At 41.3% G+C, this 72,089-nt stretch overlaps 1 long non-coding RNA gene across 1 annotated transcript; it reads left to right on the forward strand.

The window, feature by feature from the left end:
- The first annotated feature begins 6,617 nt into the window (after window positions 1–6,617).
- On the forward strand, window positions 6,618–25,454 carry LOC128853447 (uncharacterized). The gene is made up of 4 exons (XR_008451985.1): window positions 6,618–6,736; window positions 13,436–13,474; window positions 15,657–15,799; window positions 25,334–25,454. It is a non-coding gene; the product is annotated as an uncharacterized LOC128853447 (long non-coding RNA).
- The last annotated feature ends 46,635 nt before the right edge of the window (window positions 25,455–72,089 follow it).

The following is a 72,089-nucleotide window of genomic DNA, read 5'->3' on the forward strand; positions in this document are numbered from 1 at the left end:
ACATGTACTAAATAGCATCTGGTATCAATCTTGTCCTCCAGACATGCTTGTAGTGATTTAGAGCTTTCATTCTTCGAATTCAAAATCTAATTTTTAATGCACTTTCTGTCAGCTGTCTTCACAGCTTTTAAATGAGATTCTGTCATCTTGACATATTCACAGATACACTGAAATTTAAGTAGGAGAAATGAAATAAAAACATCTCATGTCTAAATAAAATGCCTATTCATGCTCATATATATATTTGATTGTTATTGGCTTTTAGTTATTTACTGATATAGAGATCAATAACATTTTATTTGCTGAATGTTAACACAAAAAGTAATGACTTCTGTGATTTGGAAATATCTGTTTCATTGTTTTCCAAGATGTTATTATTAGTTAAGTAACAAAATGGCCATAGACCTTCCTTTTTAGATGAAATTATTTGTAAAGACGTCAATTAACAATTTTACCTGCAGAGCCACTCAGCAGATTGCTCCAGGACTGCTGATTGCTCCCTTTCTTTTTTCACCCATCTGCAAAATCCACACGTTCAAAAGCAGAAGCAGGGTAACAATGGAATATTGATCACTGGGGGATGCTGATGGGAAATGATGTTTCGAACTAATACCTTTCTCCTCACCGACGCTTCTACCTGAGCAGCCATTTAAAATCTATTTAATATTCAATGAAGACCACCAGCTTGGACCAGTTTGGGAAACTCCTGAGAGGCAACATATTGGTATTAACTCTTTGGATCTGCGCAACACAGATGGGCATTCAAAAGAATGCCTTTAGGCATAACTAAACCACCGTGAAAACATCTTTGGCAATCGTGGTGATGAAGATTTTTATTTTTTCCATCTCTAAGCCACGCATGTGTTTCTTAGACTAAACTGCAACTTGGACTACACTGAAGGCCAGCTTCAAGGAAAAACAAACACAACATTGACTTAGGGCCCAGCCTTTAGGAAAGATAAGGAAAAAAGAACTCTCAAGTAAACTAAACTCAATTGCAGTTGTGCAACCCAGTGCATACGTGGATGGAAAGCCTCCTGTTTGGTATCTTTACCCAGGTCCAACCTGACGGGACATGGATTAGAAAGGAGAGCCCATGAAGTGATTCTCTTCCCTCTCAGTCGCTTGCTGTGTCTTCTGTCCAGCAAAGATTGATAGCTCCAGCAAAGACAACATTTGACAAATGAGCTCTCAGTGATGCCACTGGGAGGTTCACGCTGGCCCTTCGGTTCGCAGCACAAGCCGGGCTGGCCCAGTGAGTCACAACCTCGCCAGTCCAGCTGTCACAAGGGATGAAAGCGGTCTGACAAAGGACTTCAGCATAGCGGCAGTGGAAGTGCCGAGCAGAGATTTCCCCGGAGTTAACCAAGAAGCAGACACATTAAAATCCCATTGCTGAATGAATGATGAGACTAGAGAGCTGCCTAGAGTCTCGGAATTGGGGATGGTATTTAAGAGTCATTCGTCACCTTAATATGTCATCCTTCATCGAAGGGTATCAAAATGTTTTATTATCTTTTATTAGGTCTCAGAATATGCTAAAGAATGTTATTGTCCTGTTTTACAGGTGACTGTAAGCAGCTGCTCCGCAAAGTGGGTCAGTGAATGACTCGAGTGTTGAACGCGTAAGTCCCAAATCCCATCCATCTCCGATTACTGAAATATAAATCTTCAAGACATTGAAAAACATGGTAGAATAAATGTGTTTGTACCTCCAAGTTACTGCTGGTCTTAACTTTCCCTCACTTCACATTACTTAATGTATCTGTTTGCTTGTTTTTAGAACATTAAACCTAGGCACAAAACAGTAAAATAGTTGGATACAAGGCTGGAAGTGCTAAATGTATTATTAAAACTGGCAGAGGATTTAAGAGTAAAATACACTCAGGTCATTGAGAAATAACAGTAAAGAACTATATCTTTATTTTTCAATTAATTGTTACGGGAAAAGCCGGAGGAGCCATGAGCCTCTCCTGACTGATATGAGGGACAGCGTGAGTCAAGGGATCTTGTATGCTCCTTTCCCAGGACTACCTTCTGCATGCCTTAGCCATCCATAGTGGCTGCTCTTTTTAGCTATGTGTTTAGTCTATTTTGGATGCCGTACCTAGCCAGTTACACGTATTTTCTGAGATGTCATGTATAACTCTTGGGAAAAAAATAAATTATCTGTGAAATTTTCCATTTGGAGTAAAGCTTAAGTTAGGCTTATGCTAAGGGCAGTTAAGCTCTGCAATTGGCTGAGGTGGTAAATACTGCATTGCTGCAGACTTCTAGAATGAGTTTGGCAAGTTAGGTGTGCTTTCGGTCTAGCTTTACCTTGGCAGGGGGCTAAGACATCCCCTCCTGTATTCTGTTACTCTAAAAGGGAGAATGACAATTTGTTCTTAACTGATTGAAATCTCATGCAGATTTCTCCGTAGATTTCCTAGCTCTTACTCATTCCTCAATAAATATCTCTATTTTCTAGATCTCCCTTGAACAGATCTCCTGGGCATCTTTGCCCTGATATGATTCCATATATACACATTTAACTGCACAAGGTTTTTCCTCTCCTACACTGTCCTATCTTCTTTCTTTCATCTGACAATAAAGCTTCTACAATAACAATGTCTTTTTTTTCTATTGTGAATTTAAATTCTTTCTTTTCTAGCTTTGATTTCATACAAAAACGCTGCCTTCTTTTAACCAGGACTGGTCCATAAAGAAGGCAAGTATGAAGAGTCTACATCTTCTCATTAAAATGTTGAAGTGTAAGAGGAAAATGTGCTTTGTTTGTGAGAAAGCCACAAAAGAGTTATAATTTAGAGATTAGCTGCTCAGTAAGGAAGGAGATGTTGAATATTTCTCATCTCTCATCAACTCAATATCAATTGTTATCTCTTCAATATCAATTGTTATCTCTTTCCCACACTTTCCATTTTATGTGTAATTACAATTCATCATAGTTATGAAGTGTGAATTATGAATTATTCATGTATTAATGAATAGCTTAACATTTGAAACTTAACATCCAAAATGCATTCTGTGTTGCTCATTTGCAACTAGTCCTCTGATTCTCCCACTGTTGTTTCTCTCCTGATTGTCACACTGATGTCTTGCTGCTCTTGGCTTTGTCATTTGTGTGGTTCAACACAAATGGTCCCAAGAAAGGACCCTGATGGCTTCTTCAGGAATGCTGCCCAGCTTAGTCGAAGAGGGTCAGATTCGTTCCGGATACTTTTAAAATAAATTATGAAAAAGAGTTCATGAACTTTGCCTCAACAAAAAATGAGAATAATTTTCCACTTGATATTCTTTTTCATGCTTATTTCAATTCAGGATACACTCATGAAGAGGAAAAACAATTGGCTTTTTACTGTATTTCATCTAGTGGGAAATAAATGGAGGATTCAGATTTGATGGAATATTCAGATTTTATTCAGGGATAGGTGAATTATTTAAGTCCTGCAGTCTATATTTAAGATTCCTTCACTGTGCATATTCGAGACATTTCCTTGAGTTTATTTTGCTTAGATGGAATTTAGTGATGAAGATTAATTTATCCTAGTACTTAAATTTGTTTCAGGTAATGCTCACGACAAGCCAAGCATCATTAAGATCTCCAGAGTCTCATCATTAACTGCTCTTCTCGTGGTGCTGAGTTTACCATTAAGAACTGGCAAAATTCAGGTAGGCATGATAAAACAAATACATTTGTCCAATTTTGGATCAACAGCTCTTGTTTTGTTCTTTAGCCCAATGAGCATTAATACTTAATCATCTTTAGTCAGGAAATGCTACTACAACTCTCATTTGTCTTTAAGCAAAAGAACATTCATTATTGGATGTAAAGTCCGTTAGATTTTCCTCCAACAGTTTATTCCTATGGGAAGGCGTGGAGCAAGAAACAGTATTTCAGCAGTTTTACCATTGTGCATTCTTAGGTTTAATTGCCACAATACACCATTTACAGAGTTTGAATTTATCATGCTTACAGCTGAGGAACTGTATTTCTAACTTCTGGACATTTACATTTATAAACTTCACTTTCCAACTGTCTCTTGTGCAATAAGTAAATTTATTAACTTGGACCAGCTTTGGTTAATTTTCACTTACTTTTCTGTAAGGCAGCACAAACTTTTTACAGAGGATTTTAGTGGTGGCAATTATCACCATTTTTGATTACTATGAACTTGTATTAGCCTTTTTTCAGTATAAAAATGAAATGAAAGCCCTAAGGGATGCACATCTAATATTCAAGATTTTATCACTTTAAAGACTTACTGCAAATTGTGTAAAAGCAAACTCTGCACCTTCTCAAGGCACAGAGTTTTAATCATTTTTATATTTCTTTTATGAAGAGATTTTCTTTGCATCTAAAATAACCTAAAAGTGTCTCCAGGATCAAAATGACTTACTTTTTGCTTCCCTTTCATAACTATCTCTAAGATTGTGTTCTTTTTTTTTTTTAATACTATATTAACAGCAGCTTTACAGGAACTCTGACTCCTAAGCTCTTTAGAGCAGTAACTGTGTGGTTGGCGCAGGCAGACCGAGTCAGACACCTCTTTCTGCCTCCCATTTGAACATCCACGCAGGGGACAGGTTTGACACAGGTGCTGCAAAAAACATTCCTTTTCTCCAGGAAAGGAGGCCCCACGGGTACTGCCTGGCGCTACCTTGTGTTTTTAATTTGTTAGGAGATTTGCTAAAAACAGAGGAACTGAAGCAACACCTTTGCCAGTCCTGATCAAGGCACCCGGCTTGTAGATACTTGGCTCTGTCTTCATCTTTCAATATCATTTAAAACTAGTCCTGATTTTGCATATTATGAGAAACTACGCAGAAAACTACTAGAATTATAACTCAGGCCAACTCACTGGCATACTCAATAACACATTTCACTGATACTTACACAGTATTTGTAATGAGAAAAAATTTCTCTATTAGCATATTGCATGAAGTAATTCTAAGTATAAATGGCCTTTTTAAAGATATGGCATCATCTTCCTTTCATTGCCTGCCATGCTAATAGGACAACAGCAGATGCTCAGGCAAGATTCAATTCACCTTAATTCGTTCAAGCTTAATTAGCAGCTGGGATGCATCTGGCAAATAAACATGAAAATAGTGACAGCCCGAGTTAAAGGGAAAAAGTAAAAGGCTTTTGTTCATTAACCACATGTTCTTGATTGTGAGTATTATGCGCCCAAAGCAAAATCATTTTTTGGCTCCGTTTATTTGTAAAAGATAGAAACCCTCATACCCATACCTTCGTTCCCCCTTCTTGCACAGGTAAGGCATGCAAAAATGGGAGCAGTCCCATTAGGAGATGTTCCTGCGCAGGTAAATGTTTGCACCATCACGGCTTAAATATATGGCCCAAGCTTGTATAAACAGAAGAGAGCAGTTTCTTCAAGAATTAGGTAGGCAAAATGGACCCCTTGAGATGTAATTAGGAATTATTTACAACCCTGAATAATGATCATGCAGTATCTTGCACAAAGCAAAATAAGCAAAGCCAATTCTGAAGAGATCCCTGCTACCATTAAATATGTGACTAACTAGCAAAATGAGGGGCATAACTATAAGAAATGTGCTATGCCTTTGCAGTAGTTTTAGTTCCAATGCTCTTGCTGATATAAATCCCATATTTGTGCAAGAGCTGATGCTGAGTAAGTGATGAAAGTAGCAGGGTTTTTTGAAAGTGGAACAATTTTAAACAGGATTCCTTGTGTTCACTGTCAAAGTGAGATATCTGGACAGTAACGAACAATGGAGAGGCAGCAAGGTTATGCACTGGTAAAAGTAAATGTGAATCAAAGCTAAGGGGGAGTTCCTGGTGTAGCCCAGAACAAGGGTTTTGTGGGTGACAGAGAAAGAGAACTGCGTGTGAGCCATGGCTTTCATTTCCGAAGCTCATCTGTATTATTTAGGGAGCTTAAAAAGGAATCTTTGTTTCTTCTTACTTGTGTAAAACCAGCCACAGCATCTTCAGTCTATCAGATATCTTCAGTCAAAAGCTTAGACCTCCACTGCCATATTCTGTATTAGAGAATCCTGTGAGAGTTGGTGTTTTCTCGCTCACCAGGACGCAATACATCTTATGAGCACCCCAATCTGATGCTAGTGTTTTCTTGAAAGGAAATCATGTGAATTTTGCAAAAACAGGTTAAAAAGTTTGAATAATAGTGCTGGCGGTGTGATAGGTATGGGTTGGAAGACTGTGGGAAGGTGACAAAACCTGATATGAGAAAACTGCATGACTGGGTAAAATGGCAATAAACTGGCTGCTCTCATTTTGTTCCAGTTCTGTTATTGCCTTTGTAGAAACTTCTTTCAAAGTCAGTTTGGGCACAGAGGGTTGGTAAGAGTGAGCTCATCATAGAGCTACCAGCTGAGGGCCTTGCGCTGTGTCTGGTCCATACACTGTGTTCAATGTTCCACAGGCACGTACAGCAGTTATGAGCATAAACTAGTGGAAACCTGGCTTTCTTCTGGCCTTTCCATGTCCAGGGCAGCTGGCCTGTCCCAAAGCAGTGCTATTTTCTAGGCAATCAGCTAATCACATGCACTCAGGATTCACACTGGATTTTCCTTTCTTCTTTTTTTTTCACAAAAGACTGTAACAACGAACTGTGTTTTAGAGGATGTTTAACTTCACTGGGAGAGTAAAGACTCAATGTCTCAACGAAGGCTTATGTCTCAATGAATGTGTGAGGCTGAAAAGGCATCAAAGACAGATCTGAAAGAGGTAAGATTTGATAGAAGACATTTTATTAGTGTTTATTGGCTGGTGGTGCTTTGCTAACTTCAGCGGCATTCCCTCGATGGCCAATGAGTCAGCACAAAGCAGATGTGTGATTAGCATTCGCTCGGGGCACGACAGCCCTCAATGAAGAGTTCAGTATGTGTGTGCTACGCCTGCCAAACACAGGGCCACACACGGGTAGCGTTGTAGTGCCCCCTGAGTGGCAAAGCCTGGGGAAGGACAGCGTGGGGCCATCAAAGGAGACCTCAAACTGAGGTTCATCTGAAATACCCATTTGTCTGATATTTATATTTATACTTCTGCAAGTAGCATACACAGCTTAAGACCCACCTTTTAAACTGACATTTTCTTGTAGGTACCAGGCAGCAAAGTGAATCCATTGGCTCGGGTCAGACTGCTAATGCGTGTAACTGTACGTGCAGCCCCTAAGGCTGTGGTGGGGATTGATGCTATGCGCTTTATCCACTTCTAATAGAAGCTAGAAGCAAAGTTCTCAGACACCTCAAAGGTGCGGAATCAGGCCAACAGGCAATTTTGAGCTATAACTGTTTGGTGAGCATAGCAGATGCTGATTGATTAATTATTTATAATAGCACATTCTGTATTATGAATACAGATAAAAACTCAGCAAAAGCTGTTGAAAATGGAGCCTAGCGTTTTTATAAAGTACCTGGGGATATTGCATTTCAAAAGTGTTCTGGAAGTAAATCTCAGTATTAAAGCCATTTCCATAAGTTTTTAATGTTAAGCCTCTTTAGCTCAACAATGAAAACACTTAACTTCACAGTTTGACAGAGAAGTGTATTAGCAAATGTCATGGAAGGACTATGTCATGCCAGCAATTCATTCTCCTTAGGAAAATTATCCAGCAAAGTCCTTACAATTTATCAGTGGAATTGAACCAAAATTCGCTTTCAGATAAGTCATCGGGTGCAATCACTTTTACCCCTCTCTTGTTTGGAAATATCTAGGAGCACCCCATAGACATGCCGGTGTATTTTTATCATGTTTTGTGCTTTGCTATCTATAAATAGCTTGTTGCGAGTATTCAAAGCCAGAACTATAAAGGATTGACTAATTCTATACTTCTGACCTGATTTTAATCTCAAGGATCTATATTGGAAGAAACTTACATAAAGTATTATGTATAACAGCGAACATAGACACCACTGGATTCCAAGGGGAGTCCAGTCTGTTGTCTTTCGTGATTCAGTAGGTGCTCACTGACACTGAACAGAGGAGGCACAGAGAGGTAACAGAGCTACGGCAGCTCCATCAAAGTCATTTAAAGGTGGGAGAGTTGGAGGGAAAAGACCCCAAACTTTCCTAGATTTGAAGAACTTGTATGAAGTGACTGGGGCAATATATCAAGCAGCTGTTACTGCTTAGTCATGCTAAGTGGATTAGTCATGCTAAGTTTGGGATTTGTCTAATATTTTAGAAAGCCATCACAGCCCACTGCCCTGGCAGAAAACTGCACCGGTCTCTCTCAACAAAGAGATTGCTCTGGCAAAGCTGATCAGTGCTGCCCTATGAGGTACCGCAATATCATATTATGTAAATGTTCCACTAAAATAAATAGAATGGAATTTAATGTCACTGTAGTCGGAGAATGTGGGTCTGATTGCAGTAAGCACAGGGTTCCAGTTCTGCTTCTAGACAGGTGATTTAACAACTCCTCTAGTTGGATATGCTGTGATCAGATGTGCAGCCTGGGTTTGGCATTGGGGGAATGTGAATACTTTAACTTAATACCACGTTTTATTTGTACCAGTATTAAGCAAAGCTCATGCACTTGGGTGTTCAAGTGACTTAAAAAAACCCAATAAACACAATTGTAACAAACATGATCTGTACAAGTCAGTCTGAGCACACCTTTTTTAAGTCATCTCTCTTTTCCTCCCACAAGCATTTCAGCCAGTGACTGTTTTGCCTAATTATTAAAATACCTAACAAATGGGCCTCTACGCTTTTTCTCCCCAAGCCTTGTCCACTCAAACCCCTCCTGACAGCAGTGAAGCAGGTCCTCCTCCGTGCATGGGGCCACCTTCAGTGGAACGAGGTGGGTTCACATCAGCTAAACATCTAACAGTCTGGGCTGTGCAAAAAGGGAAGGATTGGGCTCTGCTTGGATGACAGGAGTGTGCAGCCTCCTGCTGTTGAGAGGAGAGCTGACATTATCAGAAAAAGCCAATGTTTGAGAGAAGTAAAAATAGAATAGGCCACCTCCATCAATTTCTGGTCTGAGAAAAGCACGAGGCTAAAAAGCAAAGCAGTGGATGTCTTTAACAGCTATAGATTAGGGAGTGGAAGTGGATCTAAAAATCTTGCTTTTTCAAGGAGGTGTTCAATATCTATCCAGAGAAGAGATCGTGGACTCTTAAAGGGATTAAAGCACTGATTACACTAAAATGGCACTGCCACTTAGAAGTAGACTTCTAAATTGTGGAGAGTGAAGGAAGGGCAATAAGGAGCAAGCCTGAAGAAGGCTCGTGCTAAAGGGCAATGACACGAGGGGACCTAAATGTAAAGAGTTTGGAATGAGGTTGGCAGCTGGCAAGACAGAGATATTGTTCAGAGGATGCCAGAGGAGGAAAAGAAATGGAAGAACTATTTGTTCCTTGGTCAGAAAGAGAATTGGAAAGTATCTTGAGCATTCCTGAAAGCTGTAACAGGTAAATTAAGTTCTTGCATCCTAAGTTTAGTCATCAGAGAATACAATGTGATGTACAGGCGGTGTTTGTAGTAAACAGTATTATTAGAATAACGGATAGCCTACAGTATGTATAAATACATGCATGAAAAATGAAGCCACTGTCAGTTCTTAAATATGGCGTTAGGACTATGTTGACTTTTATGAAATTAAATTCCTTTCTCACTATCTGTGTTTCATTTACTTTCTGCAGAATGAAATGTTACTTTTTGGACAAACATTTCTGCATGATGTCATTAAGATTGTTGAATGACAAAGAAAAGGGAAGGAAGGAAGATTTGTTCCCACGGAGTTTTTTGGTTTGTTTTTTTTTTTTATACTAAGGGACTTCAAATGCCAGAGCAGAGATGGCCTATAAATCTAATTGCCAAAGCCACTATTAGAGTAAGAAAGGAATTTAGATGGGATTTGTTCAAATGCCACATACAGTAGAAGGCAAATAGAGACTAATCCATTGTGGTGATTCTGGTAGGAAATAAAAACTCACATCTCCATAGGATTACTCTAGTTTAAGAGGGAGGCAGAAAAGAAGGAAATTACATCTAAATCCATTCACTTTGAAAATTAATTGCCTCGAAATGACAAACTCCTTGAAAAGGAATGACACTCCGAGTCTGATCCAGGTCCCGTAATGTCATGGGAAATTCTTCAGAACTTCAGGTTCCCATAGACCTCGTGGGAAGGAAATTGTGGAAATGGCCTAAAAAATGCTTTTTTTTAATTAAAAAACTTGGCATCAGAGAAGTTTCTCAATGCCCTGCTATGCTGTGCGGTCTTCCAGCATACGGGCACAGAGCCTGGCCCTACTATTAAACATTTGAATTCCAGTTCTTCTTGGGTCTGAGCACTTTCCTTGGATTTTCCAACTCCCTCAGATGTACAAAAGATCTAGTATCAGTATGGCTACACTCAGCTACTGGCTTGGTCCTAGTTCGTAAAGGCCCTTTTTGGCTGTTGCTGGCAAATCCCCCAAAGAGCTTGTTCATCGTTTCCTTCTAGGTGTGTCATTTCTTTGGGCATCAGTACAGTGAGTGGGTGCACTGGATCCACACATCCTTACGCTCTGAACATCGGGTGTGCTCAAGCACACAGCCTATTCATGGCCATTATCACAGAATCATAGAATCATAGAATCATGGAATCACTAGGTTGGAAGGGACCCACTGGGAATATAAGATTTAATACCTTGGTCTTAGAAAACTAAGCTACCTACGTTGTTAGCTATGAAATTGCCCTGTGTCTCATGTGGAAGATACCATCGCAGCATTCATTATGTTATAGTCTGAGATTTTTCGTGTCTAAAACTTTCCAATCGAAAGATACAGTGCTGCCAAAAAGCATTTTTAGTGAAAAATGCCAGTTCCAGTAGAGAGAAATCAATCATTTAAAAGCATTGGAGAATTTTTTTTTTTTTCTTTTCATTCAGTTTTAAGAAAAATGAAGTCTATTGCAGTTGTCCACCTCCTTGGCACTGGGGAGAGCTCTGCCTCCTGGGTAGACTTGCCCTTTTCCTGTAGAAGGGAAGGCATTTTTCTCCGGGATTCCACCGACACTGGAGGTTTTCCTCCAGTCACTGTCAGAACCATGACTTACATCCATTTGGGGTGTAAGCAAAAACGTGCACTTGCTGAAAATAAACAAATGAATAGCATTTGGATAGGAAGTGTACCCACTTGGGTCCTCTGCAAATGTGTTCAGGTAGGGCGTTACTTGAAGTGATTTCACAGATGTGTTGCCCAGGGAGTTTAATGTTCACGAATGATCGTGTTTGGCATTTAGAAAATACTTTTCCTCTGGAGCCCCCCTACCAAACACCAGCTGGTTTATACACAGTATCCCAGGAAGGCAAGGTAAGACTTTCAACTCCATTGTTTGAATGGGGAAACCGAGGAGCAGAAAGGGCTTAATGGCTTTTTCAGGTCCTCACTGTGAACATCTGCAGTGATTCTGTAAGAGTTTTCTGCTCCCTATTCTAAATCAAACTTATGAGATAATGCTGCTTGTTTTCCCTCTTTACTCAGCGCTGGTGAGGCTGCACCTCGAATCATGGCTTCAGTTTTGGGCCCTTCACTCCAAGAAGGACATTGAGGGGCTGGAGCGCGAACGGAGAAGGGAATGTAGCTGGGGCAGGAGCTGGAGCCCAGGGGTTCTGGGAACAGCTGAGGGACCTGGGAATGTTTAGTCTGAAAAGGAGACCTCATCGTTCTCTGCAGCTCCTGGAAAGGAGTTCATAGAGAAGTGGGTGCTGGGCTCTTGTTCCAAGTAGTGAGTGACAGGACAAGAGGAAATGGCCTCAGGTTGCACCACGGAGGTTTAGAAGCATGGGAACAGGCTGCCCATGGAAAACGTAGAGTCACCATTCCCGGAGGTATTCAAAAAATGGGGAGATGTGGCACTTAGGCACATGGTTTAGTAGTGGTCTTGTCAGTACCAGGTTTACCGTTGGACTCAATAATCTTAAAAGTCTTTTCCAACCTAAACGATTCTGTGATTCTTTATGCCCAATATGCTCAATGAGCAGCAGTGAACTGAGAGTGCAGACTTGCATTTTAAAGCTAGTAGCTTAAATAGAGAAGCTTAAAAAGCAATTCTAAGCTTAACTGAGGGTGATAAGTAAAGTAAGGATCTGATAGCAGAGAAATTATCTGTTACCTGGACCCTCAGTTAAGCATTGCTGTATTAGTCATGCCAGTGTTTGGTTCACAGGAATTACAAGGACTGAATTGTGGTTTACAGCCTCAGCATTCTTGAATGTGGAGGAAGGTTTGACACTGAGATCTTTAGATTTCCTGTAGTTTTCTGCTGGTGTAAGAGAGCAGACACTGTGCCTAAAAGGCCTTTTAAACTGGCTGCAGGCTGCTACTGACTGCATGCTTGGTTTCATCTGTATGGGGGTATCTGCAAGGTGTCCTGATTTCAGATGGCGTGAAAGAAAACAGTGAAGGTGCTGAAAGAGGCGACTAATTGAAGATTATGAGAGATTAAAATCCTGTAGGCCTTTCCAAAGGGTTAAATGGCCAAGTGCTATGTCTTCTCCTGTGAGGGGGCACGCAGTGAGATGTGCACCCTGCAGCTCTGGTACTAAGCCTAAAGGAAAGCGGTTTTAAGGTGCTCCTAGGTTCTTGTTGCCTGAATACCCCTTCACTAGTACCATGATTTAAAAGGCATCATGAATCTGCCTTCTTGGTGCCCCAACACAGACTGTCCTTGAGACGATCACAGCAATCCACCCCATGCCTTTTTTGTCTTTTTCCTCTTTTCTTTGTCAGTCTGGTGCCAACTACATTGTCTTAACCACTGCCAATTTGAACTAATGAAAAGAGGAGAAATAGCAGCTCTGTGGGAATGTTTCAAGGGGATTCTCATCCAATAGAAAGACAATAGCAGAAGATGCGTATGTGTAAATTGTGGCTGAGAGGTAAAACAGAAAGAGAAAAGAAAGATAGATTGCAAAAGAAGCCTTTTAATACAGCAGAATCTTTCTAATCTCGAAGTCCTTTTACTCTGGTGTCATGAAATGAGGGCTCACGTGCAAAATTTAAACAACGCAGGAATAATGTTTCTACTGTGCAAAACAAACACTGGTCTTCTGAGAAGAAAGAGCGAAACTAAAAGAGGGCAAGTAGTAGCATTGCTTGTTTCCAGGCTGTCAAGAATTGCCCTTTGATCAGTTTTATCAAAAGCTGCACTGATTGTCTTCAGCTAGGGCTGGGTTTGAAAATATTAACCCTCCAGGGTTCTTTTTTGTTTCCTACTAAATCTAACGGCAGTGTAATAGAAGGGTCATTGGAACGGGATGTAGATAACGTTTTGCAGTCTGATCCAGTGAGATGCTGGATTTTCTCAAGGTAATGAAGTTCAAGGGTTCTTAAAGCTTAGGAAACACGCTAACAAAAGGTTGATCAAATCCGTTGCTTTCAAGGTATTTAAATGAAATAGCCAGACTGACTTCTATTTTACCTTTACAGGTTTTCAGTTAAGAACAAAACATCTGATGAAGAGGAAAGGTATGTTTCCATCTTCAATATCCTTAAAACAGGTTAAAACAGAACTAGAGGTGCAGAGGCGGGTGACAAGGCACAGAGTGCCTTATGTCCCAGGAGCAACAGATTAGTATCTTCAGCACAGGAAAAACACACTGACAAGAATACGTTAAAGACTATGATAAAATGGGGAGTGGTATTGGGAGAAAACAGTTCTTTTATCACTTTCTTGTGATAAAAGAATAAGGCAATATCAAATGGAATTATCCAATGGTAGGAACAAAAAAAAAAAAAAAGCCACTTTGTCACAAAAGCATGTTAGTTAAACTCTGGAAATGGTTGCTGCAAGGCAGTGTTGAGATTGGAATTATAAATGGGTCAAAAGAGTACGGAGACAAACTCCTTGATGAACATTCTGTTAGGACTATTGATAAAAGTTGTAATTTCCTGATATCTAGGGAAGTGTATTGGAGCAATATCACTGCATGCTTTTCTTATATAGCTGTCAAAGCTGGAATCCAGAGTTCGATGTACTTCTGACCTAGCACAGCCACTGTTCCTAGGAAGCAAAGAAATACAAAGTGTTACTTGCAACCTATCTGGAATGCCTTTGCTAAAGGGAGCTGAGGCAAGGATGTTGGTAGAACCCCTCCTGGCCACTAAAATGTGGACTATCAGCACAGCTGCCTGCACATTAGCATCCATGCGACCACTGTGCCATCAGATTCTTATGGTTTTTCACCCTTCCTGTTACAGCATTTACAGTAGCAATTTGAATCAGACATGTCTTGAGTATTTATGCTCAGCACTGCCACAAGTTTTGTACTGTTTTTCTTGAGTGTCATATCCGAAGGAAAAAAACATCATTGAAGAAGGAAGCAATAGCTTTAAAGACTAATGAGTAATTCATATGTACTGTGGGTTTTAATTATAAGTCTCCTGTGGGCATATTGGTTTTTGCAGTCATTGTGCAGACAGACTGGTTCTTTGGTTTCCAGACAGTTGGGCAGTCATAACAGTTGGAGCAGAGGATAAAGACTGGCTTTGCTGTCGGGCTCACAGGTTCTGTGGCTGAGTCGGCAAGCGACTTCATGAGTGAGCTGGAAGTTTTGTTCTCAAATGAGAGAGAGCTTTAAGCCCCTATTTGTACTTAAACAAATCTGTTTAAAACCCTTCTCCTTTGCTGCATCAGTTGATGTGCATTGAAATACCTATAGCACTGGATAACAGTGTCCTCAGGTGCAAACTTGCCAAGGATTGTGTGCACTAACCCTTCCTTGGCATGAAACAGGTATCAAATCACTGAAGTTAGCCACAAGGGTGCTATCCCTGCTCCTTATGCAGCAACTGCCTGGGAAATCCATCTTCTCTGGTTATAGGACTTGTCTCGTAGTCAAAACCGTGGCAGAACAAGATCTTCCCAAGGCAAGAAAATTATACCATTAATTCAAGGCCTCTTACCCATAAAGTGGAAACTTTGAGATGTACTGTGAAATCAAAAGGGTCTCTGGCACACATTTCATCACTGAAGTCAGTGAGGGAAGGTTATTTATCCTATGTTGAGAGTCTGGGCAAGAACAGCCCCAAAGCAAATGAACTTGGATCTGACTGCCTCTGACTTGAGAACAGATGTTCAACAGAATGTCGGGAGAGAACTGATTGCTGATTGTGTGGTTATGAACTGCTTTGGACCAATTCAGTATGGAGACCATGCCAACCTGCAGTCAGAAAACTCGTCTCCTCATTTCCATGATTTACACAAACTAAGTTCTGAGGAAGCCTCTGGGTCATAATGGGAAAAGGCTTATGATCAGACCTCCAGCAATGTTTAAGAGAGGGAAACCGGTCACCACACTGAGAAGATCTTCAAAGGCATATGGGGCTCTTACTAAATTGATCAATTAATATTTTTTATCAGTTGTTATTGTCTCTCATCTACAGAGTAACATGCTCCCTGCTTGTACCAGAAAAACACCACTGCATCCCAAACAGACTGGTTTGAATTGTGCTTGAGTGTATTTTTAGTTTGGGTTGGCTGAAGTTACACTGAAATCATTCTAACACAATTCTCTTTTATCCTAGATGGCACAGTGTGGAAAATATAAGAATGGAGTTTGTGGTAGTCTATACTGGATAAAATTTGCATTGATTAGGAATGGATTTTTACTGTAAAAGCTCACGCTTTCCCCCTCAACTTTGCTAACAGGGATCACCTGGTTGATGCTTTTCAGCAGAGATCCCAGTTCGACATGAAGCCTTGTGCTCCCAGCTCCACACCTTACCTGCCCTTCTCAGTGCTCCTCTTTGAAACAGGACATGCGCAGGATCTGTGTTAGGAAGCTCCTTTTGGTGAGTGTTTGAGCACCTCCTGTGCTGAGGTTTGCTACAGCCCTGGGTCTGAAATGCCTTGGTTTCCTCAAGGATCCTGAAACCACTTGCAGCACACGGTAAGTCAGGTAGATGTATACCAAGTGCTTCTGTGCAAAATGTGACAATAGCATCTACTCTGCTGTGTTTCCTGTGCCTGATGTCACGCTTTCTGAAGGGACCCCTACCAAGTCAGCTTTCAGATCTGGGTTTTCCTTGGGGTTGCTCTGAGATTCCTTTCAGGTTCTAATCTCGCCCACCCTGCTCCCAAGGCCTCTTTGCTCCCTGAATGCCAGTGGGATTTTCCAGCAGTTGGAGATATCTACTCTGCATGGCTCATTACGAGTCCTTACAACCCAACTGGTAATGAAAACTGGCTAACGCAACCCCCGTGCTTTCACATACTTGCAGTCGGGCCAAAGTGCATTCTCCTGCCAGTCTGTGTATGGCTCATATTGCAAAGTGGTGCTTTTTAACACTGAGGTTAATACATGCAGATTACTGGTTCTACTTGAGATTAAAAACAATGGTAAACATACTTTTGAGGATACAACGAGTTTGGTGGCAAATGCCCTCAGCTCTCTCTTGGAGGGACGCCACAGAAATTAGCTGTTTATTTTAATAATGGGAATTATGCCTCTAATAAGCATCTTCTTTAGTAATTTGTAGAGGGTTCTGTTAGGTTGTGGACGTGCATTTCTATGAACAGGGATATTTGTTGAAGTTAAGCCTAATTAAGGAAGAAATTATGCAGGACTTATTTGGAGGGCTATAGGGTAACAATCTATCCTGATTCATTTTAAAGTATTTCCACTTGGTGGAATGAGACTTGTAGTAACTCTGGAGGCAAAAATCCTTCAAGAATTGTATGAGAATGATTAGGATGATGCTAATGACTTATTACCAATAGTAAATGGCTCATTAAAGTCCCATAAGGAATTGTGCCAAGTGGACACAACTGGAATTTCTACAAAACACAAATATTGACAAAAACATTAATATTTAGCATCTCCCAGTTTACATTATTTACTGCTCCTTTATTTATTTTTAAAAGCTTAAAGATTCTTCTTCACCTAAAACGTAACAGGTATTAGGAATGTGGTCGTCTTCTGGAGACTGAATGATTGGTAGTAGTGGGAGGATGCAATACATAGTATTATAAGTAATAGGTTGACAAATATCTTTATTTGTAAGTTTTGTGCATGTTTTTTTGTGTTCATCTCATTTAATTGTTTTTTAGCAGCACCTCTGTTTTTCTCAGGCCAGGGTTCATGCTTATAAACCTGTGTATTTCTTGCCTTCCCTTGGTGTTCCTGCCTAGATGAGCTTAGATGCCCTTTTTGGTTTGTATTGGGAGTCAGAAAGGGGTGGGAAAAATTGCTTAAAAGGCCTGAGATGATTTTATAACTTTCCTGTTTGTGTACTTGCATCTGGAGTTGCCACTTCCACCCAACTCCTGGTACCAAGACTCCTGGTAAAATTGTGACTCTCGAGATCATTATCCACCAATTAGAGCGTCATCGTTATGAGAAGCACCACAATGCAGACGCAGCTGAAATACCTGTCATGCTGATTTATGCCAGTTAAATGTTTGCCTTCTTCTCTGCTTTGCACATATAAAATGTGGTGTTGAAGGAAACTATGAAGAAACACGTGCCGCTTACCATTGTGTCCCAGCACTGGGTGTAGTATTTTGGTGAATATTTGATCAACTCCTACATAGTCTTTAGCTGAGTTGTTAATTCCTAATTAGATTTCAAGAATAAATATTTCTACCCTGACTGTTGATACTTTTTGGAACCAACTTTACAAGGAGGTTCAGCTGTCGTTTTGGGCTGCTCTCCCTGTTATGATTCCTTGATTAGCTGTCCCCCGTGCACTGTGCTGAGCGCTTTGCTGAGAAGCAAGCATTCGGCTGACACAGACTGATTCTGACTTGCCGAGCGTTCCTCCCAAGCATGATAACTGCCACCAGTTTCATTATGATTTGATGTTATTCAGTGGCTTCCAGAGATTCTCAAGAGTCATCCTTTATTTGTGTTGATACCATATGAAAATAAGGATTGTAAGAATTGCAATTCAAGCTCTTGTATAAATATCTGAGAAGCCAGTAATAAATAGTCCTAATTAGTAGACAGAAATGAAGTGCTTTAATCTAAACTACATGAGCACAAGAAACAGATGGGCTTAAATGCAAATAATTCTCTTTTTTATAACAAGCTCTTTTTTCAGTTTTTAATATCTATCACTGCAATTCAATTTTTTTCTTTGCCAAACATGTTTCAGTGAATTGCAAGCTACTTGGGAATGCTGCTGAAATTCTCCTAGGGAAGATGCGGTTCTTGTTAATTAAATTAATCCATTTTAATTAATATCTTTGTACCCAGGAAGTGAAAGCCTGAGTTTGCTTCCTTCCTTTATTCCTTTGGGGAATAGAAGTTCTGTATACGTAAGGGGGATTTAGCCCTTTGGAACCAAACAGAATTGTTTTTAAGCAGATCTCCTCATAGCACTGTATTAATAACAGGCATTCAGTGTGGTATTTCCACAGGTCATTCAAAAATCACATCTCTGCTCTGAGTCACTTCATCCAAAGCGTGTTGGGCTACTATGCATTTACTATACAGTCCTCAAAGTAGGTCGTGTACTTCACGAGAGCATCAGACCAATTTAGTGCAGGATTGAAATATATGGTGTGGGTGCAGAACCCTCAGTTCTTCTCTAGGAGCAGTGCCGTCGTGCACCCAGGCTGTAACAGCCAGTTCAGATGCACACACCAAAGCTGATACATGGCAAATATTTCACTTGTGCACGCCACCGGCCGTGCTATGCAGAAGAACTGAGTTTCTGCTTGAGGAACAAGCTTCTTCCCAGAATCTCCAGTCCAGCTGTGCATATCTTAAGCAATAGTGAGGCCGCCTGGGTAATCCTGGGAGCATGGATGTTAGTCTAAATGAAGCCGTGACTTCTCCAGCAGCAAGCCCAGTCTCCCTGTACTCCGTGTTCTGTGCAGTGATGCATAATCACCCAATCTAACCAGAGAGGCGAAGTACCGGGTACAAAAAAAATGTAATTCTGGCATCAGTTTGTCATTCTTCAAGGCAATGAGTCTTGCTCCTCTCACTTTGGCTGTGAGAGCTGGACAGCATGGGGCTCTTTTATATTCTGCATTGTCGCAAATAGCACTTAGTATTCACTAAAAAGGTATTGATCTCTCTCCCTCACGTCCTAAACCTCCTTGTAAATCAGTACATCTCATTGAGTGAAGCACTGAAAAATAAAGCCTGGATCTAACAGTTTCTCTGAAAAGGTACTGGATCTCGTGCTGGTGCCCAGTGCTGCTGACCTGTCGTCCCTTGAGTGCTACAGCCCACAGATACCGTTCTTGGTTTGATCAGAAGTGTTACCATGTGAAAGTTTCAATGTCACCTCATACTGATGTCCAAAATGCAATGATGTCGTTCAGTGCTGCACTCCGTTTGAACTCCTGTCTGGCCAGTAAACATCACAGGCCACTGACAGCTTTCACAGGTTCGCTGCAGGAGCAGGTGTCTTGGTGCTCTTGTGATGTAGGTGCAGTTTAGTGTTGCCTTGCAGGTGCCTGGGTGGGTGTCTGACCTTGCTTGATGGGTGTGGCTGAGCTGCTTCTGGAGTCTCCACTGGCTGCAAAAGAAGCTTGAGGTCCTGCCTTCCTAACTCTTGTGAGATGGTATAGAACCTCCTTTCTCCTCATTTCCCTCCTGGTAGATATTTCCTGTCAGACAGATTCAGACATGATTTCAGAGGTTTTGTGGAGCTGATTCTTCAGATGTGGGGTACCTCAGGTCACCAGACAGTCCTATTTCAGACCATATCCTTGTGACAGTACCTAATGACTCTCCAGACTGCTTTGCTTGCTCTGGGAAGTGGATTGAAACGCTGCTCAGCCAGGCTGGAAGGGCCATGTGCCAGTTCTTACTCTGTGCCCTCCCTCTAGCTGATCATAGAATCACAGAATGACCTGAGTTGGAATGGACTCACACGGATCATCGAGCCCAACTCCTGTCCCTGCACAGGACAACCCAAACATTCATACCATGTGCCTGAGAACCTTGACCAAATGCTTCTGGAATATTGTCAGGCTCGGTGCCATGACTGCTTCCCTGGGAGCTGTTCCAGCGCTCCACCACCTCCTGGGGGAAGAACTTTTTCCTGATGTCCAACCTAACTCTCCCATGGCACAGCTTCTTGCTGTTCCCTCTGATCACTCAAATCCCGCTCCAGATTTGTGCACTGGCAAAAGGGTTATTTGATGAATGTATGTTCTACTGTTGCCTGAAATCTGTCAGTGTGGCCAGTGTTACACAAGGAAAGAACATGAAGTCATCATTGATGCCTGAAGAGATTTCCCATAAGAAAAAGAAGCACATTTCAGTTGATCTGACCCACTGTCTCTCTTCCCTCATCTCTTGTCTCCATGGTGTGCAGGTTCTGAACCTGTTTCAGCTGGGTGGCTTGTATTAATACATCGCTTACTGATCAACTAGGCTGGCAGGAAAAAATCAAAGAGAATGTCAGAAAACACTAGCACAATTCTGTTCCCAGCTGGAGAACTCCTCTTCTATCCTGTCACAGTTAGAGAGACGTGATATGGGTCACAGAAGCCTCGCTGTACTGACAGTTGTTACTTCTGGGATTAGATCAATATTTGTCTGTATCCTGGAATTAGTAGAACCGCCTGCAGGAATATATTTTTGAGGTGATTTCCTATCAGTGCAGGATGCCTCTGAATTTAATTCTGCTATTCAAGACACCATTTACTTTTCTAATACTTAAAGCCATGTGCACTGCTCACCAGACATCCTGCAGGTAAAGGGAGAAAAGAAGAATACACGTTAGAGGATTAGACATAATATGGATTGTGAAGTCTTATGTAAAACAGAAAATCATATTTTTTGAGATGTTTTGCAAAGAAATTGTGCACTTGGCAGGGCATTTAAGTTACCTGTCATTTACACCTTGAGGATCAGCAGAGAAAGCCTAATACCGCTTACGCTCTTAGGAATGATTGTCTTTGTAAGGCAGCTATCTTTGCAGCATTAGACAAGGCAAGAAATGTCAAGTTTGTCATCTCCGATAGCTTCTTTGTAAAGTGGAAGTTGCTTAATTTCAAAGGACCAAACCGAATACCATATTTTCTTTCTGTTTCCAAATCCTTTTCTGCTACTCCCTTAAGGAAACAAGTGGCCAAATGTTTTATGCTCTTCCACAGCGAATGCTTGTCTAAAAAAAAAAAAATAAAATCACTGTAAGAACAAAGATCAGAGTAAACGGATATCGGTGTTATGTCTCCGTGCATTGTGACCACTGGTCCAGGTAGATTTCCACTAGGAACCACTGTGCATGGGATGCAGAACAGAAGGCGCAGCCTGGCTCACTTCCTAGTTTTTCCTGGATCCCTCCTTTCTAGTCTCTTGACCCTCTGCTTTTAAAGATATTTTGTGGTCTGTCCTTAAAAATTGTTACAAATGGCCTAGTTAAGCAGGGAGAGGATTACTACTTATCTATATTATATTTATTCCAGTTTCTGCTTTAAACATTGTTTCATGTAAATTTACCGTGGCATTTAATTCCCTCCATTTATACACTTGACTTATTGCATTTTTACAAATACTTATTACAGTTATTTTGAATATCAGTCTTGCGTATTCCCTAGCTGCGCAGCCTTATTTATTATTTCTTTTTCATTCTCATTCGTTATAGAAGCTAAAATAAAATGCCTGTGGAGGCAAGGACAGGTAGATTTCAGCATGGGATGAAGTGCTCTGGTCTAAATTGTCATAGAGCAGAACCTGGAAGCACCGGAGGAATAATCAATCCAGGCAGAAAAACATGCTGCAATTTTACCCTTCTCCTTCGAATGTTAAAGCCAGCTGCTTTGGTTGTTGGAAAGTTTGGGTAGAATAACATGTTGTGGGCTAATTTAGCTTACTGCTGAGCACTGCTGCCCAGCAGAGCCGAATAGATATATCTCCTGTCAGTCTGCAGCTCCGAAAACAGAACTGTCAAGTCACTCCCACGGTAAATGGTTATTTTCCCTGCACAGCTAATGCAGTTGTACAGAACAACTGGGCTACCAGGAACATGAAAACAGAGGGGCCGTAATCTTCCAGAGCTTTTAGGCAACAAAAGCCCATAGACGGTGGATTCCCTGATAGGATAATCTTGGCTGTGTTGTATTCATATGTGCTGTAACACAAAAAAATACTGTTTCTCCTGTGTCTAGCAGAGGTCACAGCACAGCATGGCTGGATCTTTGTAGTAGAGGAGTACCTGCAGCTTCTCAGCAGAGCCCTGCAAGTGAAAAAATGGATCTGCTCACTGCAGCCAAGAGACTGCGGCTTGGCTCACAGAGGGATGAGGATCCCAAACCGGTGAAGCTAAGTGGAAAGATGTGTAGAATTATTTGAGCGCTGAAAAGATGCTGAGAAACCTGTGACAATAAATAATCTGTTCCACTTCGGTGGTGGAAACTGATTTTGGGGCATATCTAGAGAAATAAATATAGTGAGCAGGATTTCAGTCTCAAGTCTAGTAGGAATCAAACTTTCAGACTGACAGCCACCGTTTGATTGTTTTCAACTATATTTTACCATCTGACTAATGTCAATTCTTTCAAGCAATTTAAATTTTCTTTGCTGAATGGAAAGTTACAGGACACGGATTCTCCATCACAGAAGCAAACACCTTGGCTGAAGATGAGATGATCTATTAGAGGGGAGCCAGATCCAAAGGCAGCAGAACAGCTGTACTGAGTTTTTTTCCAGCCTAATAGGGAATTGAATCTATTTCAACCTTGGGACAAAATACCGCATCACTTATGTTTGAAGAAATGACTGCAGATCGTTTGCTACAATTGATCATTTACTGCTGCCTTTTCTGGCTTTCACACTCTGACGTCCTGCTCCTTGAGCACCAGGTTGTGTGAACAAAACGCTCCCGAGTGAGTGGTTGTCTCCAGCAGCAGGTTTTGCCAGCACCTTTTGCACAGTGCCCCTGCAGAAGGCACTTATTATTATGAATACAGAGAAAAGAAAAAGAAGAATGCTGCTTAGTACTGGCTTCACAGGGTAATCAGAGTTTAAATGTAAAATTTATCTTCCAGAAGAAAACAAATGCTGAATTCTAGTGGCCAAGAATTCAAGCACCACAGGTCAAAATTATAATATCTCTCTCTAATGCTGCACTTAGAAACCGTAGAAAAGGAATAGTGCATTTTCCTGCCACTCCTCAGCCACTTCATCTTTGAATAGGAAGATATTGAGTAGGAAGCAATCGAGAATTTACATTGCTTGTGTGTGTGTCCCCTGATTATAGCAGGGGATCACAGAGGGCAAAGGTGAGCCAGTGGGTTTAAAACACCACTGCACAAGTAATGTTGCATGCACTAATATTACGCGCCTCGTTGCGTCTCTGGTTATTCATTCCTTATGCCAGTCCTCTGGGACAAAATCAATGAGACATTTTATGTTATGCTTCAAAGTCATCATAATTGTTTGTTTTGAAGCAACACTTTTTTTCCCTTTTGTCAACCAAGCAATTTGCTGAAGTGCCCAATTTTGCAACAACAGTCAGGAGCAGAGCCAGAAGCTTTTTAAAAATCATTTGAGGAGGGGAAGACCCAACAACAACAAAACCCTGTGCTGGAATGCTGTGTTTATAACATGGAATTCTCCCCAAAGGGGAATCGTAATATAAAAATAAAAAATCCCCGTAGCGCTTACTGCAAACAAACACAAGTGTTAAACATTAGTTGTAGCTGTGTGACAACAAGGTGTCTTTGCATAATTAAAGCACCTCAGAAGATGTGTACGGCAAGACATCCCACTGTCAATTAGCTGCTTGAGTGGTCAAGTTTCCACATAGAAATCCTGCGTTATTTCTTCTTTGGAGAAGAGCAGTGCTGTACTTGACCTTTCCTGCCTTCCCAGAGGATGTTGCTGTGTAATCGTTTGCGCTGTGTTACCTATAGCTGAACCTGTGCTTCTTGTAAAAGCCTGAGTCACAAGTTAACGGATGACTAATGAGGAGGATGTTTGTATCTGTATTAACATCCAACAGCCCTGACAGTGACTGCAAAAGCAGCGGTTCCAGACATGGTACAAACACTTGGTAACGAGCTCCTCCAGTGCTTTTCAGCAGATGTCAAAGCGCTTTACTGTCAGTCCTGGTCTGTCTGGTGTGCCCGGGAGCTGAGCGCTCAGCACTGCTGCGGTTCCCTGGCGGCAGCCCAGAGGCTCCAGTCAGCCAGGGGAGAAATGAGGCTGGAAAATCAGGCAAGTCTTTGTCCAGGCTGGCCCTCAAATCCTACAGCATGCAGCTCAGAAAAGACACCTGAGGTCTCCGTGTCTGCAGTCCATGAATCTCAACTCAAGGCCTCCTCACTAATTAGGAGATTATTCGGGAATGGCTATAACTGAAGCATATTGGGGGGAAAAAATAAAAAGAAGAAAAAAGGCAGCAGTGTATTGTGAACATCCCTCTGCCGTAGTAAGACCCTCTGGGGATGCTACTAGACTGCTTGTAAGTGTATTTAACATAAAGCAGAGATGATTGAAAAACGTAACTTGTAGCTCCCTGGGGCAGTTTGCCATTCACGGGATCTAGGACAGCGAGCGGCGCTGGAAGGAGATGTCACAGCAGCGCTGCTCACGTTGGCACTGCAGGCAAGAACAGTCTCGTGCGCACTCAGACTACGATGTGATGATTAGATCCTTTAGCGCTTGTGAAAGCCACTTGTTTACAACTCTTATTAAATAATTTTTCTACGCTCTGGTACAAAATACTCGTTTCTTAAGATTTGATAAGGCGCATCGGCCTGCGATGCATTGTAAGTACATCATAAACGCAGAGACAGTGGAGCTGGGAGGCCAAATCCATTAGTGGCATTCTGTCGAGTTCAGTGCGCTTATCCCCTGGACGGATTTTGCGTGTATTCTGTAAAATAGGTAAGTATTTGACTAAAATTAGCCAAATCCTCCAGAGCCTAATGGAGCACTTATGGGCTTTGGCAACTTAACCCAATGTTTAATTTGCACTAATCTAGCCAAGACTGTAGAAGCATGAAATATACTCTACAGGGAGAGTGCGGCTCTTTGAAGTTAGTGGCTTAATTCCCATTGTCTCTGATGGGAGCAGGACTGAGTTTTATGTGGCATTTACTCCTGTTATTGTAGACAAAAATATTTTAAAATATGAATTAATTTTGCCTATGTTTGGGGAAATTCCAGTCTTCTGAATTTACTAAAATCTTATTAACTTGCAGGAGAGCTTGGACAGCTGTGGTTGTGAGTTCTGCCTGTTCTCCATGTAGGTATCATGGGCTGCGAGGACCTGCAGGCATCACTTCTCAGGGTGTGTGCGTGCAGAACACTAACTCGCTAGCTAATAGCAGTGGGAAGAGAAAGAAAGGAAAACAGCTCTTTGTGCAGCAGCGTGAAGTCAACTGACACTTAATCCAATCTTTTCTTTTTTAAGGGGATTCTCTAAGCACCAACAATTCAAAATGGATTATTTGTGTTCCCCTCCTTCGTTTGGATTCCCCCAGCTTGGTGGCAACGTGATGGTCTCAGGCGAGTCTGTGGAGCGCGGTGGGGGCTGCGGCCATCCCAGCTGAGCCAAGGGCTGCAGTGGGCACCCGGGAAGCGGGGATGGAGCACTCTGGTGTGCCGTTCCTCAGCCAGATAAGTGACTGTTTCAGTTTATCCTTTTGACAAGAACAGAGGTTTCCATTTTAGACAGTTACAAAAGGTGAGCACGTAGTGTTTAGGGGGGAGGCAGCTCAAGCAGTGATCTGGGCACAGAGAAATAGGGCAGAGGAAGAGAAAATGTCTTTGAAATGATCCCACTTAGCCGCCAAGTAACTATTACCATGGCGCAAACCCAAATTGATATGCTGCCTCCACAACACTTTGATTCACTCCTGCAGCCAGGTGCTGAGAGTGACTGTAATAATACAGGGTGTTACAACAGAGAAGCACATAGGGGAGTAGACAGGCAAGACAGTAGGCAGAAAGCAAGCTGTCTGCTCCACAGACACTTCAAAGGGGGAGGAAATCTTTTCAAGGAAGTTATTGTCAGAAGCTACACAAGAGTTCCAGTGATGTTAATGCCCGCTGTTACTACTCTCTCCCACCAAAAAGCATTTCTGTCCTGGTGATGTGACTTTCCCTGTGATGGGGTGACAAGCGCTCCCTCCCCCCCCAGCCCCCATCCTTTTGTTTTACTTGCAGATTTCCTGCTTTTCTAGCCCATGGTCACCACTTCTTTGACTTGAATGTTCAAAGGGCAGAGGCACTAGCCTCATTTTGTAAGTGCAGAGACACAAGAAGAGTTTCTTTTAGTCCTACGAAGCACCACAGATTCCCGCACTTTTATTCTTCCCCTTAATCTATGTGAAACCTCAAACATCCAGAGGACTGTATATAAAGGAGAGGGACTGCTCCTCACTTTCAACACTGTCTGCCGGTGGATGCTGACAGCAGCCTACTACGAAAGGAATCACTGCTGGCTTTAGATGCTATTTCCCAAGCCTGTTTCCTCTAGGCTACGTTGTGACACGCCGGTATCGGCTGTTACTCCAGCAATTTCTGGTATTTACCATCACAGCTCTCATGTCACATCTGCCTGCCTTACGCTTCAGGTGCAGCTTCAGGCAGGTGGAGGAAAATCAACACAGACAAATCCTAGAGCTCCTCTCTTTCTGGCTCTCTTTGCTAACCTGGCACGAGAAGGGTTGCGGTGGGAATGGAGGAGGCAAAATTCGTTCAGGAACGTACTGGCAGGAGGTGGTAGGGGACAATGTCAGTGTATCAACCGCACTCTCTGACTGGTACAAGCGCCCTTGCACTGAGAAAATTGGTTTGTATTTGATTCTGCTGATGTAGCAAACCAAAACAGCAAGTCAATTTGTGAAAGACGATGGAAAAAAAAGAAGTGACATGGTTTATTAATCCCAGAAGAGACAGGACTACATTAACCAAACCTGGAATCTCCAAGAATGAATTGATTTACTTCTGACACTCTTATCTTGATTTTTCAACTGCCTATCTGGATTTACACGTACTGTAAACATTGATGGTATTCATATGCCATTATAGGATTTCTACATGGAAATGGACAGAATTCCAGTCTGTTCCACCTTCACTGATGATCCATATTTGAGACAAAATTTGTGGCCTGTAGTCAGTGTCGCTGACTGATCATTTTGATAGGGTTGCCTTTCTGAGGCAGTTATTGTATCTCAAAGCATTTTGGGATATGGAGTCATTTATCAGAGTACTTTTGAGATGATCATAACTACAGGAGAAGCCTTTCAACTGGGAGATTGCGTAAGATGATATTGTATCCTAAATGCAAAGGAACAAAGAGAGCAGAAATAAAGGGAATAACCTGCAAAACGAAAATGTCATGAATAAAAAAGGATCATCACTAGATTATAGTTGTATTTCATCTTAGCCTTACTTATTTAATCTTCGTATCACATTTTCTACACTAAAATATTAAAGCTTGGGATCTCTCTGGCACCTCCTCATGTGCATTTTAATTAGATCTATGTACAATTCTGTACAAAATCAGATCTGCTTGGGGTTCTGCCTCAAAGGATGGAAAAAAGTTGCTTTTGGAAACTTGAAATAAACTTCAGGGGGGAAAACCCCACGGCTTGAACCATCCTGACTGATTGTGCTTCTAAAGGACAATCTGGGTTTTAGCAAAATTGGTGCCTACTGACTGCAGGAAATACAGTCACCTTCATCGTCCTAGGAAATACCCACGGAGACCCACAAAATCTCACGTTTATCAGTGCTGTGATCCCTACTGTGCGACTGCAGCAAGACGCTTCCTGTACCGTTACACTGCAACAAATGACCGGTGCTGCTGGGACGCAGGACTAACATTGCTTTGCTATAAAATGACCCTGGTGATTCCTTGGATGTTGTTATAACCCAGTGAGTCCTGAAGAGGCTGGTGGTGCCTATGTGACTGACATTGAACAGCAGTGGCAAAAGGCTGGGAACTTGAGAAAAGCCCTCGGTGTGAACATAAATGAGAGCCTCTGATGATTGTTGCGGTGCATTCTTTATTGTGACAAAGTGGCTGCGCCACGCAGATTATTTCTAGGCACTCACAGACTTTCCTCACCTGCAACCTTTTAGTGCTGGAGATAGAAGAGGCAGTTCTGTGGAGTTTTTATTGGTTTAAAATGTTAACATCAGGGAAGCATCATTTTCCCTTCATGAGGAGTGAGGTCTTGTGTGTTATTTTGCGTGGGAGAGTGCTTCCATCTGAGGAAAGGTGAAATGTGGGATCCAAGGGCAGCAGGGAGGACTCAGACACTGAGATGGAGGAAAAGGTGCAGTCAGGCCTGCAGCTGCCAGAAGCTCATTGCCCTGAAGCCACATCACCCACCAGGGATGCTGATGATGTGGTGGGCCCATGCATGTCACAGGGAAATTAATTACTCCATTGAGTTTAAAACACACTCCAGAATAAAATAAGACATATTCCTCCAACATTTTGTACTGTCTCTAAAGAACCTGTACAAATATAATCCGCTGGTTCTGCCTGGTCACCTCAGGGAGCTGATTTCCAGTACCATAATTACAGAGTGAGATGGTAAAACTTACTTATGGTTAGTTTATTTAATATTTATGTTGCTTGCATGTGTGCAAATTCAATAGTCTGTATACATTCATTGCACGACCTGTACCAAATATTCTGACTGCTTTTCCCCCCCCCCCCTAAATCCAGGAATTTCTGAAATACCCATGCACTCTTTTATCCATCACGCAAAATAAAGGAGGCAAAGTCTGTTCTTACTGGAACTCACGAAGTTGCCCAACTTGCATCAATTCCAATGGTAAGTATCTGACAAAAGCTTGCGGTACCTAAGACCGAACAGAAGAACAAATCTCTGCCATTAGGTCTGTCCTCATAGTGTGGCCCTGATATTGTTCAGAGATTTTCCAGCAAGCCCATCTATTTGCAGTTAATGCAAGTTTGATAAATGCCTTTTAGCTCTAATTTGCTTTTATCATCATCACCACTGTTGACAGGCACTGTGTGGCACAGCAGAGAGCATGAATTCCCAGATCCCTGGGTTCTGTGTCATCTCCATGGCACTGCTCCAGGTTCCAGTCATACAAATGCACCTGCAAAGCACATTTCAAACCAACTCATGAAAGTTTTTGCCAGCTTTGCATTAAGTCAAAGTTTCAAAGTACCACCATATGGCTTGTGTTATCGATCCCAGCTCAAACACTGCATCAAATGGTCACAGGGAATTGCTCATAACCAGCCAAGAAGGTTTATGAAAAGTAATCCTCATGTACATTTTTGTTAAATTAATTCACATAATCAGTTTGGCAATCACAATACAGGTAATACCTAACCAGGAAACAGATTGTATCATTCACAAAAATTAGCACCTAATGAATTCTAATTCCCAGTCAATGTGAACAGTCACTTTCAGAACTACACGTTGTAGACATTTTAGATCTGAAATATCTCTAGCTGCTGTAGCTCTGCTTAAAACAATGCCACGACAAATCCGCTAGAACGTGTAATATTGTTCTAGAAATTTACCTTCACCAGATTATCTGAGAACTCACCAACGTTGTCCCTGCTTTTGTGTTGGTCTTCAGAGCCACAAGAAACACAAAGTTACAGAGACACAGGCAAAGACTGTCAGTCTTGCCTACGCTGTTGTGTTCTGACCTAGAAAATCAGTTACACATCAACTAGGTCTTCTCGAGATTTGGAAAACACTCTCCCCTCAGTGTTGCTTTCTGTCATATTTAGCAAGGGTGACAGTGGTTTGCTTTGAGTTCTTGGGCAGAGGGAAAAAAGATCTTGTTCTTCATAGTAAAATAGTAAAATTACAGGGGTTTGCAATCAATGGATGTTCAAAAACAGGAAAGGATGCTTTGACTTATTGAAACTTTTGATAGAATTCTACACATTATTTAAGTATATGTGTAGAAGTGGCACTTAGCTTTTTAATGTCTTTCTGATAAAGTAAGTGAGATGATAGACTCTTGCTTCTTCTCAGGCTAGATTTATTTAGTCCCTGCTTATCCTACTGGAGCCATTAAAAGTGTGTTGTGGGAATGGTTTTTTCATTCCTCAAGTTCTACAGGAAGATAACTTTGTGTTATAAATATGCAAAACACATTGACATTTGATGTGAAACTTTTCCTAAAGCATTTAATTAAATCTTTTTTATTTTTCCTAATCTGAAGTTTTATACCAAACTGCTTCAGTTTGTTGCATAAATGAGTAAGGGGATTCAGTGATACATCACTAGTTGTGGGAGGTGTGTTGTTCAGTAGCCTATTGGAGGGCTTTAATTCAAAGAAAGCTTTTTTTGGGTTTTCTATTACATAGCAATTCTGAGAAGACGGCGATTGGGGCTGGAGAGAAAGGAGAACCCAGTACTCCTGGAACTGAACCAGACAGGATACGTGGTCTGATTGGTGTGCGGAGCAGAAAGCTGGAGGGGCACGTGACACTTCTTAAGTTGTTGTGTCAAATGCAGACGTTCTGGAAAAAGAAATCCCTCCCTGTGTGAACACTTGAATGCTGTTATTCAGCCCCTTCGCCTGCTGCCTCTCGCCTTAGTGCTCCTTTTTAACAAAAATGTTAATACATCTTTTCTGTTATTAATTATTGTCATGGCTCTGCAATCCAAAGTGTTCTGATTAGTGAACTTTTTCACAAACCGCCTGGGAAATCTCTGTGTCCCCACCTGATTTTCTTCCTAATGCCCAGGACTTTGCAGCTTTAGTATTAAGCGATCAAATCAGAGCCCAGAGCCATTTGAGGTAATTGAATCCCATGATTTGGGACCAGGTGTACAAAGATGTTCAAACTAATTATTTAATAATTGAAAACAATAACCAGTGTAGTTAAATCTCTTGCTGATTTCCTAATGTTTATTAATTTAGGCACCTGTGTCTTCTGCACCACTTTCTTTCAAAATGCTTACAAGGATCCAGATAGCATATAAATTTACAATGAAAGTGATTACCTTGATATACATTCTAGACTCTTAAGTGATTAGAAGAGCATTATTATTTTAATCGTTATAAAGATTTCATTCTTATGAGTCTGCTTATTAAATAGTTGTTTAAATCCCTAGATAGACATCAAGGTGCAGAATTTGCGTTAAAAACTCACTCTACCATTTTCCACTACCTGTTGGAATGCCCTGATACAGGACAAAGCACAATGTTTCCTTAACAATTAGGCAGATAGAACATTCAGAAAATCATCAGCACCAGCATCCTTGTCAGCAGAAACATCACTTCCACTCGTGTAAATACTCTTCATTCTATTGTTTATACAAACTGCATTGAAGAATCATCTGAAAGGATTGAGGCTTGTAGTTGTGATGAAAAATCAGCAACTTCCTCTGTTCTAAACCAGTTTGTGCCTTCTTTTCAAAGGGATTTGTATGGTAGAGCAGATGTTAAACCTTGCACATTGCTGTCAGTGCTTCACTTAGCTGCGTGTATTAGTTTAATTACCTTCTATACCTTCAAGGCAATTCACATTATATTATTTTCTTTTGCTAATGCACCTGCTTACAGAAAACAAACTGTAAGCGGGGCACTCAGGAAAGGGTAAAATGGCAGCAAGATTAGACTTCTTGGTGTCTTTTCTTTTTCCTTTTCCCCACTCCCTTCACTCTGACTAAATAATAACTACTGGAAGGAATAATTTTACAAGAGGGAGCTATCTGTTATTTTTATTTGGTCCCAATACTGCTAATTAACAGCAGATATGAAAGGTCCCGTAAAGGTGTTAAAAATCTATCAAAACCTGGTTTTACCTTCTGTCTTTATTCCACAAACAGAATTCTTGCACTACTGTGAGATGGGCTGCTTTAGCCTTAAATTCATGGAAAGGAAGTACGAATAGAGCAGAATAACAACGCGATTTATCAGCATGAACAAAATAAATGGCCAGTATTAACTGTATCATTCCAGCAGTCGACACAGCAGTCCTAATGCCTTAACAGAATGTGTGGAAGTAAATGAAATGGCAGCATGATTACACTGATTACAGTGGTTGCAAATACGTTCGGCTACAGTCACGCTTCAGTGGGGCTGTAATTATACCTCACAGAAATGCGGTGCCAGGCTGCTCCGCTCTCGTGGCATCCCTGCTGTTTGTTTCCTCTTATTTGGCTCTTGGCATCGTCGGCCCCAGCCCTGCCGACACGTACACAGAGGTGTAATTCCCTTTGTTTCCATGGTGGGGAAAATCACCTTTGGCACATGTGGTAGTGCTAGCTCTAAACTCTTCCAACTCCCGTATGACACTGCAGAAGTGCCATCAAATAACAGGGTTTGGTGAGATTTAATACCATTCCTAATCTCTTACAGAATAAACCTATCGAGCTCTCATTAAATTGGTTGTTCAGAAGGGTAAGGAGTATGGCTGCTCAATATCAAACAGCTCTCCTCTCCCCCTTGCCCCTAGGTATTAGTTCCGAACAGAGAAAATCCAAACCTTTGTGATTTGGCTTTGATTAGCGCTGCCTCACGCTGCAAGCGGTACTTTGGGGACAGAGATGGATTTGTTGCTGTTGTTCCTCATTTCCCATTGGCAACGTGTGGCAGCATCTACCCTAAAGCTGACCATTCTATTTCATTTAAGAAAAGGTATAGAAAAGGAAAATACATTTTGATGTGTCTGAATTTTGTCTACACTTCAAAGGCACTGACATTTTAGAGTGACTTCTTTTCTTTTTCCCCCTCGGATAATGATGTGACACCATCAAGGCGGAATGTGGAAGCAGAACGTGGTAGTGTCTGGAGGTGACTGTCAAGTCCTCTAATTTCTCTTCCGTGCCCCTTGCTTGCCATCAGATCCCTGCTGGCAGTTGGAAGGTAGTGTTCCCTCGCTGCCTGGACAGCTTTGTGTGGTTTCTTGCTGTGCCAGCTTGTGATTTGTAGAGCTTTCTCTGGATCCTGCAGCTGAGCACAGGGCTGAGCACTCCAGGTGTGGACCTCAAGCAAGTCCAGCTCAGCCGCTGGCTCAGAAAGTACTGCAGACCGAACAACAAAGTCTGGATCAAAACAAAGGCAGCCACTCATTAAAAAAGTGTTTATTTGTTCCTTACAAAGCAAAATAAAATCTTAAGCTCTGCTCTCCTTGAGGCTGAAGTGCTTCTAGAAAAAACCCTAAGTACTGTTGCTGTGATAGAGAAAAGGAGGTTGGAAACACTGAAACCACAAAAGGGATGAAGAAGCAACTCAACTAAAACCCAGGATGATGTTGTGTCTTTGTGTCTCTGCAGAGACTGGGGAACACAGAACAGCAGCTGGGAAACAAGCAGTTGGTTTCCAGGGGAGCTGGGACAGCCACTACACTGGAGACACTTTGACCTCGATGATCCATACCCAGCTTCAGTGACTCCAGTGGAGCTTTACCACCTATGCAAAGAGGCTTTGGCCCATTCGGGAGCACAGATGTGTTGACACAGTTTTCACAAAGCTGCAGAAGGATTTTCAGTATCCTTTGGCAGCGGTCAAACCAGGTGAGCTGGACCCAAATCTCCACCTTCCTGAGAGTGGGGCTAAGCGCGTCTTTATGGGAAGTTACAAAGCTGCAGAAGGATTTTCAGTATCCTTTGGCAGCGGTCAAACCAGGTGAGCTGGACCCAAATCTCCACCTTCCTGAGAGTGGGGCTAAGCGCGTCTTTATGGGAAGTTACTCTCTGCTTGTCACACACAGTGATATATGAAGGTAATTGCTTCCGTGTGCGTTTAATTACAGTATTGTAATTAGTGGGTTGTAAGAGCAGATGCAGAGGGTCTTTTCATAGAGCAGACTCTGATAGGCCATGAAAACATCTCAAAAAGAAAAGGGCAGAGCAATGTCACATTGTAGCGCAGCTCTTTGTGCCTGGAAAAGGGGGTTAATTAGCTGATTGCTCCACTCTTCATCTTCATTTCTTAAGGTGGAGGGAACATGGTAAAAAGGAGACTAATTTATCTTCATGAATTTTTAGAATTAGAAAATAGCACCAAATCCTTGTTCCGCTTCATGGATTGGGCTGGATGCTGGGGCAGGGACCAGTGGAAATGGGAACAAAATCTCCATGAAGTTCTTCATTCTCTGGGGAAAAGGGGAGAGAAAGAGAGAGAGAGAGAGAGAGAGAGATACAATCTTTGAGTAGAGTTCACCATGGCAACTAGAGCAGGAGAGCGCAGCGATGATTCTGGGTTAACGCTGCGTGCGGGGACTTGTAACTTGCCCGTACTTCCTCAGCACCTATTAACCAAGTTCGCTTTTCAAAGTGTCCCCTCACGCTCGTAGCAGCGGACGGTGGAGAGGTCACCTGGCTCAGCTCGGCTTCAGCTGCAGCGATGCTTTCAGGTTCTGAGGGTCAGTCCGGCGCCGAGCTGTCAGACAGGGAAATCATGTCACTACCTAATGACAGGCGAGGTGAAGGTTTCACAGCGGAGGAGATGTGGTTTCAGATCCTTTCAGAAGCTGTGGTCGTGGGAGCTGTGTTGCTCATGAAGGGCTCGTGTTGCAAGGCACCCCAAACTTGCATTCACTACTTCAGGACTTGTTTCCTTTAGCTTTAAATAAAAACAGAGGTCTAAACTAACGGGTTTTTTTCCTATTGGGAAACTTCGCATCTTGTTGTGTTCTTTAATTTACATTGTTATCCAACTTAAGTATTAGGTCATATTCATATTTATTGAAGTTATCTACTAAAGGGATTAAAGAGCAGAGTCTTTTTAATTGTGCTTGCAGGAGTCAGTACAAATTGCACATTTAATTATTGTGTACTTAAAATCTGATAATCGTAGAAAATCAAATACACAGCTTGGTTGATTCAGAAAGTATTTTTAATAGGGCACTATTAAATTATAGAGTTAAACATTATTAGATATATTTATTCATGAGAGATAATTTGATATGTAACAAAATAAGCCAATACATGGTGTAACCTCTTGCAGTCTAATTTTCATGGATGAGCTCTTGCATATTTAATATCCTTTGAGGATATATTTTAACCTAGACTAATTACTGATTTCCTCTTATTTCTGTTCAGTTTGACATTGACGTTTGGCTAAAATAATGTAATATTGTTATTACAGAGCAAATTGAGTAAATCTAGCTTATTTAATTTAAAGCCATTGTTTATACTGTAAATGGCCTGATGGGGGTTACGATAACAAGCATTGTATGCAAACAGAAACCAGCTCTGGGTGAAAGAAGACTAGGACATTAAAATCATCTCTAGAAAGAAACCTTATTCATGTTGCACGGTGAACGCCTTCAGGAATATCTTCTAATCCATGCAGCTGGTTTATAATGTCTGTTCCCCATATCATCCTGTTAAATTTATAAAGAGAAATAAAGTAAGAAATTAATGGTGATATAAGTTATTCTTACCTTACTAAGACGATTTAGTTTAACAGACTCTCAGGGTAGCTGGGGACCTTGTCAGAAACTTTCAATAGACAGAATACCTGCGCACAGAGATTTTCTACGTTAAAGTAGGTTAATTAATTAATTGAGAACCCATGTCGTGGCTTTGATATATACATTAATTTTATGTCTGAGAAAATTTTTAATGAGATGTTTTAATTTTGTTCTCAGTGACATCTTCATAAAACACGCTGACAGGTCAGGGTCTGTGTTTGTACAGTTTGGGACGATGCCAGCGGCGTCTGCTGGCTTCAGCTTGGCTTTGCTTGCTTCGGCAGCCAAACATTTTGCTACATTTTGCTTTCTCTGGTTCATCAATTTTTTAACTTACTAAAGATTTAATAGGCTCTTCTTGTATGAAAATAATTTACAAAATAATAACTGTGAAAAATAGTTCCAGCAAAAACTTATCTTCCTGTAACTTTAATTTGCGTTTGATTGTACAGTAGTGATCAATGCTCTAGACTGAAAGTTTCCTGGGTGAGCAGTGTAATAAAATAGTTCATCTTGGCCCTGAAACAAGCCTGGTTAGGAAAAGCTGAAATTCTTAGCGCTTTTAGGGAGACTCAGATCCTTTCTTGTGTGTTGCATCAACTCAAACAAGTGTGATTGTGACTGCATGCAGATCTTTTTTATTTTTCAATCATTTTAATTGTTTCAAAATTTTTCAAACATAAATCTGCTAAACCACGAACCAGAAAAAACATTCCTCAAAGAAAAGTAAAAACTTAAGTAAAAAATGGCATGGTTTGGATGTTTAAAGACATTTAGGTGTGGGATCTTGAAAGTTTAGGACTCCTCTAAACTGACTTCTCAGAGATGGGTTCAAATTTGAAGACCATTTTAATATTTGAGGTGTAGAATCATAGAATGGTTTGAGTTGGAAGAGACCTCAAAGCCCATCCAGTCCCACCCCCCTGCCATGGGGAAGAACACCTCCCACTGGATCAGGGGCTCCAGCCCTATCCAACCTGGCCTTGAACCCCTCCAGGAATGGGGCAGCCACCACTGCTTGGGGCAACCTGAGGCCAGGGCCTCCCTACTGCATTGTGAAGAATTTCTTCCTCATGTCTAATCCAAATCTCCCACTCTCAAATTTAAAGACATTCCCCCTCATCCTATCATTCCACACCTTTGTGAACGGCCCCTCCTCAGCTTTGTTGTAGCCCCTTCAGGTACTGGAAGGTCGCTATAAGACCTCCTCGGGGTCTTCTCTTCTCTTCTCCAGGCTGAACAAGCCCAACTCTCTCAGCCTGTCCTCGTAGGGAAGGTGCTCCAGGCCTCAGATCATTTTTGTAGCCTACTCAGGACCTGTTCCAACAGCTCCATCTCCTTCTTATGTTGAGGATTCACCTCGGTTGCAAGAATGGGAATCTCATACAGAATTTCTGCCCTAGCTGGCCCGAGGGTTGAGATGAGTAAGACACAGTGTGGGAAATGTTAATTATTTTAAGCAGAACTGTAGACTGACAGACAAAATGACCAACGGTAACCAGACAATCCCATACATGAGGATTCAACTTTGCACCCATATCCATCCTTAACTCACTCCATTTACACTAGTGGGTACTAAATTAGTCAAATGTGATTAAAAATCAGCCCTCTGAGCTCTGTAGAACTTCAGCAATGATCTCATCATGAACCATGATTTAGGGGAAGTTAACAAAATGACCAATATTACAGCTAGTGGTTTAAGTAATTGTGCTTGACGGTAAAATAACAGATGAAAGCAGATAGCTTCCTGCTGAAATGAACTCGGATGAATTTTGGCAGCTCTTAAGGACATGCACTTTATCTTTGGAGGTTTCAGAGCAAAGCTCATGAAGAGTTGAGCCATATTCTAAAATGAAGGATATAAAATAGATTTTAATCATGCCCTATTTCTTCAATTAAAGTTTTCCAACTTCTTTTTTCTTCCTTTTTTTTTTTTTTTTTCACAATTCCTATTGCATTGCTGTTACAGGTGTTGTAAGCGTCAGCTCGCATAGAAAGGTCAGTATAACCAGTTGGAATCTTGGGCTGCCTTTTATGAATGCTTGTGACAGACCCATAACAAGACAGAGACAATGAACATTGTACTCAGCCTTTGCCAGAATGAGGCCTGGAAAAACTCTGACTCATGCAAAAGCGTCAGAGTTCTGTTGGGAAATGTGTTTCATGTGTTTGTTCAGACTATAAAACCCTCAGATTAAGAGAGGAAATGCATTTGCCAAGACTGCCATCAGATTTTCTCTCAAAATTTTGACGTTGCTCCTCCCGGATTTTCTGGTAGAGAATGTGTCCTAAAGAACTAAATACAATTCAATCAAGTTCTTGGATCAGCTCATTCTGAATTTCGCTGTTGTGCTGGGCTGTGCCAAACACGCACCGTGTAGCTGTTTCAGTCAAACAGATCTTTTTGATGACAACTGCTGACAGAGTCATCCGTACACTAAGAACTGAGTGTCTTTTGAAATGTTCTTCTCTACTGCCAAGAAAGTGTTCAGATTTTCAGAGCCAGGAACACATTGCAAACTTCCATTATTCCCCATACTGTACGGAAATTTCTTGTAATAGATGAACAAACCTGATGACTTCATCATCGTGCTGCTCTCACAGAGCTTGACAGAAAAATCACCCATGAACTTGGATTTGTCAGCCTTGAATTTGTTGCATTGCTGGTGCTATGAGGTTGCTCTAATTTGGCCATAATGGTGAAAAATAGAAGACATGAATTAATCCGGTGCCCAGAGCTCAGGATTGACTGTACTGGGGGCTGAGGACAGAGTACTGACAGAAACGTCACTGCAGCAGGTAGAAGTGACCAAATGAGCTTCATGCTATTTTCACAGATCCAGTCATTAACATCAACACATCTGTAATCCACTTCTTGTGTTAAAATAAAGAATCCTTCCCTGCTATCTGGAATGCATTTAATAAAATATCCCTGTCATGGTTTAACCCCAGCTGGCAACTCAGCGCGATCCAGCCGCTCCCTCCCTCCCGCCAGTGGAATGGGGGAGAGAGGTGGAGGGGTAAAAGTGAGAAAACTCGTGGGTTGGGATAAAGACAGTTCAGTAGGAAAAGCAAGCCACGCACACAAGCAAAGCAAAATAAGGAATTTATTCACTACTTCACATCAGCAGGCAGGTGCTCAATCACATGTAACTACTGCTTAGGAAGAGAAATGGCATCACTCTGAACGTCACTCCATCCTTCTTCCCCCAGCTTTAGACCCTGAGGATGGTGTCATATGGTGTGGAATAGCCCTTGAGTCCATTGGGGCCAGCTGTCCTGCCTCTGTCCTCTCCCAACTCTTTGTGCACCCCCAGCCTCCTCACTGGTGGGGTAGAGCAAGAAGTAGAAAAGACCTTGGTGCTGTGTAAGCGCAAACATGACAAAAACATCCTGGTAGTCTCAACACTGCAGCGCCAACCTGGAACACAGCCCCGTACCAGTTGCTATAAAGAACATTAACTCTCTCCTGGCCAAAACCAGCATGATCCCATAATCTGGCTGAGAAAGAGGCTTATCAGACCCTGTCTGACACCCTCCATCTGCAGAGGTCGCCTGGCAGGAGGGGGGTCTCTGCTTTTACTGCCTCTCATCTAGAAACACACACTGAATTTCATGTAAACTCGGCTGGCTCACAGCTACCAACTGATACCAATATCAAATATTTTTTCCCCTTTATCAGCTACCGAGAAAGTGAATTTGCTTCTAATCAAACGGATGGCCCTCCCTCTGCAATCGTTTGCTCAACTATTTTTCTGACTGGTCTGCTCGATGGGCAAATGTGCAAGGAGATGGAAAACCTAATCTTTCAACATGAAAGAATACCAATGCACTGTGAAGAACTGTTTCTAACCCACTTCTCTTCTCATATGGATTCACGTTGCTGCTAATTTCCCAAAACTGGCTACCAGGTTACCTTCTGATTTGGCCGGTGATGCATGCCACCACGTCTGGGAAGGCCAGCAATGTGGCAGGAGCGTTACAGGATTTACTAACACAAAGACTTTTTTGCAACTAAATCAAATCACATCTCAACAATATGTCACAGTTCTAGGAACTTCCAGTGTCTCTGGTTTTGTTACCTGTAGGCCTTGTTCAAAGTGCATGTGCTATTTCTTTCCAAAGCAACGACTCACACACATTATTCAGCGTGAGCCTTTCAGGACCAGGTGATCAGCCATTAAAGACAGAGAACCAAGGCATATTATACTTCATTTTACTGACACCTTGCATGGAGCAACGTCAAAACACAGTGATATTTGCTAACCTTTTCTTGTGGGTATTTGGCACCTGGTTTTATGAATTGGGATACTTAGCAAGTCATTTTTTCTCATATCTACTAAAAATAACAACATGAACTCTAAGAGGTTGTCAACGTATTACTTCCCAAGGGAGAATTTTGCTCTTCTCTCTCATTTATCTAGGCATGTGTAGAGGCTTTTGACCCATTTAGCATAGATAAATGACCCATGATGTGAAATTTCCCAACAGTTTAATAATGCATTTAACTCAAAGTGACACTTGCTTGCAGCAGCCTTAAAGCAGTTTCCAGGCTATATATGTCTCTTTGAAATGATGTATGACAAGTAGGAAAGCTTCCTTGATAGAACCCCAAATCCCATGGGTGAGTAACAAGAAAATCCTTTTTAGATTGCCAGCAGCAAATTTATACTTCACGAGTCATTATTTAATTTTATCTGTTTTTCAATATCATTTACAGTTATGACCATTAGTCTGAAGCTCATAGCAACTTCTACACAAATTATTTTTCCCTCACAGTAATGCATTGTAAAGGCTTTTATCGATCCCTTTTTGTTTTCACAAAATAGCAGAAGTAAACCCCTTGTCTTATAGCTGAAAATGTTTTTTGTGATCCTTGTACTAACTTCGCTGTATTGAAATACTGCTAATTCTGAAACCCAGGCAGTGAAACAGAGAACTGCTTTCTGTGGATGCTTGAAATCAGGAAACCTTCTTAAGAAAACTCCCTTACTTATTTGAAGACACAAGTCTAATGATAGCTCTTCATTTTTGTTTGCATAGTTGTTGTTGAGGGTGTGGAAAGATGTTTATTAAGTCTGCTCCTGGTGCAGTGAGTGATTTCCCAAGATACGTGTCACATTATTAGCGAGAAAGACTTAAGAAAGCAAGAAATAAACATTAGACTTGAGGACACAAACAATTCTAAATTGACAATCAAATTTATTATTTAATAACCTTTTTTTCTAGTGTTAAAATAGAAATCAAATAAGCAAAATCAGATCCTGTAGTGTCCTGAATCATTCAGCATGGATGGATTCAGCCCACAGTCTACAAACTGAAAACCTAGTTTCTAATAGTTATTTAAAAAAAGCAACAAAAAACCCCAGAAAAATGAACTAGAAAGAGAGCTCTGTCCTCAAGGAAAGGTTAATGTGGCAGAGGGAGAAAAGAATTCCTGAGACAGCTACAAGCCAGATGATTCAAACAGAAACAGAGTTCCCAGGATGTTTGTTACCTGGGAGTCTGAGCAGTTTTCTGCTCTGTTGCTTCCTTTTCCCTCTGACTTTTGTCCCTCTTATTATTTTTTGGCCACGAGGACATTCCCCTCGCTCGCTGTCCTGTGCAGGATCCCCGGACTCCTCATGGTCCAGGCTGTTTGGTGTCACTTTTGGCTGGGTGCTTGTCCAGCGCGGCGGCAGGGCTTGGCCCTGACCCACAGGCTGTAACGCAGGCATGGAGTGTGGGCAGCTGCCCTCACCGAGCCTGGAAAGCAGCAGAGGAGCAACCTCCCAGAGAAGAGCCGGCTCCTGCGTGCAGCACGAAGGCTCTGCTGCTGCTGCTCTCCTTGTCATAGTATTTTAAGCCCATCTCCTCTGCTCCATTGCAGCAGGAATCCAGAACATCGCTTGAATCACAGGGAGTGCTTCTGATCTGGATCTGCAGCTGGCTCGTATTCGAGCTCTGCTGGCCACCACGCTGAGAGGCACCTGGAGCCGCCTGCCCCGAGTTCATTCAGAGGGGCTGCTGTGCTCAGCTGTGTCCCAGGACGGTGATGTTTGGCCTCTCCCAATACCAACAAAATAACTGGATACAAATTACCTGAGCTGACTTTACCTGTCTAACCAAAGTCAGACATTACTGCCCTTCAGTCTAGGGAAAGGGAATGGCATTCCAAGCTGGAATTCAGTCACCTCAGCGTTGGCCATCTGTGTGGGAATGCAATGAACCACATTTTGGAGGGTCCACTCTTTTGTTACTGACTGCAAAAGTATCCTTCTCTTTGGACCTGTAACTGTTAGCCAAAGGGACCCGCATGGCCTGGAAAATCAGGAATTCCTCTCTAGAGCAAATAAACTCTAAAGGACAAAGAAACCCCCTCCCAGTGATGGTGCAGGTGATTTTATTCAGGGAATAAGAAAGCATTTAGAAGTCTTATTGCCAAATCCTCCTTCAGTTGTCAACATGAAACACACGATGACTGGAAGAGCCTTGCAGGGCCTGATTCTCTCTAGGCAGGGCCCACGTCCCCATTGCCCACAGCAGTTTCTCGCTCCCTGTGTCTGGCTGGCTGGTGGAAGCTGAGTGCATCGCGCCTCACCTCTGACACAGAGCGATTCTTCCTCATCGGGGATGAGAACGGCTTTCACAGTCTAAGCTTGGCTAAGCCTGCTAAAAGGGTGAAGCTGCCGACTGCCCCGAGAAAAGATAAGCACAAGAAACAGCAGACGTGAGGCAGGGAGCCGGTATCAAAGTTAATGAAGAAGGCACTGGGTCTAAGGAAAGAAGGAAATTCTTGTAGGAGTTTGGGTTTGTATGAACTTGGTGAGATCAATTTGCTGCTGAACCGTTTGAACTGAGCGAGAGAGTTCATTTTGAGAAAGCTGCACAAACCGAAGCTCGCCCAGCGAGCGCCTCAGATCAGAGTGACCTGATGAGCTGCGCGCTGCCAGAGGGCAGCTCCGCGCCTGCCATGCTCTTACAGCCTCGGCGGCGGGCAGCAATCGCGTCTTGTAACAGCTCTGCTCTCCAGAACGCTTGTTTAGAAATTCCCTGCACAGATGAGTTAATTAGGAATAGATTATTTACTAGGAAAGGAGGCAGACGCCAATTCATCCTCTTTTTTTGAAATATAAAGAAATGATGTGATATTTACAGTTTAGCTTCCTCTTCGTAGCTCCAGATGCTGGATTTATAAATACAAATGCATTTGAAAGACATTACCATATTTCTCACAGATAATACCTGGTTTCAAATATTTGTGCCCACATGCTTCCCCAAAATAAATAACATCAACTCTCCTAAGGAATACTTTTTACAAGCTGCTTCTCTAAAGTGCAAGTTTATTTGGTTTAAGCTTCTTCGCCAGTTATTGTTAATGCATAATTATTCAGTATTTCAATCTGAAACAGAGCTTCATTCAGTGTGATTAATGCTGATATACAGCCTCATTTGCATAATTACAAAATATAATAAAATAAATTCCAAATATGAATCTTTGTTACTTGTGCTACTGAAGGCCTGAAAAAAAAAGACATTATGCTTCAAAATTATTGCAAGAAGCAGTTATAAAACTCTGTGACTAAAATTGAAAGGTAAAATTATTTTCGTCTCCATGCATTACCAGGCTTGGGCAAAATAAAAGTTTTGTCTTTGAGACAGAGAGAATTAATCTGCTAAAAGTATGTATCTGCTGAAGCAGATATTCTTTCCCTACTTTTAAATGTTTGGAGCTGTTTTATGTGAAAATTAACTCAGATTCTTCATGGAAACAGCATTTGTAGGATGTCTGGAGTATTTTTTACTTCTCAAAAGCTCTAAAAAGCCTCATGTCTCTCCCAGGTTTCTGGGTGCTTTTCACCGCTCGGAGGAGCAGGCTCACTTTCCATTCCGCATGCCGCTTATTCCAAGGGTCCAATGAAGGCACTGCGGAGTCAAGTATACACTCCTTAGGCTGGGTTACATTTGACAGTTTCTTTTCTTTGAATGTATTATTTTGAATTCAACTCAACCGGTGTGCAACCAGAGTGATTTCTGCTGTCAGCAGCGTCCTGCATCTTGTGTTGCAGAAGCTGCACTGAGCACAGGTGATGTTGCTGACTCCTCCAAATAAATCAGAAGCAACAGGTAGGCATCATCAAAGCTGTCAGCAGAAAAGGGCTGAGGAGAATCAGAGCATCAAGCAAATAAGTTCCTGAGGCTGCTTGCTGGTTTTTGCTCAGGCAGTTCTGGAGATCAATTTGGCCACTAATTAGCCGATAATTTTTCTAAGGAAGTAGCAGAAAACACCTCAAATGGGAGGGGCAACATAAGCAAGCAAATGATTTAATGGCCATTGCAACAGAGGATAAAAGCCAGCACAGTTCTGAGATGGCTTGAAAATGGGCAGGTAGATAATAAATAGAAACAGGTTGCAGCTGATTTGTGTCTACCTTGAAAAATGACTTGGTGTCTCTTTCTGACTGCACTGGTATAAGTCAGGTATGGGGGAAACTGTCGTATCCCTTTCGGTGGGGAGGTTTTTCATCTCCAGGCTGTCCATTTGGAATTTCCAGTAGCATTTAAAGCTAGAGCATTATTTTGATTTACCAACAGATATAGCTCCGTGGAGCCACTTTTCTGCAAAAGAAACATTTGATTTTTCTGAGCTATTTTATGTCTTAATTGAGTGTTTTGGTAGTTAATATATTGAAGAATTCACAGAGGAAAATTGTGTCAGTCCCTGCGTGTCTGTATGGGACTTTGTATGGCGAAAGAGGGATACTGCGTTACCTTTGCGTTACACTGCTCAGCAGGGCTCACGCAGTTCTGATCATCACATCTACAGGGTAGGGGATACTCAAAGCTAATCTGAACTGAAGCACATGTCAAACAGAGGAGGATCACGCACAGGCTGGTGGATACTGTTCCATATGGTATTTAGGAGGGAAGATACACAAGGATGTGTAAGATAGAGCTACCTGAACTGCAGTGGGAGCAGAGAGAGTGCAAGTAAGTTGAAACGTGTCTAAATCTGTCTTGCAGTTGGAGTACTTTATCTTCAGAAAAGTGAAATGGCGTAGCGGATGCCCACCAGTGCTCCAGACAGTGGATTTGCATCCTGGCAGAGTAAGTGCTTCCTAATACCTGACTGAAGATAAACTATACAGCAGGGACTCAACATGAACCCTGAATCTCCAGCAATTTTCTGTCCTTTGAAGTAGGTATAACCAGTACCCAATATTCTAATGAGCCTTATTTCAAACATCTGGTTAGGACTTCTATGGCTGGCCGATTGTGGCAGAGTAGGTGTAAGCACTGGGAAGAGACTGGCTTTTGTTAAACAAGTGAAACTCATTTTGGCTTGTTGGTGGCGAGATATATGAATGTTTATGGATATGGGGTCCTACAAATGCCATATTGGCTCAGAGCAGGTTAGCAAGGGCTGATGATCCCCATCTTGCTACAGGCATCAAGTCTAGTGAGGGTTTAGCTCAGCTGCTGCTGAAAAGAAGACAAAATAAAGTATGGTAGCTGGGGATCAGCAACAGCTGGAAGGTTCCAGGAGCTCCTGTCAGATGGCTGGACTCTGGGGAAGGCAGGCTAAACAGCCATTAAATGGGAAACAGGCCTGGGGAGCAGTCCTTTAAAATGATTTGCTGGATGACTGTGTTTTTAATTCTTTTGTTTAGTTGGGTTTTATTCTTATTTTTGAACTCTGATTGCTTGGAAAAAGTGGCCCTAAAGAGTGTCTGAGGAGGAAGGCAAGGACACTCCTGTGTTGGACAGGAAGATGGGCGGTAGCGCTGAGGGGGGGGGATTCAATGTGTTGAAAACACAGGAGCAGATAGTGTCACACAGCTTCTTTCATGACAACAGTCCTGTAGATGCAGGGTGTGTAAGAATATTTACGGTACTATTGGTTTTCAAATTACAATGCCTTTTTTTGTTTTTAAAAGAAGTACTATTTAATAACCCTTCAACCTCCCCAAAAAGGGGGAACCGGAGAAAATTATGTTCTTTTAATGGCTTAAAAGTTGACTCAGCTGAGCTTTCAGCTCTTAAAGACATCTATAACTGTTCAATATGGGGGATGCAAGAGACCTTGAACTGATCTAAAAAGTAAGAGCAGCAAAAAGCCCCAAAGTAAAAGAATAGTATCTTCAAGAGGGAAATATTTCATCCCAGTCTGTTGACGTAAAGCTTGCAGAGTATTTGCCAGTGATTATGAGATTAAAAACCAACACTAAACACAGGCTGAAAAACAGTAGCTACCCATATGCCTCAACTTTCGTGGAAAACTGAGTGTGGTTGTGATGAATGTGTGTGGGTTTCTGGAACAAAACACCTTGTATATAACAGTAATGCTTGGATGAAGTGACAGTGACGGGATGGGCCACATGCCCTTTTCTTGCTCTACTGAATGCTGCTAATAACTCGAACTCTGTGCTGACAAAAGAAGGGATGGGAAGGGATTATAACGTGAATGAAAACAGGGAAAAGAATTTCAAAGGCATTTTGGCTCCCTATTGGCTTATTGTCAGCTCTGACCAGTCCTTCACATCCCCTACAAAAGGCAGATGTGCTGCGAGCGCTGCAGCGCAGCCCCTCCTGTGCTCCGGTAATGGAGTCGGAGGGACTTTGCCAGCGGAGTCAGCGGCTCTGCAACTGAGCTGTGGGTCGCACCGCGGTTCCCGTTGGATTCACACCCCGGCTTCGCACCTGGCGGCAGTCACGTCCTCAGTCCTAGTTCGGCAGCTGCCTCTCTACGGAGAGGAAGCGTGGAGGTCGCTTGCATCGAGGCCAGGAGGCAGGAGGTAAGCGTTACTCCACCTCCTTTTGGTGCTTGTTGTGTGGTGGCGTTCCATGACGTTCCCACTGACTGTCTTCCATGGAAAGTAAGCTCAGCTCTCGAAGCCAAGGGCCCGTCTGTGTGAAATCCTCTTTTCTGTCCTACACTTGGTGTTATATTTGCTTGAAAAACAACCCAGACGATATAAACGTCGCTTATTTTCCCTTGTGCTTATGCAGATCCATTGTATGAATGCCAGTGACCTGATATTTAAACTAAATTATTTTAAAGAAAAGGGTATGGCAGTTGGCGATGGAGAGACTCCATTCGGTAGAGTTGAGATGATGTTCTCAACCTCCCAAGGACAGAGTGATCCGCAGACCTCAGGGCCCCGTTTACTGTCATCCCTAACCTGGGAATGCGAACACAAGAAGCTGTTCCAGTGAAATCTAGAACGTTAATGCCAGAATATCACCTTGTGGAGGCAGAATGTCAAACACCGCAAAAGCAGACCAGTCCCCGCTTTTTTTTGTTTGTTTTAAGCCTGTTTATTTAGTGCAGGTATTTTGAGCCTGAGCAGGCCCAAAAGCTGTGGAGAGCTCCTAATTGGTCTTTTGCCTATAAAAATGATTAACTAAACTAAATGTGGATCGAGCCTTTGAGATTAAATTGCAAGTATGGAGATCAAGTCTCCACAGGCAAGTTAAAATCTACCAATTATTTAAAGGGTTTAATTAAGTGCAGATCTTTCTGTAGGCTGATTTAAAAGGACATAACCCAACATTTGTAGCCAATAAAACATAAGGAATAAAAGACTACTTTTTTCATTTATTTCTACCATAAAATTTATGCTGTAAACGATGAAGAACATCTGAAGATATTTCACAAGTAGCACCATCTGTCTTCTTGGCAGACTGCACAGGCAGCGTGGGTGGCTTAGTTTCTTGCTTATGAATCTATAACATCACTTGCTTAGCCTGCTGGACCAGGCTGCCCCTTGCTTGTTTGGCGTGGTTTCAGCATCTCTGCTTTGGGTCCATAAAACAATTCTCTTTGTTTCTGTGCTGCTCTGTGCATCTGTGTAAACTAGCCAGCAGTTTGCTTAGAGAACGCTTACCTCTGACGAGAAGTCTCTTGGGCCTCATAACGAGAAGACTTCTTGTGCGTGGATATTTTTGGATGTAACTCACTGCAAGTTTCAAAGTTTATTCACTGCTGCAGCATCGTTAAGTAGCTCAGGATTACAATTGCCACCAGGACAGAAGAGTGTTTCTTCTTATTCTTTCATCCTGTGGAGGAACTTCTGTCAGAAAATGTCTGCATGAAGTTCTAATCAGAACAGGTTTTTTTCATTAACTTACCAAATATTTAATTGGTTTAAAATTTGAGACACACCCAGCAGCACTGACTGCAGCAAAATAGGTGCAGAGCAGAAAGGTTTGTGTCTGAGATGTTCAGTGAGCCTTTGAGGGAAAGAATTGAAGCAAAGAAATACTGCATGTCTTAACAAGAAATGAATGCTCCAAGACTTGTGGTTTTATTAAATAAATTCCCCTATTAGTCAAAGGACACAATTCTCCAGGTGTTGTCTTGCATGTTTCTGTAGAGTATTGCAGTCACCTGGTAACAGTTTAAGCTTTTATCTTGGCTTTAAAACCAACCTAAAGCTGAGAGGACAGCAGTATCTGTATATTGATCTGCATATTGAGAAGACTATAAAAGATCTGATGTCACTACTCTACAAAGACCAAATAAGCATTTTCAGGCTGGCTGTCTTTTTCTACAGATTATCAGAAAATAGTAGGCAAAGTAGGGCAGAACTAGTGTTCCATAAACAGAGCTCTGTTGCAGCTGGCTTCCAAGTATGTTGATAGCACAGGCTATACTCTCATGAGCCCAGTTCCTCCCCTGCAAAGATTAGAGATAGGGAGTTAAGGAAAATACACACATGAACTGTTTGATGACCGATAGCAATTGGTAAAAGGTAAAATGATGGGGTCATGTAACTCTTAATGCTACAAATGTGTGCCAGTAAGAGCTAGCGATCATCCCAAATTCTCATGCTGTGTAACAATAGAAAACTGTGTTTATTAGGAAATGTCTGTTTTATTTCTTATTTGTAATGGGAGGTCACTTTCCTGACCCCTTTGGAAGGAGAGGGAGCTGTTGGGTAACTTGGTGGACTTTTCATGTGGCCTAGTGAACTCTTGCACCATGTACATGTGCAGAGCCTCAGCTGCTGTTGTGGTAAGGCCAGCTGATGTAACCCGATTGTTATGTCCTAGTGTTCTGTGCATTTGTTTTTCTCAACACACACTTTATTAGCCTCTCACTTTGTGTCTTCTGGTATGAAAGAAAAAGCTTCTGTTAGTTCAGTGAGTTCTACTCAAGGACACGGTTTAGTGGCAGATAGGAATGGTTGGACTCGATCTAAGAGGTCTTTTCCAACCTAGTGATTTTATGATTCTAAACTGTATTGAGAGTGTACCTTGTGTGTGTGCTTTGGCATCTTGGAGTTCAGTGTCTGTCATGACTGAGGAGGTACCAAAGTTGAAAGTCTGTTTGCGTGGTCTGTGGTGAAAGTCTGTGGTCTCAGGAGAAGACGCTGCTGAAGCTTCAGTACTGACCTGCAGAACCAGGGAGGAAAACAGCCATTTGTTTCCATGTGTGTTGATATACTCAACTAGATAGAAATGGAGCTAAAAGTTACACACTGCTGTAGCAGAGGCTTGCTTTGTGGCACATGCTGTCTTTCTCTGTCGGGCTAACAGAGCAGACCAGAGAGGTTTTATTCCTTGCCCTGTGATCATTGCTGAGGTTTTCTCTATTTTTTGGGTTTTTTTTTTTGTTAAAGTAGAAAAGTTGAGTTTTGCAACAGCAGCTGGTTGCCTTTACAAATAAATTACTGCTAAGGCGAGAACAGAATTTGTCCTTTTCTCAGGAGTGCTTTTCAGCCCTGGTAAATACTCATCAAGAATCTTCTCAATGACAAGAATGTCGTAACAATCTCTCTCTGTCAAGTACAACCAGATTCAAGCTCCCAGCTGTACCCTAAGGGAGGGCAGATTGAATAAAATCCTCCTCAGATGTCTGGATTACCCACATTGGTACAAAGATGATCATCTGGGTAGATAAATTATAATATCCTCCTAGTCATCCTAGAGGCAGCAGCGCTATCGCGTTATTGTCACTTCACCCAGATGTGTAACTCTAACGGGATATAAATGGCAATTCAGATGGCAATGACATGCCCTCTACTATCAGTGACTCTAGATATTACTTCTTTATTCACTGAAGCAGAGTTTCTCCTCCGCTGGCTAATGCCTGCCTGATCTTGGATTCAGCAGTGGTGTAACATTCCGACTCCGCTTTCCAAATACTTCCCCCTGTGAAGGAATTGGCAGAGAATGGGCATAGAATTGGCTCCACACCACTGCTTACTAATGATCGGAATAGCTGGCCAGGCATGAAGAGGAATGTCAGCTGCAATCATTTATTGCCTTCCCTGGAGCAGGAGGGGAGTGGTGCAGGCCTGAGAGGAGCGTGGCTTGGAGAGACGATGTCTCCCTAGGCTTCTTGAGGAGTGGGGCAGCTTCCTGCACACCGCTGGCTTGGGGCTGTGCCTGCAGGCACAGTCTAGCGTTATCAGAATCGCAGACGCTTTGAGTCGCTACTTTATATGCAACATTGACATTGCTTTCATTGCACATACAGCGTTCATCAGGCATTTGAATCTGAATAATGAGAAGAATGCATAATCCAATTGCAGCTCCTCGTTTTATTTCCTCTCATGGCAGACACATTGCTCCAGTTATTCCCAAAGATCATCTGATTAGCTCCTCTGCTTGTCAGGGGAGGAACCTAGCAGGAATGGGTGCTTGAAAGAATACCACTTCTAAAAAATCCATCTTGCCTTTAACAGGAATGACCATTTGCCTTGGGGGAAAACTGGTATGGCACTTACCTCACTAACCCTTAGATCTGAAATTAAAATTATGATAAAAGAAAGCAAGGGGGCATGCTAAACCAAGTTCCTACTACTCCAAGGATTGATTTTGATTTACTGGAAACCTCCCTGACTCCAGCATCTACTGGGTCTTTGAAGTGTGTCCTGACAAAGTTAAATTGAAATGAAAGTTGGTGTCTTAACTTTGTGCTTTTGGTATAATTAAAAATGGAAGTTATTCTGTCTTGATGTCATGCAGATTTACTACACCTCACAGAGGATATTAATATTAAAAAGGGTCTTCTGGTGTAAAGGATCAAAAACTGGCCAGTGCTCCATTTCCACCAAGGCTGGTGTTTATTGCCTAATGTAAATGGCTTGTAAAAGATGGAATGGATCAGGAGTCATTTACAGGAAGCTCATGGCCCTCCTACTTAAGATCTGGTGAAAATATAAGTGATACTTTCTCAATCCATTCAATCCCAGCACATATTAAGATACACCTTTGATGAAAATATACACTGTTAACCACACGGGCCCTGTCAAGCCCAGTCAAACAAAAATAGTTCCCGTAATTGTAAAAGAGCAAGTTTGAATTAAAACTAAATCACAAGGATGCTTACTAGAACACAGTCTATTAGATATCCATCTTATCTCTCCTGCTGCTCTTCAGCCAATGTCTTTGCAGTTGTACAAAACCTGCCCCAGTCTGCATTTTATTTTCCCTAACTTTCTTTCTTTCGTGACTGCCCACTGAACAGGCCCTGTCTCTTTTCCTAGTGCCTCACTTCTCTCGCTAGTGAAAGAGTCATTCTGTGAACAGTACTTCTTGAGAGCCTCAGTTCTCTCTGAACACAATGGAATGGAGTAGAAAAGGGGATTTGTCTTGGACATGTTAAATCCCCAGCCCTCCCCAAGGAATCCTTGAATTAGTGCTGGTTTGGGGGAAAAAAAAGACTTTGGGGTGATGAGAGGAAGCTGGATCTGACGGGTTTGGTTTTAATTAACTTTTTTTTTAAATTGGCTTTTACTTTGTATTTGCTTTCTTGTGTGTGGAACAAAGGCCATTGTAACTCATGGATATTACAAATACCCATTTATATTAGAAACATTCATGCATGTACTCTGTTTTCTTCTAACAGATCTGCTCAAATTTATCAAGGTGGGTCAGTGGCCTTGCTTATCCCTGAGCCTCTGCTGTTGTACATTTCCTCAGCAAGGCCTTATCCCCAGGGAGATGACTGCTGGGCACTGAACAAAGTCACTTAGCTTTCAACTTTTGGGAAAAGCGATAGTTCTTAAACTATCTAGAGGCATGAAAAAAAAGATGAACGGGAAGGGAGTTGTTAAGTGTTTGAAAACTGTAGAACATTACAAAATAGCAGTCCACAACCTTCTTCCACCTTGAGGTGATGAACCACTTTATCTGTTATGGAGTATGGAAACCCTGGGCAAAAGATTGAAGTGCCTGTGGACCACCTCATTCCATCAGCAGTTCCATAAATCTTCCTTTGGGGACTTCATTATCCAGCACAGATGAAGATGATGCTGTGAGCTCACAGAGTATAGGAGGAACTGCCTAATCTATTAAAACAGGAAAGTTAATGACCTTTGACAATGTATGTTTATGGCTGAACTGAAGCATTCTGGGCTTCAAGGTGTTTGGTGCTTTGGGTTTACACCGCTGCCAGCTCCTACGTGACTGCAGGTACAGACAGCAAGGCATTTCTTAAATTTTCCAAAATTCATCACATTCAGCAGAAACTTCAAATCCACTTAAAATGCAGTTAGTTTAGGACGTTTTTGACAGAACCAAATGACTTGAATTAAAAATCCAGGGGAAGATGAATGAGCTCATATAGCGGAGAAGCCAGCTCTTCTCTCAAGACCAAGTGGAGTAGATTTGATATGGTTTCCCTAAAGCTTAATAACTACATGTCTAGTTAGAACAGAACAATTAGCTAAGCTAAGAGATTTTTTTTTCTTCTGATCTTACTGCAGTCGGAGTTAAAACCAAGAATTTGCAAGACCTAGATCTTTCTTTGGTACAAGGATCTCAAAGCTACTAGCGATAGAGGTTATTTGGAACAGTTTCTGGGCTCTGAATGCTAGATAGCTGAAGGCAACTTCCTAAAGCCCTTAATAAACGCCCTTTTCTCAGTGTTATCCTTTGGGTTTTTCCAGGTATCTGAAGTTTGTTCTGGCTTGGATAGTACCCTAAGTTTTCTCTCATCCTGTGTGAGGATATGCCTGTGACTTGAGGCATTGAAATCTGTACTCCAGTCCAGGGATTGGTAACTGACCTGCAGATACTGCAAGGCCTGACTAAGGACCTAAAAAAATCAAGTAGTGGGATTGTATACAGCTAGGATGGAAGGCAAGATGAATGAGATGGAAAACATTCAACACAGGGGTAAAAGTATTGGTGGTGTTAAAATCTCCTAAAAATTTGGTTGAGGTATACTGGAAATGCTAACATTGCTGGTTTGATTTCTGCACTAACATAGGACTATGTGGATCTACCACAGAGTGAGTAATACTGGACTTAGGATTAAGCAATACATCAGGTACGATTGATTGCACACGTGAAAGAAAAACTGAGAACCAGTAAATATATTTTTATTAGGTCAAATGTGAAGACAGGAATGAAAATTAAAGGTGGAAATTTTAGAACATCAATCTTGAATGAGTCAGACCCTACCGTGTATGAGCCTAGGGTATGGGATGAAATAGCACAGGCAGCTAACTCAAAAGGAAATGAAAGGTGCTTAGGGTGAAATATCCCAAGCAGACAGGCCAGAACAAGGCCTGATCCAACGCTGCATGTTCAGTGTGGGGAAGTTTAGATGATAAACAGAACCTGCTTTTCCTTGGGTCCAGCTTTGAGACAAACACATTTTTGCTGTGCATAAGCATCCAAAGGCTGTGATGCTTATTGAACCCAATTAAACCTTTCTCTGGTTCAGCAGCCGCTAGGTAGTGGAATTTACATTCTCTTGTCAAAACACCAAAGTATTGGCAAAATGCAACGGCAGAACTTTCGCTGAGCAGCTTCAGGGAAGGAATGGAAAGTGAGTGACACAGATGATTAATGAGCCTATTAAAGCTGAAAGTCTGACACTGGAAAGATAAGCTGGCAGTGAAAATGACTCCTACCGTATATATATCAAGGGCATCAGAAAGAATACCCTCCATATAATAGCTACCCATCGTCATTAGTGGCAGGACATACAGATCTAGTGTGTGTTGCCTCATTGCTATTTAGTCTGCTCAAGTATTTTGAGGTGAAGGGCCTTGAGCAATAGTGTGAAGTCTCAGCCGAGTTGCACGAGGCTTTGTAAGGTCTGATGAGAAAGGACACCCACGCATCACTCTGGAGGGAGCAGATCAAACAAAGCATGGCAGGTGACAAAGAGAAAGAAAGAAATAAACAAATACGGTCTTGGTAACTATGCAGTGACAGAGCAGGAGGCATGAGAATGACGAGGGAAAGTCTGATGTATGGGAGAAAAAGCTTAAATCCATGCTGACCTTGGGAATCAGACTGCAGTTGTGTTAGAAATGGTGTGGTGGCTGTGGTGGGCTGGGACTGGGACTTCATTCCTCTGCCACTGTCTTCCAGTAAAACTCATTACCTCCTTTAGACCCTCAAAACATCTTTCTGTACAGGACTTTCCTAACAGAAATACCCCCTTGTGCTATACACGTGTAGGCATAGCGGGTCCATTGTTCTGGGAAGTGTCGGATGCTGTTGCACGGCACAGATGGATGGTGCATGCGCACTCAGCCTGGTGAGGTCAGGATCTGTCAGATTTAGCAGAAACACGCAGACCATCTGTGCAGCGTGTATACAGCAACGCAGGGCTCGCTTTCAGAAGTTTCAGGCGTGCTACGTAAGAGCTGTAGAGTTGTGCTGTACCAAGTCACTGGAAATATGTCTGGGATTTCTGGACTCCTAGCAGCTAGGCCAGGTGTTCTGAAATCATCTTCAAATTTCACCCAAAAAAAATTTCTGGATACAAACCCCAGATATTCTAGAAAAAAATAAGGTTTATTTTAGCTACAGTTTCTGGCAGTTATTTTGTGCTGGCCTTCAAATGTTAACTTCATTTATCCATCTCTGAAGTGTACATATTAATATCATGCCTTTACCTCGGTTGTGCCTATTTAGTCCATCAGTTATTTACAAAAGTGGATTGAGAAGTTTTAGAGGGAAGATATGTAGAAGCAGTTCAATACAAGCAATAAATGTTATATTTTTTGTCTTGTACAGGCAGGTGGAACAAAAGGATTCTGAGCCGGCAATTTGGCACTTGGTATTGTCAAATGAAAGCACACTCCGCTAGCACAGTATTGCTGGAGTGTGTATTTGCCAGAGTTGCTGCTTGAATGCTTGATTTGTTCCTGCTACAGTGTTAACTTTTATTGTCACAGTTTACAAATACATCCATCCTCTTCCAGCCTGTCACTGTCATTATTTCCTTCCACCCTTGGAAGAGAAAAACATCCTATTTTTTGAGTAGATCCCCATGGAAATCTTCCGTTGGCAGGGCTCTTACAAGCTTCGGCTCCTGGGGATAAAACACATAAAACACGAAGTCCTCAAAAATATTTGGTAAATCTAGCAGATGGAGCCCAAATGGAGAGGAATTACTGTCTCACAGGCAGGCCCGTTAGACTGGCTCTAACCACCATGCAAATCTAAGAGGTATAACCCGACAGTTGAGTTTGGCTTCTTTTCTCCAGTAATGCCACAGCTCTGTGGATGGGGTGATCGTAAATCACCAGTAATATCCATGGTCCTTTGGGATTCCTGGTACAAGGAAAAGATAGTAGAGTTAGGTGTGGATAAGAACAGAGGTGATTTTCAGTTTCTGTGCTGTTTTTTTAACCTTGCTTCTCAGAGAGACACGATAAAAGACTTGTCCAACAAAGCAAACAACTTCAAAATACTATATTCTGTTTGATACTTTTTTTTTTTGTCCCATGCCAATCAATCTGGTGGGCTAAACCCCACAAGAAATACCCACGTGGATGTTTTTTGTCTTTACATTTCAGCCACATAATCACAAAAGTTAATTCTTGAAAAGTTAAAGTCACTGAGTGGATGACACTCCTATTTGATTTAGGCTCTCTGAAAAGTTAATATTGCACACAAATATTAAATTAAGGCCAAAATGAATCTTGCAATCCAAAATGGCTGTTGAAATGCATGTTGATAGCCACCAGCTGGTTGATTGATTGATTTTTCTTGATGGAACTATGCTAGTATTTTATAGCTTAATCGACTATATAAAAATGCAATGAGCAATTACAGTTATATCTAACTGGTGAGGGTAAAGGCTGAGCAGAAACATAGTGACCTCACACCCAAACTTCCTGGTATTTCATGCCCACTGTTTCCTTGGGAAGGAAATGTGGAGCTGCAGACCTAGATAAAATCAGAGCGATTCTAGCAGATAGAATTGACTGATTGCCAGCAATAGATGCAAGAAAACTGAGCAAGCACAGTTGAGGCTTATGAGATCTCTCTGTCCTGAAAGCTGAGAGCAAAATTGATCTAATGATGTGGAATTTGCAGTCAGCAAAGGGTTAAGTGACAACACGGTAACAAGTATTTTTATGAGATAATGTAGTAAAATCTCCATTACTGCAGGTAGGCTTTCTATTTGTTTTTGTTCTCTTTCTGTCATTTCTCAGTGGAGTGGGTACACAATTGCTGAAGCCACCATTGACCTAAATGAGTCAATGCGGCGAGGAGCCACCCAAACAGTACTTTGGCTCTAGAACCAGTACAGGTAACTCAAGTGCGAGCCTCTCTGCTGGTTCTGACAAGGCATCTCTTCCCTTCTGCCCTGTGTCTATTACATACACTATAAAACCAGAAATACATGTATTCTAGAGCTTTGGATACAATGTTTTTTTTCTTTTTGCAGCAGTTTTCAGCCAAAACCTTTCCACTTTTCAGAAGCTTACAGATTAAAGGCTGCTGCTTCCAACAGGCAAATCAGTTTTCAGGGGGTTTGCTGCATGGGGCTTCTCAGGAGAGAATTAAAAAAAAGCCACACAGTTTTTAGCCAGGTGTCGGTACCGCAGTGTTCTTGAATAATAGTATGATGATAGTATTTGCAGCATGAAAATACAGACCAGATCCACAGCTAGTAGAATCTCACAGAGCTGTACTCTGCTAATGGAATTAGATCAGTTTATGCTGCTCAGTGATTAAATCCAGCTAAAATGCCATTAATTCCACATTGCTATAAATGAGAGTGTGCCGCTAGACCACTTATAAAAGTCTGGTTTCAGCCATGGGCTTGGTTCTGTCTTACTAGTTCATTTCAGCTTTGCTTCTCTTCTACCCCAACATCTGCACTGAGGGAAGCACGGTGCCTTCACTATGTCCCACCTGTGAGTCTTCTTGAGGGAGAGACACTCAGCTGGTGCGATTCAGCAATTCTGAAGGCACAGCACCAGTAAATTGGACATCCTTGCTTAGCAAGAATAAAATTAATAGGTGCATTATATTGGATTTTTTGTTTATTTCATGCCTCCAAATCAGGGCACTGAAAATCTATGTTGCTGTGATAATCGTTTTCTGAAAGAAATAAAAAAGTATTTTAATTGTTTTAATTTAATATGTGAGACTACAGAATGTTCAGCCTCACACTGCCGCTATAAAAAAAGACTCTGAATTTATATTAATTGGATCTAATCTAGGATTATTGTCTATGTAAAGGCAAATAAAACAAGTCGTCCAGTATACAAATGTCCTAAAGCACATGATTAATAAAAATATTTTTATTTTTATAATCCTTTGGTTTCTGAACAAATGCATAGTCTCAATAATACATACACAAAGGAAATCGTGTTAGAGAAAGTAGTAGCTATTTCACAGCAGTACTACAATATAACAATTCAGACTTAATGAAACATTTAAAATATGCTATTACTGATATTGTTCATTTAAATATGCTATTACTGATATTGTTTCATTATACTTTTTCTTGTACACTGTTTTCATGCTTAAGTGACCTCTAAATTGGACTATTGCAAATCACTGCTAATGGGTTTGCAATGAAATACTCGATACGGGTTTCTATTGGGATGAAATGTGGCTGAGAAGGTACGCTTGTCTCTGTTACACTTTACAAAGCCTTTTGGAAATCAGTAGTACATGCAGAGTTTCTTAAATTAGGGTCCCTGCTCCATTTCTAAGTAGCAAACTAAGAACAATGTCGAGTGGGAGAGGGGAGTGGGTATATTTGTTTTATGGAGAGATTCAACTCAGCTTTCTGCTGATGGATAAAAGGATGGAACAGGTTAGAGGGGAGAGCGCTGTTTCCGCAGCAGATATTGCAGCTGTTCTTAAAAGTTTAATGATGACTGTAATATGTATTACTAGAGACTATATTTATAGCACTGAATGTGTCCCATGATTTGCTATAAACATCGTCCTGTAATACTGGGGAGAAAAATCCCGTTGTTTTCCGCAAAGAAAAATATCACTTGCTAGTTACTGCAATTTAAACGTTCAGTCACTGACAATGTGGAGGTACAATATAATGTTTTATTGTAATTTATTAGCCTCCTTCTTTGGAATTGTAGCGAAACTCTGACTTGAATGCACTCTGGTGAGGCGCTGAAATGTCTTGACGTGCACTCTGAATTTCTGACAAACAGTATAAAACAAATAGCGAATGCAGCCATTAAACCTGTACGGCGGGATATCTCTTCAGCTTTTCATTCCCATAGAACAATTGGCCTTTTGACTTTTTTTAATTTTTTTAAAGAAAATGATGCCTTAGAAGGAAGTTTTGGTTGCTTCCATGCAGCTCCCTTGCCATGGAGCTGGAGATGGAAGGCAAAAGGTAGCCTTGCCTTTCTTAAACCTTACAGGAAGTTATTTTAAGGACGAGGGAAAAAAAAAAGGAAAGAAGAAAGCAGAGGCCTGTTGAGCAGTCATGCAGAGCCAGTGTCCTCCTCTCTTCCCCACCACCACTGCAGGAGCAGCAAGTCAGCAGCCTGGGCACCAGCCAAATCGGTGCCATCAACAGACGTATTGAGGTCTGGAAGAACTTGGGTGCATTAAGGCAAGGAAGAGCCACGCCCCTTCTGATAATCATTATAGTAAATTTTAATTATCAGGAGAGTCTGGTGCCCTGATAAACCTGAATTCAGTAGCCCACAGGAATGTGTGCTGCCCAGAATAAGTAAGTAGTAAATCCTCGATCTGAGTGGAAATATACCAGGAATTATCTTTGCTGTCACTGTAAGTTTATAAAGCATTTTACAAAGACATAGCAAGACATATTCCCTTACTCAAAGATCTTATAACCTGATATGAGATAAAAACAAGACAAGACAAGAAGCAACAGTTCAGGAGAGATCACTGATTATAAATAACGATAGAAATAATTGTCTGAAGAAACGCTTCAGCAAAGAATTCAAAGGAAGAGAGAGGGTGCCTGCATATGAGATCAGAAGGATAGTTCCAGGCACACATGGCTGAAAATCAAGAGAATGTGATTACAGGATTGGAAAGAGCAGAGGGACAAGAGGCAGGAGGGAACATGATGATGCTGAGCTACTAGAGGCAAAATTACACACAGCTCTGCAGTCACTCGTAAGCATAACTCTGCTGGATGTTAGCAAAATATCCACAGCAGCAACTCTTAAGAGAAGGGATGAGGACAGTTGAATTTGTAAGTGTTTCCACGATGAGGTAAGTGATAGGTGATTCAAACAGAGAGAAGGGGGCATAAGTGGTTTTTTGTTCTTTTTTTTTTTTTTTTTTTTGTTTAAATATTCTGCAGAAATAGATGTATGAAATAGATGTAATTTCACAAGCAACTCTAGTCAACCCACACAGGCAGTTTCCTAGAAGTGAAAACTCTGCATAAACATTTTGTCAATTCTACTTGCTGATCTAGGAAAAAAAAAAAAAATACCCTAAAAGGGAAAAATACTGTTTCTGTGCTCCATCAGATCAGGCTGTCTGTTGGAACAAATGAGAAGAACCCCCTCCAGTGATTAGAAGCTGCAAGTCCACCACCAAGCTAATGACAGTAATTATCATCTTGTGAGGGACCTTCGTTCGCTCCTCCAAGACAGCTAAATTAATCCATGGGCAAACAGAAGCCAATATTTGCTGGTCCCAGACTGGCTTCAGAAACGTGACCAAGTAATTGTCTGGTGTTTTACCCTGGGAAGCACATGGGATAACACACAGGTAATGTCCATCTGGAGATCTTACATAAATGGAGCTGTGCTTCACCTTGATCGACCAGTACAAAGAGAAAGGTCAGGACTGGTTTCTTATATGCCTGGAATGTCACAGGCTTTTTTCATGCTGGCATTTTATGTCAGGTATTTCTAATGGTTTAGTGAGAATTTGTAAAAATGACTTTAATATGGCTGTGCTGTGTGTGAACGTAACCAGCTGAGCGGGGAGGAGTGGCGGCGGTAGGGCTGCGTAGGCACAGGCAGGAAACTCTTGCCGCAAAGTCAGGCGTAAGCAGAGATGGTTTCTGAGTAAGTCGTTGGCTGATTCAAATTCCAGCTACAGGAGACAGACCTGCTGCTCTTCTCAAAATGGCAGAAGACAAATCCTCTTTTCTGCCAACACGTAGTTATTCTACAGGGATTATTTCAATCTGCCTCACTCCCCACCAAAAATTAAAAGGCAAACATGAATTCTTGCCTGTGACTGGTAAATTTATTCTCTCAGGAGCTACTGTTTACCTGAGGCAAGGTTTGCGTTTCTGTTTGTTTCACATTAAGTGTAAACATTAAATATTTTTCTTACATGCTATCTGGCCATACATAATTTACAGCATTTCAAATCCTGTTCCCCTCCTGAAGGAGAGTGCAAAGTCCTCTCTCCCTGTGAATGTCTTACAAGGTTGAAGATTTGCATTCTTTAATACACTTACTGAATTGTTGTAGGGTGATGTACAATTTCAGAATTCTCATCAGTGCAGAAAGCAAAGTTTATCTCCAAGTGTCAAAATAACATGTTCCTTTATTTTTGATCAGTGGAGTTCCCTTACTTTTGATCACTGTAAAACCTGAACATGGCATGCACATCGCAAGGATTCTGGGAACTATTAGCAGCTAAGCTTTTTTGGATTAACAGATTTCAAAAAATTACCTCCTTCTCTTTTGATCAGAAATGAAGAGTTGTTGAAAGGTAACAACTGTTACACTCGCTCCTATTTGGCAAAGGAGTTGTCTTGTTTTGTGGCAAAGCAGCATGTTACGAAACAACTAGTCAAAACTGTTACCCTGATTCAGGGGCTGACAGCATTTCTGTTCATTTCTCATCAGTGACCTTGTCTGAAGGAAAAACATGGTATATTCCTGATGATTTTTACCCAAGAGGTAAGAAACATTTTCAGCAATTGAATGTAAATTGTATAAAATCACAGCCTACACAGGCATTAAATTCCACACTCTGGCATTAGCAAAAAGCAGATTCTGGAAGGAGCACTTCTTTATTAGCGCTCACAATGCATGAAAAATAATTTTGATAATTTCTTACCGTGCTGATTCTATGACAGTAGAAATCTGAAATGAGCGTGGGTGTATATGTGTGTGAATGAGAAGTTTGGCACAGGAAGGCTTTACTGAAAGCACAAGTTGGCACAAAGGGTTTGCAAAGGCAGCTGGATATCGTCAGCTAAAAAATTCCTCTGGTGAGTCACAGGGGAATAAGAACCAGCTGACAAACCTGCTGTTGTGGCACAGGAGCCCCGGTGGGGCTTCCGTTACAGGGAAGGTTTTAGCTAGACCGAGATCAGATCTCACATCTCTCAAGTTTCAAGCCAATTCTTTAATTTCTAGGACATCCTATTTTCCCTCTCAGTTGCCTTTGTGAGGAAACAAACAAGATCCAAACTAACCTTTAAAAATCAAGCTTGTGTAGACACAACATCCAGACATATTTACGCAGAAGTGTCCCTCTCAGCATTTATACACTATTTAACACAAGTGAAACAATCCTGAGAGGCTTTTCGGGAGACGGCAAAACCAAATATGCAAGAGAAACCCAAGTCTAGAGGAAGGTGTTTATTTAACTCTGTCCAGGCTCTTGTCTCTCTCATATCTAAACTGAAATGGTTACAATTAACTTTGAAAAATTAAGAAATTACTAAGAACGACTGCAGAGACAGAACAATGGAAGTCTCTTCAAATATTCCTCCTTCAGGCAGGTTTGTAAAATAACCCAGTTTTTATCATGACTTCAGAGTGAGTACAAAGAACACAAATAGCGTAGTAAGATTGAAGTAAACTTAGCTAGGCTGTCATACCAAACCTCAAAGCCAAATAGAGCTTCTGTCCTGTGGAATTTTGTTACAAACAGCATTGATAGGCTAGTGCAGGGGTAAGACTGTGCAGAGGCACTCGAATGTGACAGGGCTTGGTTTTGTTCTGAGCGAGGGATGGTTGTGACCCAGGGTGAATTTCTGGCTAAAGCTACAAAGGGAATGGAGCTCTCGCAACTGAGGTGCCTCTTGAGCTTTTTGCATCCGTTTCCATCTAGAACTCAGACTGAGTCAGGAGAATGTGAATCTATTCAAGTTAAAATAACAGCCTCTCCAAATGAAAACATCTACGCTTGCCTAATTTCTAGTAAAACAGAAACAGAATGTTTGTTTCCTTCATAGCATCTCTGAAATATCAAATACTGAGTTACAAAATCAGGCAAATGCCCATTCATTCTTCAATCCCCCCAAAAAAGCCGATCCTGACAAAAAACAAGTAAAATCATGGTATTAATTCCTTACAGCATCGACTTATTCTGTCGCATTATTCAGGAAACAGTAACTTTTCAAGCTATACCCACAGTTACAGAAGAAGGACATGGAGAACATTATAACAGAGAGGAACCTAGGTGATTTATCAATTGCTGTAGAATCTTTAATCATATCTCCCCATAAAACAGCAGGTAAGTCTTCAGTTTAAAACTTTAGGCAGCTTCAGATGTTTTCCAACTCTCCATTCATTCTGTTTATTTATTTAACCATCCAGATATGCCATGAATCAGTGCTAACATCTTTTAATGTTACTTACCTGTTCTGAAAACAACTAGAGCCCATAAATCCACCTACAATCCAGTTATGCAGCCTCTGTTTAGTGTTCCTAATCAATGAATTCATCTTGACAATCCCTCAGTTAGGTGGGAAAGCACAGTAGCTAAGAATTGTTAAGCAACTTGTCCAAGATCATATAAAATCAAACCCATGTTGCCTAAGCTGGAACTGTTACTAGCATAAACCAATGCAATGTCAGTTAAAAATCAGGAGTGAATAGATATTTAAGAAACTCTGTCTGCCAGATAGTATCTGGAATTACTGTTGTATTTCATATTCACTGTTTTGTAATAATTATAGAAGCTTAAGAGTTTATCAATGTTAAAATTTCCAAAAATATAATCTATGGGTCAGAATACCTGGCTCGTTGCCAGGAGGCAAACTGCTGCTTTGCATCTCCTTTTATACCCACCTTACCAGGCACAGGCAGAAAAACACAGAAAAAGGGGATTAGCTACACCAGATACCACATGAGCACTACAGACTTCTGACCGAGTCATCTGTGTCTCAGTGATAGCACTCTTATTAATGTTTCCTAGGCAGGTAGAGATCTTTGCCTAGAGGTCTACTGCTCCTTACATTTCTTATTAATTACATTCTTAATTGAATATAAATTAAACAAATGCTGTGGTGATGCTGTGTTCCTTCTGACCTTCACATCTTTCTTGTTTTACTACTGTAGCTACAAATGTATAAAATTAGTTTCATTTGATTGGTACAATCTCCATGAAAACTAGTTTAAAACTTCAGGTTAAAAAAATCAAGCTAATTGTCTTGGAACCCAACAGGACGAAAACCCTGAGAATGTGTAGTTATTATAATGGATTTTTTTCTTTCCAGGGAGATTTTCCCTGTTTACTCTCATTGTTGTTTTTGGTTTTGGCTTTCTCTCCCCTCTCTTGAATTATCTATATTTATCTTTCATGGATTATTTCCCAAGGAATTTTTTGTCATTTCTTCTATATAAAGTGAACTTCAAGGTCTTCTGATGAAAAATCAAATCACAGTAAAAATGTTCCTGTACAATACATCCATAATAAATAAGCATTGATATTGTAAGCTTAAGAGAGAATTCATTAAGAATCAAATAACAAAAGAGAAACTCAGAAAATAAAATATGAAAAATTAATGGGCTTATTGTACAGGAAAGGAGAGCAAAGAGAATAAAACAAGAGAGCTTACTGTAGGCAAGTATGTTTAATGTTTATTTAAGTAAAGACAAAATGTAAAGAAAGTTAGATTAGTGGGTAGATGAAAAAGATATCCAATGAAGATAAGAAATAGGAAAATAATAATGTCTATTGAATTTTCACAAAATTTCAGATTTGTCTCATTTCCCTTTGTCATTTGTTTTCTCATTTAGAAAAGAAAATAGAATTAGCAATGATCAGAGGATCCATGTTAGAGTTCCCTGTAAGAAAAGAAAAAAAAAATAGTTGGATGACTTTAAAGAATTCAGATATATTTTACATGAAAAATTAAGAGACTCTGTAGGAGTCAAGATCAGAAAAATAGTATTCTTTCTGTTAGTATTTCAAGATTTTCACAAAGTCACAAATGTTTTCACTGCCAAAATACATCATTTGCTTAGCATTAGAGTAAGATGTTTCAGGTCTGCTAAATAACTGCCTCGTGAAACTCTAACCACTCAGCCTTTGGGGCTCAAAAATAAACACCGCTGTTTCATTTTGATGTGTACAAATATATAAACCAAAGCGGTGCTGTTTTCCTGGAAGTCTTCTCGGACAAGAAAAGACAGTGCGTTTGAAAATGGGCTCCCAACTTTCATACCGAAACACTTCATGAAAGCACACGGGACATGACAGAGCTGGCAGCACACATCACTGATGGGGCTGAGCTTAGGCCTGACAGAACAGCAGGGCTGCAAGGATGATCCGAGGGCTGGAGCACCTCCCATACGAGAGTTGGGGTTGTTCAGCCTGGAGAAGAGAAGGCTCCGAGGAGACCTTATAGAGACCTTCCAGTACCTGAAGGGGCTACAAGAAAGCTGGAGAGGGACTGTTCACAAAGGCTTGTGGGGATAGGATGAGGGGCAATAGGGATAAACTGGAGAGGAGCAGGTTTAGACTGGACATAAGGAGGAATTTCTTCACCATGAGAGTGGGGAGGCCCTGGCCCAGGTTTCCCAGGGAGGTTGTGGCTCCCTTGTGGCTCCCAAGGCCATGTTGGATGGGCCTTGGGCAGCCTGAGCCAGTGGGAGGTGTCCCTGCCCATGGCAGGGAGGTGGAACCAGATCATCTTTAAGGTCCCTTCCAACCCAAACCTTTCTAGGATTACAACTTAAGTTCCTGGATCTGTGTCAGGAAGACTGCTTGCAGGTTATTCGTTTGTGCAATTGACATATCTGCACAAGCAGGAATGCTAAATAAAGCTGATAAAAGGAGGTTCAATATATCTGTCTGTCTTCCAAACTATGGGAGTACAGCCTGCGGGTCAGGGCAGGAAAGGGCCATGTTGACCCTCCACGGGCCGGACAGTGCCTTGCGGCCCCAGCCCTCCTTTTGGGTTTAGGACAGCAAGAGAGGAGAAACATGGTTTTCAGGCTGTAACAGACTGAAAGACGAGGTTTACAAATTATATAGGTGTTTCACAGACACCTGGAAATTAAAGGACAATCTGCAAACGACATGCCTAAACCTTTGATTTCATATCAGTCCTCACAGCCAGAGATGCTTATCCCTTACAAGGGGACCTCGTGGTGACCCCTTCTCCTGTGGGTGCGAGGGGGCCAATCTGGGCACAAGATCTACACTAGGAATCACAGCTTGTTTAAATGCCCAGGCTGCCTCTACCTGACTGTCTGCTGGGGAACCCAACCGAACCTTTAGGTTTTGTGTCTTTTGAGTTTAGACTGTCTAACCTAAAAGGCGCTGCTTTAGGAAAAGCTTGCAATTAACACTGCTAACGTTGTGTCAGTACAGCCTGAGGGTGATGCTAATTAGCACTATGAAAAGGGTAGAAACCAAGCAAATTTCAGCATCTCTGTTGCTTCGAAGTTCTTTCAGGAGCCCATGTTAGCTGGAATATCAGTCAGGTATTGTATTGTCTAAGAGCAGCAAAGTCTTTCCCTAGCATGCTAATTTAAATATAGCACTAGCTGATTTACATATAAATCAAATAAATAACCCTGCTAAACGCAGCCAAAGCGCTCACATTTCTTTGATAATCAAGGCTTGAAAAAATGTTTTGACTTTTTTGTAAAACTAACTTTTTATTTTTAATCTCCTGGATGAGGATATTTATTGCTCATTTGTTTATAGACTAAATTGTTCACATCACTGTAAATAACTTCTGAAATGTTCTCTCAACTGTGCTAAGCTTTAATATAGCATAGTAATGAGTGGGATGTGCAACTTCTGCTTATCTACTCTATTTTGGACAATGCCAGTGGCTCATGTTTATTAAGGAAGTTGGCAGTGAAACTGAATCTCTGGTTTCCCCCAGCAGATAAACTGTGTCTGAGCTAGCATTCATGAGGATCTCGGAGAACTCATTTAAATACAGTGCCTAAGGCTACACATTTTTTCCTGGATTCCAGAACATCACATAAAGCTTTTACTTTTCTGATGTTCTTTTGGAACTGATGCTTATACATTACGAAGTCTGGCCGGGATTTTGTAGAAAGTATCAAGATCTTGTGTCTGAACTGTGCGTTCAGGTATTTTTGTATGTCGTTATCCCTATTGCAAGGAAGGTACTTTCTTTTTTTGGAAGACTTAAAGCAAAAGATAAGTTCCGTCTTGCCCATGTGTTTGTATTGCAAGGTTCTAGGGAACCTAAGCAAGTATTTTTCCTCCTTTGCCTGTGCCCGTAGATCTCAGCAATCACAAATTCATCGTGTCTCCTTCATGCCATACTAACCTATGGAGTTTCTTCACTTCATCCAAATATTTATTTTAAATATCAGTTCTTCATGATTCTCTAAATAAGCTCTGCTTTCCTGCAGTTAAAGGCAGAATCGCATTTGTTACCTCTTTAGGCTGTAGCCCTTATTTCATATTATCTCTATGCTCTATTTCAGATGTACTGAGAAGATCTGAATATGTTTGGATACCTTAGAACAGAAAAAAAGTTGAAAAATAAATTAGTAAGTCAGGTATTTGCCTATAAATGGCGTCAGTAGTTAATACTGCATGTGTTGCTATGCTTCTCTAGCTGTTATCTAAGCATCACATAAATCAAAACAAAATAGCCCTTGGAAAAGTGGCATTTTTCATTGCTACAGGAAATTTTGAAAGGGTGAAACCTTCCTGGAATATTCATGAGGTGGAGGTGCTTTTCAGTAAACACACCACATCAGGTTTTCTAAGGATAGCTGGTGGTTCTATCTCATTGGTGCCTATACCATTTTCTACATCTCTGAACAATCTATTTTACAAAACAAATTTTAGGTCTTGTATATACTGAACTACAGCAGATAAACAGATCTGCTCCTTTGAAAACCTGGATCATATTGGTTTAGGAAAGCAGAAAATTAAAAAATATGTTGCAAGGATTTTTTTTTTTTCAAATAAAATAAAAACAAAACAATACCCCAAAATGAAAGCAAAATCAACCTAGAAGATCAGAAAGTCCCGACTCTGAAAGACGCTCCTGTGAATGCACTACGTGGATGCCATGTGGGGTCTGAGGGCTCGCTGCTGCAGCGCCTGTCTTCCAGGCTGCTGATCTGCTGGAGAGACTCCAGAATCTTATCTTATGGGAGAGAGGTCTTGTCTCCTTCATCAGGTGCTCTGTGCAGCCTAAGAGAGGGTTATCACTTGCACTGTGGGACTGAAATAGCCAACAAGCTGAAGAAGGGAACCCGTTTTAGTCACTCAGCAGATACCCAACCGCAAGTTAAACCACTAAATATCAATCTACTCTGGGTCTTAGTCCTCTCTGAGAACTTCAGAAGTTCCCTGAAAGCAGAGACCCTGGTCCCTTTGAGCAGTATTGGTGTTTTGCTTTTAAAACACAGCGGAAGGAGATACCCAGTCTCTCTTTTGTGCCCAATAGCCAAGTGGTAAGAATGCTTGGCTTGTAAAAGGCAAGCCCAGATTCAATTCCCTCTTCTCTGAACTTCACACCTTCTTTTCTCTTTCAGGTGAGTGCCCCAAATGCAAAGCTATTCAGGCAGTGGGAAATGTTGTTGTTCTTTTAGAGCTGTACTTTTGGGCAGAAAAAAAGCCCAAAATTCACAAGGCCAGGAAGGATGGATGGTGTTTCAGGTGCTTGTTACATTTGGTCCCTGCTCCAAGACCTGTTTCTCCTTTCTGTTTTTTTAATGCAATTTCCATAGAATAGAAAAATCAGTTGTATTTTCTATAGAGGAGGAAGGTAAAACCCTACACCCAAATGAACTCCTAGGTGAACGAACTCCTCAGCCCTCCACTCATGGCTTGTACCTATCTAAATAGGCCCTAATTAATACACCAAGAGAAGAAGCTTGGAGCTTGAACAGCAGCAGCCAGATTTTCAAGAGGAGTGGAAACAGCCATTGGTTAGAAGCAGCTCTCTGTTTGGCAGTTGTAGGCAAGTTAAATAAGATATTTCCTGGAGAAGGGAGATATATAGAGTAGCATCTAGACTCTGGATCTCAGCTGAGCTATCAGCTTTGTCAAGAGTGATGCAATCTGGGGGCTTATTCAGGGGTGACTGTAAAGACTTAAGGTCAAACGGTATGATCCCCCTTGAAGTTTAGGTTTCTGTAGTTTGACAGCCTGATGGAGATTTCTGGACAGCTACTTTAGACCCAACTATTGTTTTGTATTTTATAGTTAATGCTCCTTCTAGGGAATCACAACTGATATGCAAGCACCTTAACTGTAAGCCTGGTCAAAGCCCTGAGTTTGAATGCTAGTGAGAGATGAACTGCTTTTCTAACACTGCCCTTGTACAAAACTTGACTAGCACACTATAACCTCTTTTAAAAAAAAAAAAAAGTGAAAAAACTTCTGGACAATTTATGATCTGTTCCCTGCCTGTCTGCTGGTTTTAGGTGCTGTGCTCTTCAGAACTCTGTGGAATTATGCCAGCTTGTATCTACAGCCAATGTCACTCAGAATTCAGTTGCATCTTTTTTAAGTGCAAAATGTCATTAGTTGTACCAGAAGCTGACATGAAGTCGCATTTCCACCTAATTGTCCTATCCTTTTGCTGACAGCTTGCTGTTGCCCTTCCGAAACCTTGTCAGTTGGAATTTTACTGAAAAAGTGCATTTGGTACCATTTTGAACCAGCATTTTCCTTGAAAACTATTGTTTGAGGAGCAAAGGAGGAAGGGGAGGTAGACCGGCTATTCTCTCCTACAAACAACAAGAGTGAAAGCATTTGCCATAAAATCAGCTTGATTCTTTGTCTCCCTCCATTATATTTTCTTCCCTAAAAAATATTAATACTCTTTCTTCCTAGAATCTTTGAAGTTTTTGAGTATGGCAAACTCTCATGCTGCCCATTCAGCTGCTATCAATTTCTCTCATATGGAAAGCTGCCTGTGTAAATAATTTCACTCTATTTTTGTTCAATGAAAACGTTATTTAAATAAACTTTATTCTCAAGCCCTGTTACATGTATTGCTGTTAGTATATCCTGTATTGCATACCAAGTTGACTATGAAAATAAATCAAGGAATACTTCCAGATAACTTCAAGTGATTAGAGAAATAAACTTGTGGTAAGAGCATCAGCCAAGATTATACTCATGATATTAATGTTTGGTTTTCAGAAAACTGATGGAGGCTATAAAATTGCTTCATACGCAGTGACTAGGTATTGTGTGACACCTTACTAGCCTGGAAGTGAAAAAAAATGAAGGTCATAAATGCAAGCCCATAAAATTATCTGATATGAATAATTAAGGATGAGCTTTTCACATCTTTGGATATAGATTTTCTTTTAAGACCTACTAAAATCCTGCCCTTTCCAGGTCTTTTCTTCCCAGATGCATGAGGAGTAAGCTTTTCTACCAGGTCATTTTCACAGGTATCAATTTCATGTTCAAGTGCAACCCAAAATTATTTTTGTGGCCCAAATTATGTAGTTTTTTTCACTACTACAGAAAAGATGCCTTTTTGCTTGCAATTTCTACCAATAAGAGCAAAGGCTGTCTGCAGTAGCAGTCTGAGGAATCAATTGATTTCTTTTCCAATGGGTCAGGTAATTAAATACTTCAGCTTTGCTGTCCACCTGAGCCTTGTATCTGATTGAAGAGTCTTTCTTTTTTAATTCCTTTCCAAGTTTCTGAGTTGAGCCGAACAGATGGCTTAAATCAAAGTTGGGAAAAGGCAAGAACTTGTTCTTACATGCCTGTTTCCAAAACATTTCTCATCTGTGCCTTACACACTTCCCATTCAAACTGTGTCTGAGAGGGACAAGCCAATCTGACAAGAGGACACAGACCCCAGGATGGTGAAGACCTCAGACAGGAGACTTGTACCCTAAAGCGATAACTTACCTTGTTGAAGTGAGGAGTCTAGCCTATGCTGAGACATAGGTTTAGTATTCTACATCAAATAGTTACCCACAATTGGTCATAAACACTTTTTCCTTAAAAAGGGACTAATGTCTTCCTTTACTGAGAAATAGCAGATACATTTGAAAATCTCACATTTGGACGTCATTGCCTTTGAAAGTAAATAACTATAAGGTCCAAGGAGACCTTATAGCAACCTTCCAATACATGAAGGGGGCCTACAAGAAAGCTGGAGAGGGGCGGGGTTAGACTAGACGTAGGGAGGGATTTCTTCAGTATGAGAGTGGTGAGGCCCCGGCCCAGGTTGCCCAGGGAAGCCGTGGCTGCCCCATCTCTGGAGGTGTTCAAGGCCAGGTTGGATGGGCCTTGGGCAGCCTGAGCCAGTGGGAAGTGTCCCTGCCCATGGCAGGGAGTTGGAACTGGATAATCTTTAAGGTCGCTTCCAACCCAAACTATTCTATGATTCTATGAAAATCAGCAAAACTTTAAATGGTTCCAACAGATTCCAAAAGATAGACTCCAAGTCATAGCTGATGATTTTAAATATGCTCAAATCCAGACCTATTTGAAGTAGAAGTAAATATGTCTGTCTGTTTTGCATGTTAAAGGCCAAAGGTATAAGGTCTGAACTTCTGAGAAGCAAATCTTGAAAGACTGAATTTTGGGTATGATTAAATGAGGTGGTAGTACCCTATAAAGGAGATTATTACAGTTACATTTCCATATTGCAAGTCCAGTGCACAGGATATAGAGAAAAATATGTAAAGAAATCTTTTTTAAAGTTTGGAAAAGAGGGTAAGTATAAAAGCTTCAGAAAATGGCCAAAAGAAAATTAGAAGGTAATTATCACTGTGTGGGAAAAGGAACAAATTAATTAGAGCATCAATAACAAGGACATGTGATGAACCAACAAAGAGCGTAAAAGTGTTGGATAAAGAAAGCGAGGTGACATTTTTGTAGATTAAGAGCATTTGTTATGGCGTAGGATACTGACAGAAGCTATCAGACTGGAAAGAGATCTGAAAATGCTAAAAGTAATAAACAGAGAAAAAAAATGTGAACATGTTACTATTTAATGTAAACCAGCTTGTATCAGTACCTTTATTAAATGAGGGAAGGGGAAATGAGACCAAGTGAAAGACTTGATAACGAAGGGAACTCCTAGATTTAGAACTGGAGGCACAGGGCCCTGAAAAGGACACAGAAAACAAAGGCTCAGTCATTAGAGATATGGAAAGATTGCAAAGCAGGAGACTGAGACTTTACTGCATTGCAGTACAGGCTACACAACTGTGAAAAGAATAAAGGGATAGCTGGAGAAAAGTGGCTTGATTCAGTGCCACAGGACTTAAGAGAACGTGAATTTAAACTGAAGAAGGGCTGTACTCTAAGGAATTAACAGAATTTCTTTTAAAAGATAAAGAGAGTGAAGAAAAAGAAGATAACACTCCCAGATAAATAAAAGGTAACACTCCCAGATAAATAAAACAACATTAGCTAATTTACACTGGCCTTCTCCCACCCTGATACTCGTAGTCCTTATGACTGAGGCAGCAGTGCACCTCTAAATGAAAGTATTTGCTTCTATCCGCTTCTACAGTTTTCACAGTAGCATTTTTCACCTACTAATATGCTTTACCTTGTGACTTATTAGTAGTACATCAGGCTGCTGAGAGGATTTCTACCTTTACCTGCTTACATCAGCCTTGCAAATAATCCTTTTCTCAGCCCTTGAGTTTGAGCCCCTGCTGCAAACCTGGGTGCCTAAAATTCTGTGTGAATTTTAGCGGAGTTGCTTCCCAGGTGGATGGTGAATGGTGAGAGGAATGCACAGCTGAGCTAAAACACTTGAGATATGAGTTTGCTCGTATGCAAACTGGGAGTTGTGGGTTCCTATTATTATTATGCCAGAGTGTTTTCCTTTGTGTTCGAATAACCAGTTATTTTAAAGCCATGAAGAGTTTACATCACTATTTTTCTTGCGTATCTTTGTTCTTAATTATATTTATGATTTTAACGCCTTGATAGCTTTATAATTGCGTATTCTCCTCTGTCAGATAAAGACTGAATCTCAGCTCCTCTAGGATTCTGTTGTTATTGTTGTTTTTATAGCTTTGCTCCAGTTAGGAGAATGATTTAATATTAAACATTAAAGTATTCCCTTTTTGTCTCTCAGAGATAGGCATTTGAATGCTCCATAAGAGGCATCATGTCTGTATGGTGAAGTGGTGACTTGCTCCTGCATTAACAGATGGGGTGCTGACAAGTTAGAATTTGGGACCAAAGGTGGCATTAGTAAAAGATGTATGCATAGAAAATGCTGTTTCTACACACAGTGTTTGTGTGCAAGAGAAAGCAAATCCTGCACTGTTGTGCACTGAATGATGTCTCCTAAAGGAATTAGACTGGCACCTTCTGAGAGCATGGTGGCTATCCATGAGTGCGAAAAGAAGAGGTTGCTGAAGACATCCTAAAGCTTAAAGTTCATAACCCTCTGACTAATGCCTCTCTTGAATGTTTGAAG

Source organism: Cuculus canorus, chromosome 13, assembly GCF_017976375.1.
Source record: "Cuculus canorus isolate bCucCan1 chromosome 13, bCucCan1.pri, whole genome shotgun sequence".
NCBI lineage: Eukaryota > Metazoa > Chordata > Aves > Cuculiformes > Cuculidae > Cuculus > Cuculus canorus.